At 36.0% G+C, this 66,257-nt stretch overlaps 3 protein-coding genes across 3 annotated transcripts; 1 reads left to right on the top strand and 2 right to left on the bottom strand.

Annotated features, from left to right (window-relative positions):
- Positions 1 to 19,146: 19,146 nt before the first annotated feature.
- LOC5571814 lies at positions 19,147 to 19,939 on the top strand. Its single transcript, XM_001659896.2, has 2 exons — positions 19,147 to 19,225; positions 19,280 to 19,939. The coding sequence occupies exons 1-2, from the start codon at positions 19,214 to 19,216 to the stop codon at positions 19,646 to 19,648; spliced, it is 381 nt and encodes a 126-aa protein (XP_001659946.1). The 5' UTR covers positions 19,147 to 19,213; the 3' UTR covers positions 19,649 to 19,939.
- A 9,782-nt stretch (positions 19,940 to 29,721) lies between these two features.
- Positions 29,722 to 30,841, bottom strand: LOC110677262. The gene is made up of 2 exons (XM_021848399.1): positions 30,677 to 30,841; positions 29,722 to 30,609 (listed from the first exon to the last, which is right to left on the bottom strand). The coding sequence occupies exons 1-2, from the start codon at positions 30,686 to 30,688 to the stop codon at positions 29,794 to 29,796; spliced, it is 828 nt and encodes a 275-aa protein (XP_021704091.1). The 5' UTR covers positions 30,689 to 30,841; the 3' UTR covers positions 29,722 to 29,793.
- A 13,063-nt stretch (positions 30,842 to 43,904) lies between these two features.
- Positions 43,905 to 44,861, bottom strand: LOC5571813 (cuticle protein 16.5). Its single transcript, XM_001659895.2, has 2 exons — positions 44,703 to 44,861; positions 43,905 to 44,581 (listed from the first exon to the last, which is right to left on the bottom strand). The coding sequence occupies exons 1-2, from the start codon at positions 44,712 to 44,714 to the stop codon at positions 44,039 to 44,041; spliced, it is 555 nt and encodes a 184-aa protein (XP_001659945.1). The 5' UTR covers positions 44,715 to 44,861; the 3' UTR covers positions 43,905 to 44,038.
- Between the last annotated feature and the right edge of the window lie 21,396 nt (positions 44,862 to 66,257).

The following is a 66,257-nucleotide window of genomic DNA, read 5'->3' as shown; positions in this document are numbered from 1 at the left end:
ATATTCAACAAAAACAACTCAAAAACATGATTTTTCAATGAAAAATCAAATTTCTTTGAATTTTTTAAGTTTTTTTTGCCGAAAATAGCATTTTTTCTATAAAACCTAAATATGTAAAGCATCTTGCCATAATTACGAGTTGAATAGTGTATATATTTTTTAACATATGCAAACATAATTTTGTTTCAAAATTATTTAAAAATTGTTGCAAAGTCCTTCCCAAAGGTTTAACAAATGAGAAAAATCAGTTTCAGCTTAAGAGACAATATTGAACTGCCAAAGATTTGACAAAACTGGCATTTTTTGTTAAAAAATAATGTTTTTGTGCAGCTTTTGTTGAATAACTTGGTCAAGACATTTTTCAATGAAATGTGATATATGAAAGGTTTGAAAACAGTTAAATTAGCTTCAAAACCATGTAAAAAGATTTGGAATCGGTTGAGTAATCATGAAGTTATGGTCAAACAAAGTTTAAATTTTTAGCAAAATGAGAAAAAATTTGGAATAAATTACTTTTAACTAAAGCTTGTTTTGATTTTAGACAAATTTGGTGTTCAACAAAGTTTTTACCAATTTAATTTTGAAGGTATTGATGCTAAAAGTTTTAAAATCCGTTGAAAAATAACAAAGTTATGTTTACTTCACTGAAGGTCATTTATAATAACCTCAAAATTCAACTTCAAGACGCTTGCGCCACCTCTAAATGTTTTTGGCTCAGATTTTGATGTTTCTCTTTTAATGTGATTTGAATTCAGTAGGGCACACGAATTTTTGGTTTTGAGAACTTTTGAAAAATAAGCCGCACCCTAATGGCCATGAATCGTGGACCGGAAAGCTTTCGGGATTTCTGAACGAAAACTGCTGCGAGTAATACTCGGCGACAAATAAGAAAACGGTATCTGACGGTGTCGCATGAATCACACGTTGTACCAACTGTTTTGTAACGGGTGGATATTCGAGCGTATAAAACACGACAGGCTGTGTTTAGCTGGTCACGTTTCCCGTATGCCGAAAGAACGACAAGCAATGATTTTGTTATTTTAACACTTATTTCAAACAAACCTTATCACAAATCGTAACATTCAAACTTTTAGAGATAATGGTAGAATTTTATATTAAATTGCTAATTTTCTCTACCCAGAATAAACAATGCAGCTTTTCATTCATTCCACTCAATTTCTTTGAAGACGGTCAATATTTCCCTCCACTTGCATCCTGGTTTTGCTCTTTATCATATTCACATTTTGTCAAGCCGAATTGACTACAACAATTTTTCCTAGCTCAATGCAGAATTGAAATCGACTGAATGAATGAGTAAATGAATGGAAATAAACACAATGAATGAAACCAACTTGGAGCGAGAAGTTCTGTTGACTGGATTCCTAATCTTTTTCGATCTCACTTCGCTAGACAATGGAGTATTTTTGCGCTAATCCAAACCAGCTGGCGATCGTTGACCGAACCACTATTTGTAAGGCATACACCGTGGAAATACTCGAGATGAATAGTAACATACCACCTCCAACTATTTGACCAGCATACTCCTGCCGTGTTTCAAAAGAAGCATGAATGAAAACAAAGTTATTGGAATCCCACGAAACTATGTACTATGATGATCACGAGCAAACATGTGTTGCAACCAGCAACCAGTGGAAGGAGTTTACCTCCCACAAGTTTCATGCTGGTCATGTACTTGACTGCACTGGACGGTACGGTCTTGAACTGTAAAGAAAAAATATGTGACAATTTCGGTACGGATTTATGATTCCAGCATTTGCGAAATCTGTTTTTGCGTGCTTCTGTTAAGCAAAATTGAACAGCCGTATATATTCCAGATGACCGTGATTTTGATTCATGAGTAACACAATACTGTGCGGCTCAAATAAAATCTTACGTAATCGCATTTAGTTATAGATGCCATGGCCCAATTACAACATAACTGACTGGTTTCATGGATTAACAGTTGTGCATTGCTACCACAAAAATTGTGCATTGTTCACACGAAAAATTATGTAATAAGTATAACTTGACCTCATAATATTTTTAATAGCTAACAATAAATCTTTTCATGAGTTCTAGCGCCGATAATAAATTTATTAATTATACCTCTATAGCTGTCAAACAGAGAACTTTTGTCATAAAATAAAGTGAGCTTGATCTACATAAACGACTGGTTATTCATTTCTGTTGAACTAATTACCATCCACTCCGGTTGCGATCGCCATCCTCTCAAGCAGGATATTGCGGCACCCATCCACTTAGAAGTAGGTACCTACAAGTCAATTGCGCACCCTCTTGTCGGAGCGAAACATCGCATCAAAGCGATCCCTACAGCCCACCCCATGTCCGTCCAACCAAACCAAGTCAAGTCAGTAGCCACCTCTCCAAAGACAGACGCCAACGACAGAAGCACTGCAACAGTGGTATTTCATGGTCATGAACCCCCCCAAACATCATTTGTGCTCTGATGCAATAACTAATATACACTCATTTGTTTTCCCTTTCATCCATCCCGACCCGACCAGACCAAGTGGATACGTAGGTACATCTGTTGCAGCATCACATCACCTCCGTCATCGGACGGATTTGTAACCTCTTCTGCCTTGTTAGGAGTTGAAACCTCTAACCGAATAGCCAACCACGGTTCTGCCCATTTCATTATTTACAGGAAAATATCTTCATCAAATCTCAGCAAACCAGTTGGTTTTTATAGCTAGTCTGCATGTCTAGAAGGGACCTTCCTTAGCCTTGTGGTTAGAGTCTGCGTCTACAAAGCAAAGCTATGCTGAAGGTGTCTGGGATCGATGTCCGGTCGGTCCAGGATCTTTTCGTAAAGGGAATTTCCTAGACGTCCCTGGGCATAGAGTATCAACGAATTCGAAAATGGCAACTTTGGAATAGAAAGCTATCAGGTAATAACTGTGAAATTGCTCATACGAACACTAAGCTGAGAAGCAGGCTATGTCCCAGTGAGGACGTAATGCCAATGTTTCTTCTGATAATAACGGTGGATGAAGAACCGTTTATATATTACTGTTTTCTTTAGAAGATGTGGGCCTATGTCATCAAAAGGGCGTAACTTCAAAGAGGAAAATATATTTTATTGAAATTCTGCACAGGCATGATAAAGAAATATCTATAGCTTTAGCGATCCACTGGTGAACACAGATTTGAAGGATTTTTTGGTAGAAAACGATTGGGGAAACACCGTGCCATCCATCCGTCCGTCCGTAACTAGGAAGGTACTTGTCACATGCAGAGCAGTACAGCTCTGAACATACAGAAGAAGAAAAAAATACGATCATGATCGCATTCTTGCAGTCACCCCCGGTGCGGTTTCCACATCTTCCAAACGGCGACTTGTTCTTTTGTATCTCCAAGGCACACGGACTGAACGCTGCTGGGTCTTAAAACCTGGTGCGGCACACGTATCAAGAGCTTTGCGGTGGAGCATAAAAATGGGTTGTAAAAGTATGTATGGATATGATTATTACCAGCGCATGAATATCTCATAAAATTCAATCGGGCACCTTTTGTGCAAATGTGCTAAGGTGACCTGCCAGAAATGCAGACCAGATTTCCTACGCCCGAAAGATCAGAAGCAGGGATATTAGATGTGGAATGGGCTTGCTGAATGGTGAACTAATTTTTGATTAAGCGGGATAGTTTTTTTTAGGTTGTTGGGAAACTCTGAACTAGATGAAACATTAGTGCATAAAATCAATATCAAAAACAAATTAATGAATAAATTAACTTAATTGCAATCTACAACAGATCACATCATGCCATCCGCAAACATAGATTTTTGACATCCCTGAAGTAACTCAGGTAAGTCATGTGTGAAACTAAATATTGTATAAGATTGGTCCCGAAATACTGCCTTGAGGAACACCAGCTCTTACATAAAGTCTATCAGACTTGGTGCTCTGAATAACCTAAAGTATACGATTTGACAGATAACTTTGGATTATTTTAACAATGGGAAAATTATTTATTTTTTAATTTTATAGTCAAGTCTTCGTGCCAAACACCGTCGAATACTTTTTCTATGTCTAGAAGAGCAAGACCAGTAGAATAGTATCACAAAACCAGCATGTAATCAAATAAGTGTTGAGTGATCAAGTGTATAAGTCGGAATCCAAACAATGTACAGTGCTGTTCTGAAAAACAGCAGCGCATGTCGATTTTCATACAAAATGCTCAACTTAGGCGAGCTGTAGTTTTGTTTCCTTACAAGCAATCGAGCTGGAATTTTCTTCACAGAACTACAAATATGATTAATTCAGTAACTACAAAATTTCATTTTTTTTGTGGATCCCTGCCGAAAAGTGAGAAACTACGTGAAGTTTTTCGAAAAAATAGCAGCTTTGGTTATTAAAATTTTTTTTCTACAAATATTTAAAACATTTTTTGTTTACGTGTACCGTTTTGTCTCAAATTCCGAAAAGACTCATATTCCGAACACTGGGGTTTTGTATGACGATTTGGTTGAAATGTTTCGCTGAAATATATCTTCAAATTACGAGGAAAAGGCAGTCAATTGCAATTCAATTTAAACGTCTTCCAATCTATTTTATATCTCGGGAGTAGTGATGATTGTCTAGTTCGAGGCCAGTAGAACTAGCTCAGATTAATTTATTTGCAAAAGTATTCATTTGGATATGATTTATTTGCGCCGATCGGAATTTGAATCAAGGTGTTCGGAATATGAGACAGAATGAACACAGTGTTCGGCATTTGAATCAAAATGTTGTTCTATACTTTTACGTAAAAACAATACTAAACAAATTTGAATAAACAATTTTATCTGCAAACCACACAACTCATAGTAAGCCTTTGTGAAGAAATTGAAATTTTCACATATATCAGCTAATTTATGCCTATCAGATGCAAGTGACCTTGTGTTTCTCCGAGATAATCGGCTGCCCTTCTTCAGTCTCAAGCCTGAGGCTAAATAAGGGTGGGATTATTAATACATTGTAATTTAGTTTAAATTTTCACCTATATGGTTTCGCATTATGCGTTTTATGCAGTGTAATCTGTGCTTTTCGCCTTTGGCGACTTTTAAGAGATACCGATCTGATTTTTGTTCTTTGCTGATCTTTTTCGTTCTGAGAATTGCGAGAAGCTTGATCCTGCCTAGTTTGGGTAGTGGCTACGGCTAGGATAGCTTAGTTAGATCAATCTCCAGCATAAAATGTCAGCAACGATCAATCTTTGTAGACTCATACAAATGGTACAGCTCAAGTGGCGCTAGTTCAAAAACCTTACTTTTGTGAACTTTTATCTAGGTAACCTAGTGGACCCAGTTTTTGCTACTTTCAGAGACATGAAATGGCATACTCGCGTGCCATGCCTCATGCATGCGTGCTCATAAATAGCGCTGACGTCGCTACACTCATTTATGAGTTAACAACCAGAGATGTATGTGCTGTCACAATTGATATTTCTGTATGTGACCTCAATAGGAAATACGTCTTTCGTTTTGTGGTGAACCATCCCCAATGGATGATTTCAAACGAGTTATCGTTCACTGTCTATGAAAAGGCCTTCTGCTGATTGTGGGCAGTGATGCTCATCACATCATCTGGAGCAGCTCAGATATCAATTTGAGAAGCTCCAGTCTGATGGAATGCTTAAGTAATTCAAATCTTGGATTACTTATAGTAGGAAATCGCCTACATCTCTATATGAACATGAGAATGTAAATTCGCAGACTTTGCATTTGTTATACTCCACAAACTGTGAATTGGTTGTGACCAAATTCCATGGATTTTCTCCGTCCATTGGAAATCCTAGTGATTTGGTTGTCCCCCTTTCCGGTGAATTGGGCCACAATTGTCCTTGCTTCGAGTGATCTCAAATTGCTTGTCACTTTGCTTATAGGAAATGTTCCTCACAACTCCCTTCGCGGGACGAGTGGACGTCTGTACATTACTGAGCCACCCCAAAGGTGGCTAAGTATTTAACAAATCTGTCAAAGCAGAATTGCAGTCGCTTGGTTACAACCTTAACTGGCCACTGCTGACTCAACTATCACATGGCAAATATTCAGTGTATTGATACATTTGTGTGTGATAGTTGTGATTCCGATTATGGAACTTCTTATCACCTGATATGTAACTGTCAAGTTCTCGCGTAATTGCGATTTCAATTACTTGGTAAACACTTATTAAGTGAAACTGATTTCAGTAACCTGAATCTTCAGGACCTTCTGTTATTCTTCACCCGCTGTGGTAATGAGCTATAGGCTCTCTTTACGCTCATGCGTTTTGCAGTGCCCTTTTTAGGGCGCTGTTCGAACCCATTGTGGTATGGAGCTACATGCTCTTAGTTCGCTTATGCGATTTTCCCTCTTCAAGGGACCCCACTCCTATTTCCTCCCATCTTCCCCTTTCCTTTCCTCTCCCATCGGGTAGATGATGAAATAGGCTCAAATATGGCGATGGCACAAATCTCCCAAATGGCGGGGAACGTGCCTTTGGAGCCGGCCTTCTGATACCTGATACCGATAAAAAAAGGTTACGTATACTCTTCATCTTATTATTCTTCATTTTACTGACGTTACATCCCTACTGGAACCGAGCCTGATTCTCAGCTATAAATAGTTATAAATCCAGGTTATTAAACAGGAATTTTCTTTTTTAATGCGATTTTTGACAACAGAATAATTCTTCGACATATCTTTGAATTCAGTAATAATGAATAAATAAATTCAATAAATTAAAACCGTCAAAAACATTGATTGTATTAAACAAACATTTTTTACCCTATGCATTGTTGTTCATTGTATGCAGTTTGTAGATTGCGTGTCGGGACATTAGTAAGCCTTGTGGTAATATCTGTAGTTCTGACGTAAAGCATTGACAAAAGTGCATTAATTTATAATGAAAGTCTTAAATTTTTAAGCAAAAAACATCCTTGATTTTCTAAGTCATAAAGTATCGTTTGTAGTACCGCCCAACATGCATGTGAAAAATAGCGAAATTGAATGATTGAATTAAGCAGGTTTTGTTCTAATGTGGACGTAATGCCAAACGCAGGTGTATTATTTCGAGGTTGGAAAAACTGGCGGCCATCTTGATTTTTGACGCCATCTTGGTTTTTAGCAGTTGCATGATTTTTTACAAATTATAAGGCCTCCGTTAAAAAAAATCAATCAGATTCTATCTTTCTTATCTTATCTCAGCTGTTCAACTGATTGTTCATTTGTATCAATGGTTTTAGACCAAATAAATGAAAGAAATAATGCTATTTTACAACTCGAAGATATACAGAAGAATCATTCAGGTAGCAAATAAGCGTTAGAAAATCCTATTTGATAAATTGTTTTTAAAACTAGTTAAGCTGAAGGACTGGCTCTGTTCCAGTAGGGACGTAACGTGAGGAAAAAGCAGAACAAGAAGAAGAATAAGTGTAACAGTAGCATTGAAATTCAACATGTTGAGTGCTAACAAGGTGAAAACTCATTCTACTACTTAAAACCAAGATGGCGTCAAAATCCAAGATGGCCGCCAGATTTTTTCACTCAAATTAATACTCCTATTCTTCATCTGTCTCAAATAATACACCAACGATTGCAAACTTGTTTCTTTGTTGTACAAAAAATTATGTTTGCATTGATTGCACTCGCCATATACGTCAAAATAGTAGAACATGATTTAGAAAATCGTTCATATCATAGGTTAAATACCATTGCTCACCTAGTTTCTGTAGCCTATCTCACGCAATTTTTCCTCAGCTTTCTGATGGTGATCTCAGAATTCAAAACTAGCGGTGCGCTAATGGTGAAAAATCGATTTTTCTAACAAAATTCAAGATGGCGGCCAAATTCAAAATGGCCACCAAATTTTTTTCAAGTTTAAATGAAAGCTATATCCTTTCTCTATACGATGCCACTAAGTTTGCTATGTGTTCCAAGTGAAATATGAGACATATCCCGTGAAGAAATACCCAAGTTTTATCAAAAAATGGGCTTTTTCGCAAACTGCTCAGCTAGCTGGCGTTCGAGGGGTCCACCAATTTGAGAAAACAGAAAGGACCACCCTTAAGTTTTATCGAAAACTAGCGATCAGTGACATAAAATTGGAATTCTAACGATGGGTGCCGATGGCGGCCTGGTTTCAGCGAGAATTGCTCTGTTGGCTTTAAGTGTTCGGAATATGATTCAAAACGGTACGTCTGATAATTAGGTGGAAATTGTTCAAATGTTCTATTTGTCACTGCATTTCTCGCGTTTGCAGCCTGCGATGACACCACTGATTCGCACTTTTAAGGTGATTTTAAAACAAAGAACTAGAGAACCTGACAACCATTCACGTTGAAAATTTGATCGATTGGTTGGTTGCTAGTGATGACCTATCGATGAAATTCTCAGCTCAGAACGCTTTTCTAGCCTAGTGCTTTAGAAAATTCGAGGTTTGGCTTAAGCCAGGTTAAACCATGTGAATTTCACGAGATTCAAGCCTACTCTATTACCATTCCCAGCCCTTAGCTGAAATTACAGCACCTATGGCACGCCGACCAAGAGTCGGCTTAGGATTAGCCCTGCCGAGGCTGATCCCCTGTATTATTGTTCAAGTCGACTATGAGAAGCAGTTTTCCTAGGCTACTTCTGCTACAAGTGGTAAATGCTGTGCACTGGCCCCTCCTCGAAGAAATGCCGTAAGGTGGCTTCGGGGTGATAAGGATTTGAGGCCAAGGGTTCAAATGTCTGTGCATTACAAGCAAAGCATGGACTGGTTTTGACTGTCGAAAATATAACGTCACCCTTGAAAGCAACGAAAACAACACATTTTCCTCTCCTGCCCTCGCCGCTCAGCAGCCCTTTCTGTATTTGTGATTGATGAAGTTGCGATGACATGGCACTTCGCGTTGCATTGCACGATAGACGAATTATGCTTCTGTATCGGGCGCAGATTTTAACTTAAGGTGCGCTTTGTTTGGTTTATATCTACTGCACTTCATCTATGGGCATAGTATTTATTCTTTTAGAATCGAATGAGGCAAATTATGATCGTATTATTTATGAATATATGTGAACTGACGAAATTGATTTCGTACAAGCGCATAAGAGGGTCAAGTATTTTTCGTGTCTTGTCGCTGTAAAATTCGGCAGTGGCATACACGTCGTATTACGAAAAGGATGAGATTTTGCTGGCTCGTCATAATTGTTTAAACCTTCCTTAGTCCCTAACAAAAAGCTACAAATTGTAATTGTAATTGTGTTTTCGACCCGAGAATTCAAACAACTCGCAAAAATCAGTGTGTTGACCGAGCATAGTTCTATTGAGTTAAAACGAAAGGCACACGTGTCTAGTTTCAGAAACCCTCCCGGAGATCCGGATTTGGTCACTATGACCACCGGGAACCTGCTACATCTGAAAAAATAAATTTTTGTTATAGACCCTTATTTTGATAACCTGAAGTTTCGTAACTTAGTACCGTCTTCATATTGTTGAATAGGTATTCCGTGAACTGTGAATAGAAATTCTCAAAACATTTACTTATTCATACCCGATTCCGAAAACCCGGAACATCCGACAGTAAGTTTCCATCGTAGTTTTGTATATACAATTTACATCGGTACTAATCGGTTGATGGATATTTTAACAAAAAAAATCTGTAATAAGGAACCAATTACCGGCGCACATCCTCTGAAAAAATCGGTCCAGTATGGTCCATGCGAAACCGCTCCCTGGAATTCCGTGAAGGCTGCTAATCTGGGACAATTCGATTAAATTGCTCGGATTTATGCCTCGAAACCAAATGTAATGTATCCAATCCTGTGCGATTTTTTTTACGTTTGGACGTATTTTGTCAAAAGGTTATCCTGGTCCTGATATGGGACCAAAACCAATACTTCATGATTTTGAATCCCAGTGACTGTTCTAGTTCAATTATAGATGACACTTCTGGACCATCAAAATAATCCTGGAACGACCACTGGAGATATCTTCATTGTAAGACGTTTCAATTTCATGGGCACATCACCTTGAAAACAATCCAATTAAATTTCTTAGAACATTTAAAAAAAAACATTTCGTGAACTCTTCCCCTTTAATCATGTGACAAATTTGGTTCGTTAAAACCGGCACAATAAAATATTAATAACTGCTGGTAGAAGCATAACACACCACATGAATCGAAAACCAACGGCAAAAAAACGCAAGCCCTCAGCAGTGCTTTTGAATCTCATCGGTCGGAAAACATGCAAACACGCGGATAAATGGATACCTATCAGCTCTCAGTCTCCTTCTTCATGGGGCCAAGTTTTTCCTTCTGAACACACCAGGCACTATTCCACCCACCACCATTCAATTTCATACACTGTCACGCGTTCGTCCCATTCCTGCGACCACGAAGGGCTCCCCTGCTGAACCATTCATTCTTGGCCGTTTCTAGTAAGACACTTCCAAGCGATATACTTTCTTGCAAGTTGCAACCCCTCTCGCCACCGGATTCTGGGCATACGGGTGTGCGATATTTTGAATGATCCCAATGAATAGCCCGGAATTCAATGAAACGAAACTTAAAATTTCCGTTTTGAATCATCCAACTGAGAAAAAATAGGCAAAATGTTTCGAAAATATACGGAATAAAATTGAACTTCGTGAAATATCGAATTGGATCGCTGACAAAAATTAAATTACAATGAACGGACTAGACGATATGCAAACAGAAACTCTCTTTTATCACCAAGGTATCTTGATTGTCGCTGTATGCGTGATGTTCGACGAAGAAAACAATTCCTTTGGGTTCTATACCATTTCCCGGAAATATATTTCCCAGAATGACATTCAAGAATAATTAAAATAATCAATGTCGAAAAAAATTAAACAAATGATGCACCGCCGTTCGGGGTCGACATTAGGCCATAAGGGTGAATGTGGATCACTGTTTTTACAGCAAAGTAGGGGGAGATCCCCCAGTACCAGACGAATGTACTACTTTTCACCGAATATCGTTTCTCCGAATGTCATTTCCCCGAAAAATGCTACAGTTTAAGAAGGGGCAAAAAACATCTTCAGTGGTAAGGTGGTGAACTAGAAAGAACGACGAACCAAAAAAAAAGAAGAGGATATTTGGTCATTCTCGACTAAACATATGCTTTCAATCATGCTAAGGATAGTGAAACTTGAAAAACCGTGTCAAATTAAGGAGTCACATGACCAGTTCATTCACCACCTTGGAATATAAGAAGTATTGTCATTACTTATGAGTGCCTTTTTTTGGGAAAATGGGCTATTCGGGGTAACGGGATATTCGGGGAAACGGGATATTCGGAAAACTGGCCTTCGGGAACTGACGTTTAGGGAAAAGTAGCACAACTGTACCGAACCCCTAAGCCGCGGAAATCGTAATTCAAAAACTACTGATTGCAAGTGATTCATCGAAAAACCTCTTTCATATATGATGAAAAATAACACATTTTACGTGAATTTTCATTCTGCTTATTTTTATTACATCTATTGCATCTACTACTACTATTTTCACATGAAAAAATACAAAAAAATCCTAAAAAACTAGATTTTTTATATTTTTTTATGTAATTTTATTTCTCGGAGTTTTATATTTTTCCAGCAAAGTTGAAATCTTAAGCTTTCATTCCATAAAAAATAGATTGGAAATCGGTTGAGCTGTTCACAAGTTATGATTGTTTTAAAATAAAAAAATCTATTCCGCTGAGACCTACAGTGTGTGCCGATGAAAAATGACTGATTTTTAATTTTCAAAAATATATACCTCAAAAAAAAAAAAATAAAAAACATACATCGCTGAAAATTTGACAGTAAATTTTACCACCGAAATTTCAAGAAAAAATGAGAACATCAATTGCCTCCCAAGTAACAATTTTAGTTTTACGAATTATTACCAGGGTGCTATAAATAAACGCCCATAAAATCACGGTCAAGGCACTGTTGCCTTCATCGCATCCCCCAAAACCTCTTATAGATTAGAACGTGACTAGTTGGCCCACTCTGAAAGATGCTATGATGTGCGTATTTATATCACACGAATAAAGCAAAATAGCATTTATGGTAGCTATTTTGAGGCCACCTGTTCTAGATGAATGTCGCTTCATCTTGAAAATGATTTTATCATAACGTCGATCTTGCCGGATTTATTCCAACGTGAACAAAACTAAATAAGATTGAAAACACATCTGTGGTTATTTATTTCGCAGTGCTTGTTGAATATTGGAAGTGATTTATTTTAATATAGTGCTCAAATCTTTAGTGCCAGGTGATATTTACTGTTAAATGTGATGAAAAAGAAGTAAAATTGAGTGCGCCCCCTCTGAAAGAGGTATCTTTCTAGTTGTTTAGCATTTGTTAAAATAAACCGCTAGGTGAAAAATAAAACATATTCCACATTTGTTGGTTTGATTAGGCAGAAATTGTGGGTTTAATTATATTTAGTCAGTTTAATCATCATACCATAGCATCTTATGAGCGAATTCATGGAGATAATATAATTTAAAAGAAGTGACATTGTGGCAACCGGAGAGAAATTAATATGGCGGGACCCTAATTGATAGATTCATCGACAAATGCTGTTTTGTCATCATAAAAACACAAATAAGGGCACACTGATCGGCATTTGTGGATGTAAAATTGCCTCAATTAATGCTGATCGCAGATGATTCATCTCTTTTTCGCATTTCATGGTAACTTAGCAGCATTCAACAATGTTTGACAGTTTGAGAGAGCTGTTTTGAAGAAAATTCACAAAAACAATGAAAACGGACATTAGTTTAGCGTTTTTATATTAAGAATTAGTGTTTTTGATTAAAAACGCTATGTCAATGATGGTGTGGTGGGTTTTAAATTCGCAATGCTAATAGTGTTATCGCATATCAAGAGCCCCAATACTGATTTAAGAGGCATGATAAGGTGAGTTATCCAGATTCAAGTGCAAGTTAATCAGTTTAAAAGCCGCTTTTATGACAACAAGTTGTATTATATCAATCTTTTATCATAGCCGTAACAATTAAGAGTCATTCAGCCACTTCAAGCAGTTTAAATGACGTATTATATGCTGCAATAAAGCTGGTTTTGTAGCCACAACATTTTGACTTCATATTTTGTCTCTAAAAGGTTTTTAGAACAACTAAGTGTTGCCTTACAAAATATAATCTTCTAGCAACGTTACATGTCGCCTCTAGCTATTATAGCATTCACGTAACTGTCATAAAACATTGATAAGACCACACGAATGCCAAATTGCTGTGGAATTGTTACTTGGGCTCTTTGGTCCCGAGGCCTTCAAAACACGAAAAAACGGAAATTATTGATGTTTCTTATGTAAAAAAAAAAACAATTTTTGTGAAATTTTATATTTTTCTTGGAAGGAGTCTTGCACAAATCACGTTATTTTTAAACGACTTACAAAATATGTTCTATACCAAAGAGTGCGTATGGTAAAAATCTGCAAAAGTATAGTTATCAGCGATGATATGATAATAATGATATCACTTATTTAGATTGAAATTTTAAACTTAACCATGTTAAATTTGTCTTGGAACCGAAAATCCGATTCCTGCAGTGGTCGATTTGCAAATGGTCAAAAAAAAATCGAGTGATGCTTACTTTTCCAAAACTCCTGTTCTAGATTTGTCATATATTAAAGGTGGCGGGAGATTCTGCAGATACTTCTCGAGGAATTTCCTCAGAAATATTTGTAGCAGAAATTCTTATGGAAATTTCTCCTTCAGATCCAGATCCAGATCCAGATCCAGAAAATGTTCAAGTATTTGTTCAGAGATTTTTCCAGTAATTCTTGTAAAAATCGTTTTCTGTATTCGTTGAGGAACGTCGTTCCAGGATTTTTTAAATTTATTCCGCCATGAATTCTCTGACGTAAGCATCCAGAAATTTCTTCAAATTTTTCAATATAATATATGAAGACTTTTTCATATATTTTACCATGGATGCTTGTACATGCTCTAACGAAATTATTTTCAGTATTCCTGATGATTTTATTAAGAGATTTCTTAACCATCTAAATACATGTGTCGTCAAAACAAACTTTTCTAAGATTTAATATAAATGATCGGAACGCACTAGAAGAAAACATGAATCACTCGACGTGTATTTTTGAAAAGGTATCCACCCATTTGACCGAATGTCGTTTGACCGAACGCCATTCGACTGAATTATGATAATGGTGAATATTTGCGTTATAGCTGCTTCGTGTAATCAAAGACTATTAATCTAATTATTGTCCTTCAACTTGCTGATATACTGAGTAAGATATTCTTCATTCTTTCAATCATCAGCTTTCCTTACTAGTAAAACTGAGCTAAAGATTGTTGACATAATCAATTCCAAATATTTCAAAGTAATCTAGCCTTCCTTTAAAAGCAGGCTTTTAATTAACTTGGTAATCTTACAATAATAATAAGCACTATCCATTTCTCTGCATGAAGTGGTCGGTAAAAATGTTAGGCAGGGATGTCATTATCATAATAGACTCACAGTCGCACTCTACACGGTTTCATTCATAACGTATAGATCATATAGTCCTGGACGGATTGTCCGACATTTCCCCGAAAACCATTTCCCGTATGATTTATTCCCGAGGGATTTTCTCCCGAAAACCATTTTCCCGAATTAACTGTTTCCCCGAATGTACCGTTTCTCCGAAAGCTTTTTTCAAAGACATTTTTTATTTATTTAAAAAAAATATCGGCAAAGGTAGCATCCACAAATTACGTAACGCTCTAGGGGGAGGGAGAATTAGGCTCAAACGTTACGGCTCAAACAGAAATTTAAAATTTTTCATACAAAAAGCGTTACGGATGGGGCTTATGAATAATTTGAATCGAAAAACGAAAGATGAGATATTTGGAGTGAAAATCGATGAGTTTTTACTGGCAGGTCTGCTTTTTAAAATAGGTTAAAAAAGTTAAGTTCGGTATTTAAATTTTATTATGCTAAGAATCGTAATAAAAATACATAAAATGTTTCGAAAGAACATTCAAGAGATGAACCAACCTGACGCTTAATGTTGTTTGTTCGAACATAATTACTCAAAACATCAAGCTGAACGGGCAAAGGCAGAATAATGAAAAAAAGTTTGACTGATTGAAAACAGTTTGCAGGATTCAAAGACGTGACCCTAATGAGATCTTCACTGCATGAAAACTTAGAAAGTCACTAATGTCGTTTTCGTTTTTAGGAACTGGGTCAGTGATCAACACATAAACAAACCAACGACAAGCAAATTGTACCTCGGTCGATCCTGAATCGGGTTGGAGTCAGAGCGACCAGTTCCAAGTTTCGCCAGTTCCAACCTAGGATTAAAAACGAATTCGACATTAATTGATTTGGGACGCATTTGACAGTCCAGCACACCGCGTCCAGGCTATCATTCGATCATTATTTCCGCGTTAGTAGATTGTATTTCTTAAAACATTAGCAGGTGTTTTTTTTAACTACAACTGAGAACGTAAAAGGCTTGTTTTCAATTTTATAAAAATCCCTTCTTTAGAACATAGGTTGTTCTTCTTTATATTCCTGGTCTAATAATCATTGGCATCAACATTGTTGATAGTTTTAAAACTCTCACCTTCTTATCATCGTAGGCAGTTCTTTAAAGCTTTGCTGGATTGATACTGTTCTGCTTGCAGCTGCTATTGATTTTTTCAAATAGGCGTTTTTTTCTATTTAATTAGTGATTATTAGCATTTTTAGTATTCATTACTAACATGTTCTCTGTTTTTAACGATTTCGACTAGATGACTCATTTAGGAACGATTTGGAAAAATTGACATTTGGGAAAATTGTTTCTATCCAAAACATAAAAAAAAAGATTTTTATCTGGAAAACTAATATTGATTGTCAGGGGAGAAGAAAGGCTAAAAAGGAGACCCAAGGTTTAATTATGTAGAGCAAGATATAATAGATTCAATGGTTTCACTGTAGCTAGTCACTAAGTGTAATGAAATTACGTTTAACCTAGTGGACATATGGCACGAACACGTTTGGCCAAATAAGGCATCTTTGTGTAATAATGCGGAACAATGTGAAATAACAGCCTATTATTCTAGGAAGGCAAAACTAAGCCTAATATTCAGTCGTCCAAATGTTCATAAGACAAATATCTATACTCCAAAGATACCGCTTCAAATGAAACTGCCTATCATCTGCTCGCTTTTTTCATCAGTGTATCACAAAAATTAATCAAAGTTGTTTTGAGCCAAATGCTCGTGACACATTATTTTGAACATCTGTAACTTTAAACTCATGGATTTTTATAACAAATGAATCAATTTTCGTCTAATCTTACATTAGCTAACAAGTTAAATACTTTTTGGCAGTAAGAACATGGATAGCTTTCAGTATGTCATTTACATTACGATTTTTTTGGGGAAATGGTACTTTCGGGAAATAATTTTGGGGAAATATTTCATTCGGGAAAACGTCATTCGAGGAAATTGCATTCGGGGAAATGTCGGACAATCCCTTGACGAGATGTCATTTGCATATCTTGTTTTCCGTTAGTGTATTTTTTTTCCAACCCAGACAACCAGAATGTACGTATAACGAAATCACTTTTTGCGTTATGCGATGCTTATATATGCAAAGTTTCACGTATAAGATGTTGCGAAAAGGCCTTATACGTCTTATAAAAGGCCTTATACGCCTTAAAGTGGAGGCGATATACGTGCATATTATATATGATGATAAATAACATGCAATGCGAGTGTAAAGATTTTCTTGCGAATCAGTCTGTACTCTTATGCGACTTATTTTATAACAACAAAATTGATTTGACAGCTGCTACGGATTGATCCGACTTACTTTGTAGGAGTATACGGGACGAAACAAAATGTACATATAAACTCATAAAATAGGGTTTTATGCGAGGAAATTCATCTATCAAACGATTTAATCCACCATATAGTGCGGGAGTGATGCAATTTGTACAAATAAACGACTTTGGTCGTACACTGCTATGCAACTTCTGGTTGTCTGGGAAATGATATTTAGCCTAATGTCATTTATATCACCTTGAATGCCATCATCCAGAATTTCATATCCTCGAACGACCCATTATCCCGAATTCCGAAATCACGAGACAATGTCATTCAATGTATTTGTATATACGGGGAAACAGCATTCGGGAACATGGAATTCAGGGTAATGGTACATTCAGGGTAGTGGCATTCGGGGAGATCGAAGGTTTTGCCAAGTATTCAAGAAACCATGTAAGTAATTCGTGGCCGTGCAGTTAGCGTCGTCAGGCAGTTGGACGCATCGTGTCATGGGGTATGAGTTCGATTCCTGCTTCAGCCATTGAAACTTTTCATCAGGAATGTTTCGCTACTGTGTAATACATTTCTCTAGAGATTAGTACAGGATTTTTTTTTTCAGAGATTACTCTTTGCGTTTTAACAAAAAAAAAACAAAACTTCCTCCTGCAATTCTAAGGATTTACCCAGAACTAGTCTAGTCATGCTTTCAGTAATGCTCAAACTGAGTTATCCAGGGAATTCTGCTAGAATTTCTTAAGGGCTTCTTCCTGTAAATCTTGATGAGATTTCTTCTTGTACTCCTAGGATTTTCCCATTTCGTATAATCCTGAAATGCTTTATCTAGGCATTCTTCACCCCTTCTTCAGTAAATCGTCCCCAGATTCAAACTAATTGTCTAAAATGTATTTCATCTGAAATATCTTCAGGTTGTTTTGTGATTTTTCCAAACAACATTCCGAGCAGGCGTAAGAAGCTTAGTTATAGCAAATTTTTATATGTATACTCACTCAATCTGTTCGGTAAAAATAACTGGGTTTTTGAACTTCCGAAAAAGTCAGTAAACTAAAATAAAATGTCAGAAATCGAAAAACAGAGATTTTTCATTGAAATTTTGCAGAGAGCTTTCTTTTTATATCATATATCGATAAAAAATAAAACATGGAGAAATTTGCTTTTCAATTACGCGTGACGACAATATTCATTTTACTGACTTTTTCGGTAATTCCAAAACCCAGTAAAATTTTACCGACCCCAGTAATTTAATCTAATTGTGTATCTAAAAGTGAAACCATCTGGATAGATATAAGCAGTTTCGTTAAAATCAGCCGAATGATTCAGTGCGAAAACGAATAAAAAAAACGCCGCTAGCACGAAGCCAATCTGACTTTGGGAGCGAATGCGACCAGAACGAAAGTGGGTACAACCCACGCACACATTCAGTTTTACCCACTGTTGGTGTCATTTCAATAATAAATTTCACCTATAGACACTGACATTGAGAATTGAATATTGAAAAATACAAATGAATTTAATACTACTGGTATAATAAAACATTAATGTGATGCCTCCAGTTGATAAATCATGATTGTCTTTTAATTAAAAAAGTACAATTTTAGCAATTTGCGGGTGTTTTTGTGAAGTATTCTGATGGAAATGAATTTCTTCACAAGTGAAATTGAATTTGCTGCCACCGAATGTCAGTAGGTGGATGAGAATCAGTGTAGAAAAAGTAAATGCACGCTTTACTACATTCGTGCACATATTGTCAAAAAAAAAAACATTCACACAAGATGAAATCAATGACGACGGATCAAACTGCTCGGGATGCCATCAATTGTTTTGCAGATATTTTCAGGGATATTGAAAAAATCAAGAATTCCCTAAATAATTTCTCCAATAATACAACACGGGGAACGTGCCTTTGGAGCCGGCCTTCTGATACCTGATACCTAGATCTTTTCCAGGTGCACTAAAAGTTCCTTCTTTTTTTCTACTTATGTTTTCAAGATTTTTTTTTTCAAAATATGTTGCCAAAATTTCTCTAGGCAGCATCTATTTATTACCAAATGTATTCGATTCGTATCGACATGAAAAAAAAAACGCATATCGCATACCCTCATCTGGGCATGTGTGACGACAGCCAGTAGTGCAGCCTCCTTCACCTGATGCCGGGGAGATCACTCGATCTCGGTGGTGGCCATTGCATTGTGGAGGCTACCCCCGGTTCGTGTTCTGAAAGAAAACGGCACTTTAGCAAACCAAAGGCTTGACGCTACTGGTTGGTACCTACCGATGGTAGCTGTTTGAATAACTTAACAGCACACCACTAGGGACCAGTCCGTGTCCGGGGTATATAAGAAACCCGCTGACTCAACCAAGATCGTAGTGCAATTCAAACGTTCTTCAACACAGACCTCTTGGGAAAACAATCAAACCTTCATTTGCTCAATAATGTTCAAATTGGTAATACGGATGGAAGTGTTCTAAATGAAGAGTTCTAACTAAGCCTCATTCTAGGTGGTGTTGTCAACGATCCTTGCTCTGGCCGCTGCCCGTCCAGGAGCCATCAGTTACCATGCTGCCCCCTTGGTATACCATGCAGCACCAGCGCTGATAGCTAAGCCGGAAATCCACTACCAGAAGAGTATTATCGAGGAACCCACGGTGGCCCACGTAGGAACCGTCGTGAAGCACATCCCAACGGCCGTTTCGCACCAGAGCTCCACAGTTGTGCACAGTTCGGCGAAGTACTCCGAACCGATCTTTGCTCCTGCCGTCAAGCATACCGTAGTGTCTACCCCAATTGTCAAGACTTCCTACCATGCCATCCCATCCTACGCCTACGCACCGTTTCCGGCTTACCACTTTGGACACTACCATCATTAGAAGCGGAAGAAGAATAAAGATTCTCAGGATGTCGCGTGGAAATTATTTATATACGATAGGGTTTTACTCGTGATACCTTCAGCTGGCTACATACTCAAACCCGTTTAGAAAAAATGGGTAGATCCGCTCGACGGGAAGCAGTGCAGAGCAAAGTGCATTACGTTTACAGTACATCTTGTTCCGAAAAGGAAGGAACACGGCCAAACTTTTTTTGTTCGCTTTTTGATTGTTGGTGAAAGATGAGAAGATTGGTTGAGATTACTGTGAATAAAGTGTGAACTGGAAAATCAAGTTCGGGGGAGTTTTTACTGTGCTACGAAAGAATGAAAGTTGGGCGTGCGTACAATACTGGTTGAACGAGATTGTGTTGAATGCGTAATTATATCCGTGGTGAAGCAATCTAAGGCAATTAAAATGCTTGCCTTTTACTTACTTTGACTATAACTTATAGGGTAAGTGTACCAGTTATGGACATAGTGATTCCCTATTTCGCCATACGTGATTACTGTAATGTCTCAAAATTTTGAAAATTTTAGTTTGCTGTATTAGTTAGATTTAAGATATAACTTGATGTTTAAGTATTCAAAAAGATTTAAAAGGTGAAAGTTATCAAAATTTCTCATATGGCCAAATAGGAAACCACTACGGCCATAACTGGTACATTTTCCTTAATGCAGATCAAAACATACTATAGACTCACTTCTAACTCAAATGCCCTACTAGAGCATTACTTCTATTTAACAAGCCTTATATTGTTTCTTATTCATGATTATAGGTTATAAATACAACCCTGGTAACCAAAAAAATTTAAATAAGTCATAACTCAGCCTTCTAATTGCGTTCCATTTGCTGACTGCCGTAATATCAGACTGATTGATTAGCTGTGGGCTTCGTGGCCGTGCGGTTAGTGTCGTCAGGCAATGAGTGCATCGTGTCATGGGGTGTGGGTTCGATTCCCGCTGCAGCCATTGAAACTCTTCGTCAGGAATGTTTTTCGGCTGTACTATTGGAGCTATGCTTGTCTGTTATCTAGTGTTAAGTTACAGTCTGTGCAGCTGAATGGCTGAAGACGGTGCCCGTGTCTTTTTTTTTAATTAGCAAAAGTTTTCAACTGTCAATTACTTTTTGAAATGCACAATTTATTTTTGTTTTTCAAGTTCTTTTGTACTGTCACTGCTTTGAGAGGTGAACATTTTCAACAAGGAAACAAGTCATTTTTCTCGATGGCTAGGAATATTACCTTTCTTGCCTTTTAAGACAAATCTTAAAACCAAAACTTTATTATGGATAGTTGATATAATACTCACAGTGCATTATCTACCGTTATTATCAAAGAAAAATAGCCATCAAAACTTTGCACACCAGTTTGTTTGTATAGTTGTTCTATACCTCTGCTGTTTAAGAAAAACTAAATTTAAAAAATAAACGTCAGATAAAATTATGAATATCGTCCGTTACTAACGATATATTTCAATACTAGAAATTGACTCTGAATGTTTTCAATTGCATTCAAACATTAAATCTCATTTAAAATAATAATGAAAAATAGTTTCAAAAATACAAGTACAAATATATGGTACATGAGTGCATATTATATTACAAAGCGTAAAAATTCCAATCTTTTTTTTCGCTTTTCTGTTTGGTTATTTTCCAGATTTTTTTTTTCCTTGGAAAGCTGTCAAATGAATGTTATGCATTTTTATGACCATTTTGAATTCATTGTAAGTGGTAAATGGTAAAAGAAGAACGCACAAATAATAGAGAGTGGAGCATATGGAAGAAAATAGTTCTCAAAGTTTGAAGTTCATCTACTCCAACAAAATTTCATAATTTTCCAGTACGCTTCAGGATGCCATATTCATTCAACACCACTGCACAGATAATTCATTCTGCTTCTATGGATCAGCAAAAAGTATTAACTTGAAAACAATTTAGTTAGCTAGTTTTAATTTTTTTTCCATATGGCAATGATTAAAAACTAGCGTTTTTAATTTTCTTAAAACTGATTGGCACTAAACATTGTTTCGATAACATAACCTCAGTCGAAGCTCATCCATAAATAATTGAAACTCGATAATTGTGAAGCCTAGTTTCAATGGTCTTTCCAATATCAACTCATAGAGGTTGTGCTGAAAACCATAGAACAGTCAACAACGTTGGCGATCTAGACAAAAGCGTAGATCGTTGATAGTTTAAACCTTCGATAAATAGAAGAACAACTAGATAAAAACAGAGAACGTAGAAGTGATAAGCTAGCAATATACACAGTAGGGCGATTCAAAATTTAAAAAAGTTCGAAAATCCAACCTCCCATATCTTTCTTACCATCCTTACCATAAACATAGTGTTCTGTGAAATGTTCAGCTTTCTACGTGGTGATTTAAAGGTGGCCCAAAGACGATGTAGGTTTGTATGGATAATACTACACTGAAAAAAATCCACACGCTTGATCCGTGTGTTTAAAATTATGGATCGATTCATGAACGTCTATGTCGATTTGTTGTGATTTTCTTACAAACTTCGTGTGTATTACACATTCAATTCTTCAGTTTTGCTTCATGGACTGATTCATCAACCGACAACATGAATTTCATAGTTTTCCACATAAGTTCCTAAAGCTTTCCATTTCAAATTCGTATGCGTCAACCTATGGGTGCTATGGATCATCACCCAACACGGATTCAGTGTGTTTAATTTATGATTATCTTGTGTCATGATCATCATGTTCAAGTTTATCGATTTGAAATCGATGAGCTTGCTGTCGATTTCCGTGTTCCATATTTCTAAATTATTAGTGATCAACCCATAGCGAACTAAACTGCGGATGGACCTCGTGTCGAACGAGTCATCATCATGTTCCAAAGAGAAGAGGCAAATTCTGAAGCTGAAAGTGTTTGAGGAAAATTTGTGGATTCGTTTTTCTTTCTATTAGTGAAGATGTCCGAGTGAATATGAGGAGTTCATTCTAATTTTCCATTAATAAAATGCATTACTTCCAGCGTTGGATATAATGTATGGTGTTAGAGGATTCCACTAACAGATTTTCCTAGCTTTCAGCTTCGAATAAAATTAAATATGCTAATCCCGGGCTTTCCAAATTATGGATTTGCGGCGCCCCGCTTGTTGCTGACTCACTTGTTTGAAAAAAAAAAAACATTCAAGTGAGCTTGCGACAAGCAGAGGAGCCTCGAATCCATATTTTGGGAAGCAAGATTTCTTCTATCAAATTTCTTCTTTCAGTCTCATGACATTCATGTTCTATCACACATGACTCTCTAAAGCCACTACATTTCAAATTCAATAAGCAAATCAGTTGGTTTTCATGATTTAATATTTAGACATTCATGTTTGTTTCTCATGACAACCTAATGTTTATACACATGTTATTATACCGTGAAGTCAATGACGAAATCCATATGGCTACCACACTCAAGTCATGTGGTTTTCCTCATTGCGCAAATCTATAAGTTAAACACACGACCTTGGCGTGTAGGTTTTTCTCAGTGTATGGGGAAACTTTGAATAATGTTTCAATCACGTTAGTACTGTAATGCACGTACAAACGTATCATCCCATAATGAAAACTCATTCTTCAAATCTTGACGAAGAATGTTGCTAAAGGAAGAAATCCATTATGAGCTTATTTTATATGGGATTTTTTTACATGTATGCAGGGCTATAATCCCATATGAAGCTAAATAATAGCAAACAGACTCATAAATATCTCTTCTCCCATCCGTCGGATTAAATTGCTCTCTTCAGCAAATAACTTTATTATGGTTTGAAACACGAGCTTTCACTATGGGATGATAAGTATGTACTAACATTCCAGTACTGACGTGGTTGGAACATTTTTCAAAATTTCTCCTTAGTAATTTCCATGTAAACCTACTTCGTATTTGGGTCACTTTTAAATCACCACGTAGAAAGCTGAAAATTTCGATTGTACCCCGTTTGGCATAACGTCGTTTGGCATAAGGTCGTTTGGCATAAAGCCGTTTGGCATAAAGTCGTTTGGCATAATGGTCGTTTGGCATAATGACCGTTTGGCATAATGGTTGACTTAAAATAAATATTGGCATTTTTAAAGCTCTAACCGAGATCAACAGCACCGAGCCCATACCAAAAAAAAATGGTAGGTTCTAAAAAAGCGTCGTGTTCGTTCAGAGATTTTCCAAGCTAAGAATTTCAAAAATTTTTGTGACATTAGAGAGCATTACTAAATAAAACTCGTTACGGGTCTCTACATCTCAAAACATAAAGTATCTTTGAGCTTGTTGCGATATACATATTTGAAAACAGTAAATTGGCAAAAAAAAGTTCACAGTTATTCAATATTTCGCTGCAGATCAAGCTCTGTCCCAGTTTGGACATAACACTCGATGAAAACTACTTGATAAAAGAATGGATTTTTTGCAAAATATCAAAAAATCTAATCCAGAGATCTATTAATGCGACTTTATGCAAAAATAGCCTATATACGAGAGCAGATTATTTTTCGTTTAAAATGTTTGAGGCTCTTACGCAAAAAAATCTTTTCACAGCATAGTTCAAATAAACAACACATCTTTAAGAGAAAATATTTGTGGCAAAGCTTTTCAACGATTCAATATAAATTCTAATTTTAGAAGTGTACATCAAAAACGCAGTCTATTATCGAGAGAAGGGAGGATTTGTGATTGAAATAATATTTTTCCAGCATATCTCGGAAGGAGATCACGCGTTTGTCCCAAAAGAGCATATGTTGAGTATTAGCAGGTTCTAAAGTAATTATGATTCTAACAACACATCTGGCAAGATTTGATAAAACAGCAAAATATAAAAATGTTTAACATTTAGGCTTACTAAATTATAAAATTTAAAACAGTATGAATAAAAAGAACAGCCTATTTTTAAGAGAAGGCAAAATTTAGAATTAAACCAATAGAAGAATGGACGCCAAAAATTATTGCGGCATAATAAAACGAAAAGACATAAAAAAGTGCGTTCAAAATCATCGAAGTGATTGTGGTACTTTTCCCCGAAAGACTGGTTTCCCTGAAAAGCGATGAAAAGAAGGAACGATAAACAGTAAAAAAAAGGAAGTATTCTGTCATTCTCGGCTATACACATGTTGGCAAAAATGCTGAGGACGGTAAAACTCGAAAGAACCGCCAATTAAATAAAGAAGTGTGCATATTAAATGGTCAGTTCGTTCACCACCCTGAAATGTATAAAGTTACGACAATTATGAGAGCTCAAAACTTCTGTGGGTGTGGGCAAGTCGGGGAAACGGAATATTCTGGGAACTGGCATTCGGGGAACTGGTGTTCGGGGAACCGATATTCGGGGAAAAGTAGCTCAACCCATCGTAGTAACTGCAGTAATCGATTTCTCTTTTCGCTGATAATTTGAGCAGATCAACGTTATCGATTGTCGCCCTTTTGTCAATTGGAAACAGAAAAATACTTTGAAAATATAGCTCCAATAGAACAGCCTATGCATAAAAGAAAGAGAAATTTATTTAAATTTTAAATCAACAAATTTCATATCTATAATTATGGTTACATCATAGTTCGAAAAAAAATAGAACAATTAAAAGAAGGGTAAATTTGTGCTAAATATATAAAAATCTTCAGTGCAAAAATTTGTTCCAATCGCGAAACTCAAACGAAGAATTAATATTTGAAAAAAGGGTAATTTCTGGATAAACAATAAAATACCATTGGCAATAACTTTCCTAAAATGCTTAAATTTATTCAAGAGCGTATGTTTGTTGAATGTTGAAAGTGACAATTTGGGCTTTAGGACATTTCGTCGAATGACATTTGGTCGAATGACGTTTGGTCGAATGACATTTGGTCGAAAGTACATTTGGTCGAAAGGACATTTGGTCGAATGGACATTTGGTCGAATTGCTTTGAAACAATTATTTTGGTCGAATTACGTTTAGTTTAAGATGTAGGTTTTTGTACATTGCCTGAACTGTTTATCTCTAGTGAATTTATTATTCTTTGAAAATGTCATCATTCTTTGAAAAAACTACTAAAAAAGTTATTTTATTGCTCCACGATGTGAACATAATGTTTTAATTATTTATTATTCTTTTGAAATGTCACCGTTCTTCGTAATGAACTGCTGATCTCCACCTGATGGAAGCATTCGGAGAGAGTACTCGGTATCTTTCTTTGAATTACGTGTCTTGCAGTTTATGGACGTGGGTAAGATTTTTGATGCGGAAATTAGGAATAAAACGGAAGGAAAAAATTTGTTTGAGCAAACCCTTTATGGCAAAGTGATTTTTAGGTGTCGGTATCTCTACTTATGGCCAATTGGCTTATTGTGACTTCCAGCTTAATAATATTCTTCAAGCAAATCTATGGGAAGACGAGTTGACTGAGGCGTCAAAAGTGGGATTGCGTATATGGAATATTGGTCAAATGACTGATACTTTTTCAATTATTCAATCACTTTTGTATTAACGACAAAATGCTACTCTCGACGATAGTTAGACTAAAGGTAAACCTTTTTTTTCCTGTTCGGATGCGCCACTGCGACCAGTATTTAGATGTATTGTGGCATTACCCGTATCCTTAGTGTATAGTGCATGTCGCATTACTCCATTTTCATTGATAGGTAATGAAGTATAGATTTCTGTACAGTTCTTGTTTTGATTCCTCAAATATTAATACAAATCGACTATGATGAAAAGGTCCCGCTATTTACACCCTTCATAGAAATTTACATTTCAGCGAAGGCGCGCCCCTTAGCAAACATAATCGATTAAATTTCTGAAAAACCAAATCAGTACTACTGATATTTGACCATGCAACGGAACTCTAGTCCCATCCTTGTTTCGCTTTTAGTTTAGTCCCAGAAAAATACTAGAAAAAAGGGGCTTTATACTAGCAGCAAAACCGAATCAAGCTAGAACATTTGTTTAGTAATCAGAATTCACGTGAGTCCTTGAATTACCAGTACTCACAGTCCTTGTTGAGTTAATACTCATGATTGTTATCCTGGCTTCAAGTGTAGTCTCGGGACTGACCAACTCCGAGTCTTTAACCATCTGCTAGGTAAAATAGATTAATTTTCAGAAACTGTTGCCAGTAACAAGAACTTTGTACCGCGAATCCTTGAATTACCAGAACATATTACCCTAGCCCGACAAACAAGATGAGACTAGGGTTCAAATTGGTAGATCTTACCCCGTAACGCACCACGAAAAGGTGATCTACCCGTGTTACGGGTAAAAGGTAAACCTTCGTTTTCATACTATTTAGATTCAACCACTATCTTTTCCACGAAATGTCGGTTCGGCCAAATATCATATGCTTCCTGTTAAAACTAAACATTTTCGACCAAATGTCCATTCGACGAAATGTCCATTCGACCAAATGTACTTTCGACCAAATGTCATTCGACTAAATGTCATTCGACTAAATGTCTTTCGACCAAATGTCATAGATTCGACAATTTGTATCATCTTCTTCTTCTTTCTGGCGTTACGTCCCAACTGGGACAAAGCCTACTTCTCAGATTAGTGTTCTTATGAGCACTTCCACAGTTATTAACTGAGAGCTTTCTTTGCCGATTGACCATTTTTGCATGTGTATATCGTGTGGCAGGTACGAAGATACTCTATGCCCTGGGAATCGAGAAAATTTCCATTACGAAAAGATCCTCGACCAGTGGGATTCGAACCCACGACCCTCAGCATGGTCATGCTGAATAGCTGCGCGTTTACCGCTACGGCTATCTGGGCCCCATATATCATCATATCGTATATATTTGTATCAATTGACTCCAAATAAGCCTGATGTCATCAGAAAAATTCAATAGAAACGTAAAAACGAAAAACTAAGAAATTCTTGGTTTCAAACTCAATATGCCAAACGACTGTTATGCCAAGCGACCATTATGCCAAACGACTTTATGCCAAATGACCATTATGCCAAACGACTTCATGCCAAACCGCTTTATGCCAAACGGCTTTATGCCAAATGATCTACCACCGAAAATTTCACAGAATCCTTATTGAAAATGTAATTAGAAATCTTGATTAGTTATTACAAAGTGAACTCGAGCACATCCTAAGAATTAAATATTGTATGAACGCCATTCGGTAATTGTTAGTAGATACTTTATTTCTTTTGCATTACTTGTGCTATTAAGTAAGTTGTTTCTAATAAATATTTTAATAAATTTCAAGATTTCCGTACGGCCAGGGTATTACTAGAAAACTGTGGACAAAAATAATGATGCAAGCAGAGAAGCAGAAATTACATGATAACAAAACACAAAAAACGTGCACCAAACGTGTATGAGCTTAAAAGCCGCTACAACCGATTTTTCATCACGAAAAGTTATTTTTTTGTTAATATGTACTATAAATGGGGTACTTCTTTACTCGGGATATAATAGTAAAATATGTTCACTCGTCGACGTCTACTACAAAAGAGATTTATCATCTCGGTTTATTATGCCATGTAAATTTACATTTAAGCAATGCTCACTGATCGGTAGTTTTCGATAAAACTTAAGGGTGGTCCTTTCAAATTCAAAATGGCCGCAAAATTTTTTTTAACTTCAAATGAAAGCTATATCCTTTCTCTATACGATGCCAGTAAGTTTGCTATGTGTTCCAAGGGAAATATGGGCTTTTTCGCAAACTGTTTAGCTAGCTGGCGTGCGAGGGGTCCACCAATTTGAGAAAACCGAAAGGACCACCCTTAAGTTTTATCGAAAACTACCGATCAGTGACATAAAATCGGAATTCTAACGATGGGTGCTGATGGCGGCCTGGTTTCAGCGAGAATTGCTTAAATGTAAATTTACATGGCATAATAAACCGAGATGATAAATCTCTTTTGTAGTGGACGTCGACGAGTGAACATATTTTACTATTATATCCCGAGTAAAGAAGTACCCCATTTATAGTACATATTAACAAAAAAATAACTATTCGTGATGAAAAATCGTAGTGACTTTTAAGCTTATACACGTTTGGTGCAGGTTTTCGTGTTTTGTTATCATGTAATTTCTGCTTCTCTGCTTGCATCATTATTTTTGTCCACAGTTTTCTAGTCATACCCTGGCCGTACGGAAATCTTGAAATTTAAAAAAAAACGTTATATTGTTATTTTAAGATTTCTTGAAGAAAACTCAACCGATTTGCAAGATTTTTTCATAAAAACTCCCAATTATCTGACATTATAAAGTCCATAATTATTTTTTTATAAGTTTTCTAGAAACCAAACTACGACCAAAAATGTTATGGGAAGAGTCAGTCCCCAAAGGAATATCGAAATATCTTCAAATCCAGACTATCAATTATCTATATCGATCCAAATTCTAAACAAAAGAGTTATTCGAAAGTTTGTGGAAAAAAAAATGGTGTCAAAATATGTACATAAATCTATATAAATAAAAATAAAATGGTGTTTGTATGTCACGAAGTGGCTTGAAAACGAGTTTACTGACTAACCTTATTCTTTCATAGTTATTTCCTTGAAGTGTTCCGCAGTGTTCGTGCGTAAAAAAAGTTTGAAAAAGTGTTCGGGATAGTCGGAAAAGAGGAGAAAGTTATACTTCAATTTTGTATGGTAGATTGCAAGCCATTTTTCAACTGCCTTCTTGATAGTTAGACTAAGTTTGCCGGGACCTCCAGTAATGAAATAAAAAAGTTAACACGATTCAATATTTTGCTGAAAAACTTAAGCTGCTGATAGAAGGGTTAAGAACGTGTCTAAAGTTTCGCTTGCTCTAATTTACACTACTACAAAATTTCAATTATTTTTATATGTTTTAAGATGCACATAAAAGACATCGTAAACACATAAAATTAAATTAAATTTAGTAGGAGTATATATTAGGGCAGTGAGAATATGAAAGTCAATTGTAGTACCGATGTACAGCTCATTTAAATGCTTATTGTTTACCTGAGTAATATTTCACTTTTTGGAAGAGCATTTTATTTAGAAACGGGTCGTTACATGAAATTGTGTTGGAAGAGAAAGAGACATTCGGGAAAAGAAAAAGTTTCTCACAATCATTAAAACGTTTCTAACCACAAATTTTATAAAACTCGCTTTCTATTGTCATACCTTTATTCAACAAGTGATTTAAATATCAGTCTCCAAGAAAACAAAACAAGCACGCTTATTTCAGTAATAACCGTACACCAACGGCGGTGCTTCAATGGCAGCAGGTACAAACTTTACCGGTGGTGGGTGGAAAAAGAGCGGATTACCATGAAACTCCGAAATTCGATGACCTTGTTGCTGTACAGCTGTGGCCGATAATTTCACGGGTTGTTGTTGTTGTTGCTGCTGTGGTGGTTTCGGATGATTTTGATTCTGGCTCAAAAACGCATCTCCATGGTGTGAGCTTCCTGGAAAGGGCAACTGCTGGGAGGGTGTATTATCATGGAATCGATGAATGGTTGCCAACGTTTGGAAAGAAGCCGAAGCCGGACGAAATTTGAAGGCTTCACTAGCTGGAATGCAATCGGGAATGGATCCAACATATCTGGGAGGATAAGGAAGTGCACTAACATCTGTCATCAATTGATTGTTGATTTGATGTGACTGAAGCATGTTAGATTGAAGCCAATCTTGGAGATTTCCGGGACGAGGATATAAATAGCCTTCGGATTTAGAACTGATATCTGTCTTTGGTGTAGTTTCGTGAGTTGGTTTTGATGTAGAAGTGATTTCCTGTTGAGACGTCGTTGGTGGATCAAATGAGTCTGACTGTCCCAATAATCGAGTATCTTCAGAAGTTGAACTTTGTGATGATGTGCTAACACGACGAGTACTAGTTTCCCATGCTTTGGGATTTCTTCCCGCAATCCAAAGCTTGAAATCCTCGTCGTCAAGTGAATAAATGTCGTCCACACTGTTGGTGCTGGTGTCAATGCTGGAAGGCGTGGATTGTCCAAATACACATGACAATCCGAAAACGATCAAGCAAAAGGCCACCTGAAAGAATGCACATAAACTGATTACAGAATGTTCTCCACCGACTAACAAGAATCAGAACACTAACCACCTTCATCATGCTGCCTTTTCTTCCCACTTGTTATTGGTGGATCCTTCTTGTGACGTTACACTCTGTATAGACTGAAGTGGACTCCAAGTAAATCTTAACCAGTTCTTCGTATTTATACACCGTCCAAGGTCACCTGTAATCTCCGGCTGCTCTATGCGAATGCCAATTTGACATTATGGAACGAACAACTCAAATGCAGATAGCCGTGGCCGTCTTTCATCTCGCAGAAAAGTTCATTGTTTTTCGCACACAGCTAAAATGGTTGTCTAGGATCCGGTCAGCTGCTGGTAGACATCGTGTTATTCTCCACCTGGATGAACGAGATCATATCAACCGAAGAAGAGCAGAAAACGTCGATCGTCTTCCTCGTTCTTGAATGGCGAAGAACGGATATCCTTGGAACAGGTTGATATAAAGAGTACTTAGTTGAGAGGTCCACGGTGAAAGTAGTTTACTGATGCTCAACGGTTGATCGTGTTGGACCGGTTCATGGTAACGAAAAACGGGACAATGGGGTGAGTGAGGGGCACAATAAATATGTGTGACTATCTGTATTCATGTTTTTTTTTTTCAAATACGATCGACTTTACCCATTCTTTGTGTATTCAGGAGGGCCGCAATATAAATATTAAACTTTCTTGGAGGTACGACTGTTATGTTGATGTTTAAGGTTATGGCTTTCAGTCTTAAATAAAACTCAAAAACGGATTTTTGCTTACATCCGACGTTTCGGACACATGTATTGTGCCTTTATCAAGGATAATGAACGCACTGTAAGCAAACATCCGTTTTTGAGTTTTATTTAAGACTGAAAGCCATAACCTCAAACATATAAATATTAATTAAGTAGTAATTGCCCCTTTCACAAGGAAAAAGAAGTGTAAACTGAAAGAGTACAAATGCACGCATTTGATTAGTAAAATTAATGGCTATGCTCCAAATTTTGTGGCAAGAGATAGAGCTAGGAATCAATAATGATACCTTATGTGGATCAACCAATAACTTTTCTTCTTGGCGTTACGTCCCAACTGGGACAGAACCTGCTTATCAGCTAAGAGTTCTACCGAGCACTTCCACAGTTACTTTCTAAGAGTTTTCTTTGAAAATCGATAATTTTTCATGTGTATATCGTGTGGCAGGTTCAAAGACACTTTATGACCAGGGAAGTCGAGAAAATTTCCATTACGAAAAGATCATCGACCAGTGGAATTCGAACCCACAACCCTCTACTTGGTATTGCTGAATAGCTGCACGTTTACCGCTGTTGTACTTTGTACAACAGCTGTGATTAATATGTAGAGTTTTCATTCCCGGGAACATTTCCCGGGAATTGAGATTTCCCGGGATTCCCGTTTCCCGGGAAATGATTTTCTGTTTCCCGGGATTCCCGTATTTCCCGGGTAGTTTTATAAAAGAGAAATTACTATTTATTTTCAAACAAAAACCATCGCACCATTTACTTATCATATAATTCTAACCAATGAACTACACACTACACTACATCACTAGTTATATTTCGATGCTGATTTTTTGTGTTTTGTAGTGAAAAAGTTGTTCATAAAACAGATATCGTTTTTGACGAATTTCGCTATACAAATAAAGGAATTTTCAAGGAATCTTTTCTATGAATTCAGCAGGCTTATAAAGTGTTCATGGATGTAACAGTCACAATGTTTAATATGAAGACTCTAGATGGATCAAGAATAAACTCCACGAGGACTTTTGCTTAATGCTATAAACTTTGTTGTTCTGAAGCCGAGCGTTTGAAATGAAGAGAAAAATGAATAAATTACTCACAATGAAGAGAAATTTACTGGTATAAAATACATATAGGGTCAATTAAGCCGCATGACTAAGAACAAATATTCGAATAAAATCGAAAAATAAATCCAGTGACTTTGTTTTTACGTCTGAAAGCATTTTATCACGGTTTTGTGAAAATAAAAACACAAAAAATACGAAAACATTTTTTTTGTATTTATTGTTGCTTGTGCTACTATAGCCTATAATACAAATCAAAACAGTGTTTTATACAAAACTTTTACATTTTGCTTTAAAAAGTGGATCAAAAGCTTTTGATTGATATAAAAAAGTTCCAATTTTAATTAATTATGTTGTTTTATGAAAAACATGAGCTTAAATTATAAGCAAAACTATATTTCGATCAAGGTTAGGTATATTTCGATCATTTTTTTTTTTAACTAAATCGACTTGTGTATCAATGGTACTTAGGTAAATGGTTCCTGAGCTTCATGCTAAAAATATTAAATAAAAAATAAAAATTTTTGCAACTGTTTGTAGCAAAATGGCCTTAAAAAGCTACTAGTGCGACAATAGGGGACTGTCTACAAAGGGAAAACCGACCCTACACGAAATACAAATAATTTAAAAAATAAAATTCCACCAAATTTGCTTTATTTTCACGTTTTTTAGAATTTCCAGGGATCCCTGGATTTCCCGGGAAATGGTTATTTTATTTCCTGTTTCCCGGGAAATCAAATCCCGGGAAATTTGAAAACTCTTTTAATATGCTATGATTTTACAATAAAGTTATCTAACGACGCCCTATCAAAATGCATTCCTCAAAAATCTTCTTAAGAACAATACTCAATAAATTTTGTTTTAAGTATGACCCTTAATAATGCGGTAAAATCAACAAGTGTACATATAATTCGCATAATAATGAACGCACTAAATACGGTTCAAGTAGATTACAATTTGAAATCGATATACATATTTCAAAAATCAAATAATTTCGAAACGTGGGGTCTCCAATAAAGTTGTTCGGGAGGTGGAGCACTAACTGATGGTACCTCATTAAGTTCGGAATTTGACCGCTAGGTGGCACTAGTTTGCATGAAACTTTTACTTTTGTTTTGCGAATATCTCAGGATAGCCCTTGAGCTACTGAACAATTTTGCCTAAGACGCTATCTTTCTAAGTGGTCAAGCTCCTGAGATATTTGCAAAACAAAACACTAGCGCTGCCTGGTGGCGGAATTCCGAAACTGATAATAATCGTCGCATGTCAGCCCTTGATCTCCTACACAACTTTGTCAAAGATGGTTTTTCTTTATGTAGCCTACATCATGAGGTATTTCACGTTGAATATAAAAAAAACCAAGGGTGTTGTACAAAGTACAAAGTTTCCACCATCTACTGTAACAAGGCATCTGCCTATAGCACTGGAATAATCTGAAAAACAATTTGATCAAGACTGCACTGTTGTTTGTAAGCAGTCAGTCTTCTGTGTGAAGGGCCAAAAATGGATGTGCCGGCCCGCAAGTAGAGACACTTCCGAAGAAAGTTTTCACAAACAACAGTATTCTGTCAAGCCCTGGATTGACAGAATACTCCCAATAGATGGGGTCGAAAATTCCGTCTTCAATCAACAAAATGTTAACAACAAGGAGGATGTAGCCCCAAGCTCCCTGTCCAAATCGCTTCATTTGGGTACCCTGGTGGTCTCAGTCCAACCCAAAATTCAAACAAAAATAGAAATATAATCAGGTATAATCCATTATTAAAATATCTCACGGATATTTGGATATTATTGGATAGTTTTTTGAGCACATCGTCCACATCATGGTGTACAACATTGAGAAGGTGATATGTTTCGGAAACTGACAGCTACTCGATGTCGTCCTTCCCTTCTTCTTTCTGGCGATACGTCCCCACTGGGACAGAGCCTGCTTCTCAGCTTAGTGTTCTTATGAGCACTTCCACAGTTATTAACTGAGAGCTTACTATGCCAATGACCATTTTTGCATGCGTATATCGTGTGGCAGGTACGAAGATACTCTATGCCCTGGGAGGTCGAGAAAATTTCCAACCCGAAAAGATCCTCGACCGGTGGGATTCGAACCCACGACCCTCAAGCTTGGTCTTGCTGAATAGCTGCGCGTTTACCGCTACGGCTATCTGGGCCCGTCCTTCCCATCCATCCTTGTTAAATGTGTATGCCGTGGTCCACATTACTGGTTGCTTGACACAAATTACGCGCAGACCGAAAAAAGCACTCCAACGATGCGAAACGGTCCCGCTTGCTTTGTCAGTAACGATCCGCTCCCTCAATTGAAGATTTTGGAGCATACAAAATCGAGTCCCTCAAGAAGGTCCCGATCATACACCGAAATGTTGGACAAGATGAAAAAATCCGTTTTTTTTACCGGGCTGAGCAGCCATTTTTATAATCGAATTAACATTCATCAACCACTAATACTTTTTTGAATTCTTGTTGAAAAAAATCCTGGTACAGGATTGTTAAGTGGGAGATTACACTAAGGACAATTGGTCGGTGTTCAAAAAGATTGGACCAAGTGCTTTTCGATAGTTTCAGGGACAAGTACCCCAAATATTCAAATATCAAAATGATCGGTTTGCTGTAAAAATAAAACTTATCTACATGATAATACATCTGTATCAAAAAAGCTTTGAAAAAAATCAGAATTGATGGAGCCCTAAACGTATCTTAAGAACGACAGAATATCATCCAGTCCGGTCGGTCTGAAGTCCGAACAATTCCTGAAATAACTTGTGGGATTTCTCAAAACGCCCATATATTGGTTGCTACATGAGTCACTACAGGAGAGGGACTTTGAGGGAATGCTCCCGATCTAGATAACATTTTCAAGAATCCTTCGAAAATTTCTCTAGGAAACTTCTCGGGGGGTATTGCAATATTTGAATCGAGTATGCCATTCCATACATTTGGCGGGTACTGCATTTTAACCAATCTACTAGCAGCATAATTTTATACAACAAAAAAACTATTCAAATAGCGATAACTTGTTTGCTTTTCAATATTTTTGCATCGTTTTTTCACAAGCTCTTAAAAAATTCTAATTATCTTAGAATCTGTACCGGTTTCAATCATTGGTCGTCTGGGTCGTAAAAAAATTAAGCGATTTGGTGCAAACGTTTCTGCGATATGAGCATTTATGTTAGTAACACCACTCTGGCCGTATTTTCAAAAAACATAATATTGTAATTCAGCCATTCCATGAAAAACCGATCTAGTGGGTCACCGAATTCCGTTAAAAATTGCTATTTTGTTCCTTATCCGAAATAAAGATACAGGTGTTTTTGGATTTTTTGATTAGGGTGACCATTTTCAAAATAGGGTGACCAGAAAAATCGCGACCGCAAAATTTTATTTATGAAATAAATCATAACTTTTGAAGCGCTTGACCGATTTTCAATTATCTTGGACGAAATGAAAGCTTAAGACTTTTCAAGAATAATATAAGATTCCACAAAAATTGTTTTTTACATGAAAAAATAATCAAAAATTTCCGTTTTTTCGTGCTTTGAAGGCCTAGGGACAGAAGGGGCTATTGCTGTGCTATTTTTTTCTTGAAAATTGAGGAAATGTTACGTTAACTGTCAAATTTTCAGGAATGAATGTTTTTCAGTTTTTGAGATATATTTTTTTGAAAATATAAAATCAGACATTTTTTATCGGCACACACTAAAGGTGTCAGCGCATTTGATTCTTTATTTAAAAAAAATCATAACTTTTGAATAGCTCAACCGATTGTTATTCTTTTTTATGAAATGCAAGCTTAAGATTTAAACTTTGCAGAAAAAAGTTAATACTCTGAAAAAAAAAATGTTTTACATGAAAAAATATGAAAAATTCTAGTGTTTTAGAAAGTTTTTATATTATTTCATGTTTTTTTTTTTTTGAGTTCTATATATTTTTTTTTTGAAAAGTTGAAATTTTAAGCTTTCATTCCCCTAAAAAAAATATTGAAAATCGGTTGAGCTGTTCAAAAGTTATGATTTAAAAAAAAATAAATAATCTAATGCACTGAGACCTACAGTGTGTGCCGATGAAAAATGATTGATTTTTAATTTTCAATAAAATATATCTCAAAAACTTAAAAACATACATCGCTGAAAATTTGACAGGAATCGTAAAATTTTCTGAACTTTCAAGAAAAAATTAGAACAGCAATAGCCCTTTTTTGTCCCGAGGCCTTCAAAACACGAAAAAACAGAAATTTATGATTTTTTTTTTATGTAAAAATCATTGAAATCATTTATTTTATTCTATATATGAATTTGTCTGCGTTAAGTCAGAAGGGACCTTCTTCAATACTTTGGCATAAACTTACTTAAAGTCTAACACTTCGCAATTTTTCAACTCGTAAAAATTCCAAATCAATATGTCCACCCTTCTTTGTGCTTTTTTTTAACAATATAATGTGAAGTGATTATCATGAAGAAACATAATCCAAACCTTTAATAGAAAGATTTTTTGATGAACTATGTACACTTGGGCCATTCTGACTGAACTAAACAACACCGTTGAGTGATTTGATTGACTCTGACTGAATAATTTCTTGGAAAACAACAATCATTTAATGTTCTTTTGACCATGCTGGGTTCATGTCTTTAAAATAAACTGATGATAAACATCCTTCGACATCAGTATGGTAAATTCTTCAAGAATCCATATCTTGAATTCTGAATTCTTATTGTGAAAGCATGAAAGATAGAGTTTTGTCAGTTCAGAGCATTGAAGACCAGTAATATTCAAATTTGCGGTCAATCAGAATGGGCCAGTTCAAGATTTAGACTACCGACCAAAAATACTTATCCCATAGGCGGGCTCTAGGACATTCTCTACAGACATCATGTAATTACCAAAAACTTCTATCGGACTCTGGAATCGACCTAAACAAATAATGCAATAATACAGCGTAACAAAAATAACAATTTTGTGTATCTCAAGAATCAAATAATGTGTCTCTAATATATTTGGGGTTGCCGAATCTGATGCAATTCTCAGAAATGTTGCAGCACATCACAATTTTTAGCTACAAGTCACCAAAGTTGTATAAAACACTGGTTTTATTGATGTTTACATAAAAATTAAAGTATAATATATCAAACTTTTTTGTGATCTAATCCACAAAGCATGCAGAATAGGATTTAAACTTTCATTTTAGATATTATTTGGTTGAAGTTGCACGAACAAATTTAAATTAAACCGATTTTTTAAACTTTCTTGCTGTTTCTATACAAAATTCTTCGATTCTCTTTTGTGTAAAAATACAATACTTTTTTGAACCAACAAGAAAAAAATCGCATCGAATGTATTTTAATCTTTGTTGATAAGTATTGTTATACTCATAATAATATAAATAGTCAAACAAGCGAATAAATTGTCTACAAGCTGGCAAATTTGCATGCAAGTTGGTTAAAATTGTCATTTTTTGCCTTTTCAACAGTCAATATCTCAAAAACTAGACGTGCTATGGTAGTTTTAAAAACGGCAATGGATTCAGAAACTCTAAATTAAGTGAAAAGCGGTTTTTTGGTGCTGGAGACAACAACGTATTCAGCAGTGTAATCTATCGGTTCATTCCTTTTCGACACTTGGCTTACTCTATCTGCACAGAAATTTTGGCGATTTCTGATCACATATCCAAATATGGTAAATGGCCAGAAATGAAAATCAGACGCATCTGATCAGGTCAGAATAAATTTAAAATTTTACTTTTTTCACCCGCCCCTCAAATTTGACAAAATCCTGGAAGGAGAAAATAAATAATATGACTTATTTTCAGTGTAGTTTTTCTATGACAGCGTGTTTAAGTTAGATTTATAATTCATTCTTCATAATATTGAAGGTGATAACATTTATTACTAGATGAACATTTATGTTTTGACATTATCAGAGAAAACAAGAATCAATAATTATAATTATGTTTATTTGTACTATTGTGTGTTTGTATAATGTTTAAGTATTTCACTCAAAGTAGTATTCACGTCCATTTCGAAATAATCGTGCTTGAAAGGTTGAATATTTTAATGATTTAACATGAATCAAGTAAATGACGCTCATTTGTTTAAACCAACGATTAAAATCTTGTTTAATGTTTGTTGGAACTCTATGTGTCTAAAACAATATAAAACAAACTAAAATTCTCTTTCTGGTCACTTAAAATCTACTACAGTGCACAGAGAAAATTAGCTCAAATGAAAAAAAATCGAAACATTAATTTAACTGTTCTTTTTTATTTTCATCAGCTTTATTATTATTTTGAAAGGCTACAAGAGCAACAACAACAAGAACGTAGCAATTGATGCCAAAATAAGAGTGATTTATTTACAAAATCAATTTGAGTGCACATTGTCTTGAAATAAAGCTCAAGATAACGAACAATTTAATACATAATTTAAAATATTTCAGTATGACTGTTAATATCAACAAAAATCGTGAAATAACAATATAACAACAAAGAAATATACATCAACTTCCATTTGATTATTTATTGGCCCCCATCCTCCCCCTTGAAACACCTTGATGGAAAGTGATGAAAGAAAAAATAAGATTTGCTCCGGCCTTATGTAATATTAATTAATTTCTATTAATGGATGAGAAGAAAAATCTTATAAATCACTTGAAATATCTTGTAATTTCTCGAATTCCTCAGCGCAATAACGTTGTTGCTTTGATTAAAATCAATTGGTCCACTCTGACTGCATACTTTTACCAATTTTTATTGATCATCCAAAGTAAATTCAAAGGCGTTCTTGAATGGAGCCGGTGGTAGAGTCCTCATAGCCGGGGGTGACCCATTTCGCATAAAGACGTTCCGCATAAGGACGTTTCGCATACGGACGTTTGGCATAATGGACGTTTCGCATAAAGAAGTTTCATACAAGAACAGGTAGTATTTTAAAGAATGCATATTATTATGATTATGCCAAATGTCCACTATGCCAAACGTCCGTATGCGAAACGTCCTTATGCGAAACGTCTTTATGCGAAATGTCCTACCCCCCTCATAGCCTTCAATGCAGACTTTATTTCTGGAGAAATTGAAATTTTCAAACACAATGAATTCGAAAATATTTGGACCAAAGCTCTAATTAATGGAGAAATGCATATTTTTTCATCCCTATATTTTCCACCTGAACACGCTAACAAACATTGTTTTGAATTATTCTTCAAAATGGTCGAAACTATTATTTCAAATATGGAACCTGAAGTAAAACTTCATATTTATGGCGACTTTAACCAACGCAATACCGACTTCATTGCAGACAATGAAAATGAATCACTTTTACTCCCAGTCGTAGGCGAAGACAGTACTTTACAAATTAAAAATATCATATATTGGTCTAAATCAAATTAATTACGTAAAAAAACAACAAAATTCTTACTTGGACCTCTTATTTACAAATTGCTTTGAAGATTTATGTGTGTATACAATACATCATTATCACCTCTATGGAAAAAAATAGTATTTCACACAGCAATTGAATACTCAATCTTCATACATAAAACTTCTCTCCCCAGCGACTGGGAGTACGAGGAAGTGTCGGAATACAATAAAGCTAATTACAAAGAAGCCAAACGCAGACTATGTACAATCAGTGCCGGATTTGGGCTTCGTGGGGCCCGGGTCAGCTCTCTTTACGGGGGCCCTTAGTACAAAATGATCGGGAAAGCTTAGTATTACGAAAATAAGATATTTGGAAAGCATGTACATGAACCCCGTGTGCAAATCGAACTTGCTGCTCTAGTGCACGCTACATGGGTATAAACAGCCACTAGTTACACATTCTCCTGTGCGCGTTGATAGTCATCATAAAAGTTTATTTCCTTTGTAATTGTGAATGTTATATCAACTAGCTTTGTTCAATAGATTTTTATTGTTTAAAACAAGTTATTAGTTTGGCCAGTACCACGTAGTAGGGTAAATGTTGACAATAAAGAAAAATAAGGTTATTTTTACCTGATTTGACAAATTGACAGGAACTTACTTACTAAAATAATATTTTATACTTTGTACATCTTTATTACAGTGCACGCTGACATAAATTCAACAACTACAAAGAAAACAAACGTAGTCACGAAGCGTGCACTAGAGCAGCGAGCTCGATTTGCGCACGGGGTTCATGTACACCTGATACCTTTAAGGCCTTTGGGGGACTACTTAGCGTCCACGTAGGGACTTCAAAATTTTACCTGATTTTTTTCTTACCAAAACGAGCACTTTACAATAACGAACTAAAAACATTTCGCATTTTCGAAAAAATAAGGGATGGCCTAGTGCCCAAGGCTAAAGTCTTAGTTACTTGCTTTATAATTTTAATGTTCCCGATATTAACAACAGTTTGGAAGAACTATGGACACTTAGATAACTTGCAGATGATGCTCTAGTATCTGTAAACAGCCTATCAAGCGGAAATCCTGCAAAGACCATAGCAAAATTACCTTGATAATCTATAAGCTAATAATTTAAGAATCGGGGAAAATATAATTGTATAAAAATTCTGTACATTATGGCCAAAATTATGATATATTCTAAACTCTTAGTGAATATTGCTATATTCAAACGAAATATGTGGATTTGGGTCAAAACTAATCTAAGCTTTTAGTAAAATTTGATATATTACAAGAAAACAAAGAAAATATTAATACAAATATATACAAATACAACTGGAAAAAACTACAGTAGAATATGGAAATATCGAAATTCCGGTAGGATTCCAGATAGAATAGCTGCTTCAGTATAGCGAAATCAGGAAAATCTACGGATTATCGAGTATCTTCGTCTTTTCAAGATCATTCCAGGACAAAGAGCACTGTAATTTTGACAGTTTCTCTCCAAAAAGTTGCGACAGCTTGTTATTATTAACCCGCGAAAAGTTTTAAAGTTTTTGATATAACCTTGATGATTTTCATCAGAGAGGATTTTCATTGGAACTGGAAAAATGAGACAAACATCGTATTGAATTAGCTACTCACTTAAAAAAAAAACATAATCTCATGTCATAATATCTCTGTTAGAAATGGTATCGGATTTGTATTTTCAATTTAAAATCTTTAATCATTAATGTAAAAATAAATCATTGAACAGTATTCACTTCTCAGGGGCCCCCTTCATCGGGGGGCCCGGGGCATTTGCCCCCTCGGCACCCCCCCCCCCAAATCCGGGCCTGTGTACAATTAATTGGCAACATATTATAAGAATTGAAGGAAATGTCGACACCGAAGTAGACAAATTCCATTCAATTATTCAACAAACAATTAATGAAACTGTGCCAACAAGAAGAAGAAGACGTATACAAAATAACAAATTACCGGTGTGGTTTAGCCCACAACTGAAAAATCTGAAGAACAAGAAACAGAATGCGCATAAATTATACAAAAAAGAAAATACTGTCACGAACTTACAAAATTATCATGACATATGTAACGAACTCAACTCAGCCATTAACTCCACACATGAAGAATATAATCGTAAGGGCGAATCCGAAGTCAAATCATGTCCTAAAAACTTTTTTAATTATGTAAACACTAAATTAAAAAGTAGCAATTTTCCTTCAACCTCTTTGCAGATTTCTTCCAAGAAGTGTATACCACCTACTCCGAAGAAGACCGCGACCGCAATTTCTTTTATTTTTTCCCAGGAATTTTCTAATAGTATACCTATTGCAAAACAATCACAACAATAAATCTTATCGGCACTAATAAACCTGGACGCATCAAAGGGAGCAGGACCGAATGGCATTGCACCCGTGCTCTTCAAAAATCTCTCAGAATAACTTACCCTTCACTTAGAACGCCTTTTCAACATGTCTCTAACTATCGCGGAATTACCATTATCTCCTGCATCCCCAAACTCTTCGAATCTCTCGTGAATGACAAAATGTTCCAGCAAGTAAAAACCAAATTACTTGTAGGCAGCATGGCTTTTTTAATGGCCGCTCAACATCTTCCAATCTGCTAGAATATGTATCTTTCATTCTCAACGCAATGGACAATGGCAAGCACGTAGAAGCCCTCTACACTGACCTCAGTAAGGCATTTGACTAAATCGACATACCATTATTAATTTTCAAATTGCAAAAAACAGGAATGGAGCCAGGACTTTTGAATTGGATCCAATCATATCTATCAGATCGGAAACAAACAGTGCGCTTTCAAAATAAATTATCAGCACCCATTTATATAACCTCTGGAGTACCCCAAGGTACTCATTTAGGCCCATTTCTTTTTATTTTGTATGTAAACGACATTTCCTTTTCACTTAAAAAAAAAAAAAATTTGTTATATATGCAGACGACATGAAGCTCTTCATGGAAGTAAGTTATTCTAGCGAAGCAGAAGAATTCCAGAATGACATTAACTCCTTCTTCACTTGGTATAAAAAAGCCTACTCCAACTCAATATCAAAAAATGTAATTCAATAGCATTTAGTCGAAAATATGTAACACCTCCAATTGAAGTATTTTGAGGAAATCAAGTCGTACAGAAGTGTAAAATTGTAAGGGATTTGGACGTAATCCTGGACTCTAAGCTCACTTTTGTAGAACATTATAATTCTATAATAACAAAGCAAACAGCATGCTTGGCTTCATTAAGAGGTTCAGTAACAATTTATAAGACCCATATACTATTAAACTATTGTATATTACATATGTAAGATCAATTCTGGAATGTTGTCACCAAGTATTAAACCCGTACCATGTCGTAAACGAAGAATGCATAGAATCAGTCCTGAAGCAATTCCTTCTATACGCCCTCCAGAGATTGAATTGGACTGTACTGCCACTTCCGTCGTATGAAGCACGATGCATGCTCATCAACTTGGAAAGCAACGCCGGGAATTCGCAATGATTCTCTTTATAACCAACATTGTTTCGAAGCGTGTGGACTCAGTTGCACTTCTTTCTCAACTAAACTTCTACACATCCTCTCGGCATTTAAGAACAAGAAAATTATTTTCAGAAAAATCATGCAGAACGCATTAAAAGCTCAAAACGGACCAATAAATCGTATGATGCGTCAGTATAATGTACACTGCAAATTCATTGGCATTACTATGTCCAAAAAGCAGCTTAAAACACGACTAGAAAACAATAGACGTAATCCATAGCATGTAAGAAAGTATTGTAATTATTGTATGTAGTCTACCTATGCTTCACGAAATAAATAAATAAAATTTTAAATTTGAAAGAGATATGGACAAATGACTTTTGTATGTTTTTGACGGGATGAACCCAAACTATTGCACTGGAGTGTACCTAGCCCATGGGATGTCCTCCTTAGTGTCATGGTCCATAAACAATTACAATGTGTGGAGAAGTTGACTGTTTCTAAAAACAAAACATTGGATTTTGTCAAAGTGGCAAAACCAAACGGATGCTGTATAAAAGGAATGTGATACTTATGGTGGACAGTAAATGAACAAAAGTTAACAAAATATCACTACCGAAAAATTTATTCTCCCGCTCAAGCATTACCTTCCTCATCTTTCACTAGAAACAACCAAAGCGTGAACAAGAGAAAAATAATCCGACAGTCATCCTTCAATATCCGAGGTCCTATCAATTAGTATTTGGCATAAACGGCTGGGGCATGAGCGTAGGTCAGAGCTGGCTGGTAGCTGGCATAGGTCAGGGCTGGAGCAGCCTCGACGTAATGGGCCTTGACAGCTGGGGCAGCAGCATAGGTGATAGCTGGAGCAGCGGCGTAGGTCAGAGCTGGGGCAGCCTCAACATAGTGGGTCTTGATGGCTGGGGCAGCATAGGCGATGGCCGGAGCAGCAGCATAAGTCTGGTGATAAGTGGTCTTCTCAACTGGAGTAGCGACAACGGTCTTCTTCACACCGGTGGCGAACACTGGCTCGGAGATCTTGGCATCGTGGTGAACAACCGACGAGCTGTGGTGGCTAACTCCAGTTGGGACATTCTTAACGACGGTTCCTACGTGGGCAACGGTTGGCTCCTCGATGATGCTCTTCTGGTAGGCAATTTCCTTCTGAGCTACGACGGCTGGCTGATGAACCACAGACGTGTATGCCAAAGGTGCCGAGGCAAGATAGGTCGCACTTGGGGCAGCAGCGGCAACGGCAAGAACAGCAGACAACACCACCTGGATAAATTAGAAAGTAAGCCGTATGAATTAGTTGGAATCACTTCGGAATGTCATCAACCGAGCGTAACCACGGAAGTCGAGTTCTAACTCGAAAAATGTGCTAATAAGGGATAATTACCAATTTGAACATTTTGAAGGATTGTTTCGCAGAGGTCTGTGTTGAACAGTTGTTGATTGTATGAAGGTTTAGTATTTGACTGTACCTCCTGTTCGGCCCGACAACGCTTTTATATCACTCACAACAAAACAGATCACAACGAATCAAGCGCGTAAAGATTCCGGACACGGGCCGAAGTCAGAAGCAAAGGGGTTGCGTCTCTCTGTCACACGCTAGGATTCCATTCCTTCTCAAAGAAACGAGAGCGCGCGCAAATCCGTCTCAGAGAGTGTGAGGGCGAGCGACTGCCGAAGTTTCGCGTCATTCCATCGCATCGGTTTATTCTACCGCTACCGTTCTAGTTTATTCCTTGCTCTCAGTGCCAATAAAACTTGGGCAGCTTCAATCACTTCGACTTAGGGGCTCGGGAGGTAACTTGAGAAAATCGAAAAATAAAAACTGTCGATCGTATAAAGCTATAAGATATAAAGCCCAGGGTTGTTTTGACTATAGGGTCGTGTTGAATCCGAAGATTTGTTTTCTCAAATTCAAGGAATTCTCGGGATTTACCTAACACTTTATTTTACACTAATTTAGCCAAAACGTGAATGTAATGTAATGTTCTTATGCATTATTGACGCAGGATCAAAAGTGTTTGTAGCTCAAAAAAAAAAAATTCAACTTATTAAATGTGTATGTTTAAATTCAAATTCTTTTTCTACCTTTTTTCCTATAAAGCTAACATTACTGATATTCTAGGTGGATGTTTAATGAACACATTTTGGATAACTACTTTCAAAAAATAATATTTTATTGACTGTTATGTCAATCTGGTGAAAAGTGCTGGAGAACATTGGAATTATATTGGTATGAATTTTCTTTCGAAGGTATTTAAATAAATGTTAGGGAAACCCCAAAACGAAATCTATCAAAGAATAAATTGATCGATTGTAAAAATGTACAAGTAAATTAAGAGCACATGTAGATAAAATCTTTGATTCTAAACAAAATTGCTTCAGAAGATAATTAAAAAAAAACTTCTCTCAATTTCCAATCAAAAATTATGCATTGAACTTGTTAAAAACTGTTCCTGACTAACTGAACTAGGTGTTGAGTAAGATACAATTTTAGAAATGGCACTAGATATCATCAGATATAGGCTACAAAAGAAAAGGGTCGTGAAACCTTTTCCCAATTTTAGTATCAAACGCCTGAATTTACGCCAGAAACACATGTCTACCCAATTTTTTAATGTTTGTCGTTAAATTAAGCCCAAAAAACTTAATTCTTTCGATTTTTGAGATTTTGTCAAACTCCTTAGTAAAAATTCAACTTATGAATTTATTTTGCTTTCCGTGTCTTTTCAGGAATGCCAGATTGCGTTTTGCAGGCTAAGTGAACGATAAAATGATCAAAAGTGTCAAATATTTATTTTGAACCCATTTTTTTTTATTTTAGTTTAAACATAATAAAGCTATTATGTGAGCGGAAAAAGTGGCCGAAGTCGTAGCAAAAACACGCTCTACCGTATTATTCAATAAAAACAAGATGTTATCAAAAAAATAGGTCCCTATTAATATCAAATTCCAAGACTTTAGCAGCGCCTAGAAATTTGAACGGCACTTCTATATGTTCTTCAAAATCTATAATAAGATCGTAAAAAATCAAGGTATATCTTCTGATCTGGTATTTCAAAAAGCTCTCTACAAACTGAAATATGAAATCCAAAATAGTCGCCAAAACATATCTTTTAGTAAAATCTATTCTCATCGAAGGAACATAATTTGATGATCCTTCAATGAAGCTGTTCAAAGAAAACAAATATTGTCTTTGTAGGGCAATGATCAACAATTATTTTATCAATGTTTAAAGAGCACGTCTTTTGGGCAGAAACAGTAATGTATGAATACATTCAAAAATTATTTTACTAAAGCACTACAAGAAACTTATTTGTTTTAATTTTGTGCCTTTAAAATGAGTTTCAAAGCGCTGACATAAATTTGATTGTACATATCTATATTTAAGCCGAAAGAGAAACTCTTGATCACATTAAAAACTTCTTATACCTCTTTTTACGTACGTTCTTTTAACGACGGCTCTTTTTACGACGGTTATTTTCACGACCTCTATTTTACGACCAAAATTCTTGAAAAGTAATCAAAATAGAGGGTCATGATGTTTAGCAACATTGTTGAGTAGACTAAGGGCTAATATGCGGTGGTCATTGCAACGCGGAATTCTGCCACCAGGGTGCACTAGTGAGTGTCGATATCTCCAAATCGAAGTGTTCTATCGTTTGACTTTGTCTTTCGATCCTGCGGGGGTGGGTGATGAGATCAGGAACAAACCTGCCGCGTGTCGCTCGCGTAGTGAAATGGAAAAGTGTTGTTAGTGGTGTTTGATCCTTAGATCGCATCGCTTATTCTTGTAGATGTGAGTGACAAACACTTGTTCGTCGTACAATGTAGTTATCGAACTATATCGCAAATTCGGTTAGGCGTGAATATATCATGGATCGCATCATCAAAGTTGACTTCCATAGTCTTACCTTATCACACTTACCCAATAGCCTTACCATATCAGCTGTGGAGATGCAGAGGTATACTCCGTATTTAATAACAAAGGTTGTCTTACAAACATTTCTTCCCTTCCCTTATGACCGCAAAGACGTGGCCAGCGCTGTTATCATGTGTTGCTGATATCTCCAAATCTTAACTACTTAGAAAGATGGCGCTTTCGACAAACTTGTTCAGTAAGCAAAATGCTGTCATTGTTCATACCATGAAATTCGAGATTTTATCTTGTTTTGTGGATATCGCAGGAGCTTGGCCACTTTTCAAGAGCACAAGACTTGAGAATAAAACAGTGCTCCGCGATGAAAATTTATCCCTTAGGTCACCACCAGCAAGCTAGCAATTTGATTGAACTTCAACGCGAACTGCTGTCAAATTCTCCAGTCTTGTGCTCTTGAAAATTCAAAGTTTGGCTTCGTTTCAACTGGTCAGGATCCTGAGATATCCGCATAACAAACATTTCATGCCCACTACCGCTGCCTGGTGGCAACATCTTGAATCTCATGGCTTGAATAAAGAGATCCCTTGAGCCACTAAACAACCTTGCCGAAGACGCCATCTTCCTAAGTGGTCTGGATCCAGAGATATCAGCAAAACCAAAGATTCTTGCACACTAGCATTGCCTGGTGGCAAAATTACGTAGCTTAATGAGCACTGCATATTAGCCCTTTAGCTATTAAACAACTTTTTCCAAGACACCAACCTTTCAAATCATAAGGATTTAGAGATAACATATGTTTCAGAGGTTACATTCTCATCCCTCTCCCGGTCAAGTTCTCAACTTAAAGAATAATCCTCAACTCCTAAAAGTAGATCGTACTGAGTACTGAAACTTCGCCGAAGACAGTGCTGTTTAATCTATCGTATGCATTACGAGATATTCAACAACACCCCCAAATTAACAAAATCATATAAGCCCTGGGTCTCTTATAATGCCCTCCATCCATGCGTCTTGCAGAAAAAAAATAAGGTCTTACTTTTTTTTTGTATTAAAAAAAAAAATAGTGTAAGCTTAATAAGTATTCAATTTCATGTATTGGGTGCACTGAACTTCAATGGCTAAGTTTCTTATATGTAGTTGCTTTAAATTATAATTTGCTAAAAATCACTTTCAAAACCTTCTTGTGTTATTTTTTTAGGTAACAGAAGTTTGAGTATAATCCACAATTTATCTTTCTGCTCAAATAGATACAATTTATAATAAAATTAGTATTTTCATAGTGTTTAAGTAAAAAAATTTTAGTGTGTTATTTTACGGATTCCTGTAAAATCTCAACAGCTGACCAGTCCGATAAATAAATTAACGAAGTACGGTAAATTGTCTACAGTATTCGGTAAAAAATCACCACAATCTGTAAAATTTTGACGGATAGAATTCATGCCTCAAAAATGACATGACGTTGCTTTGAATATTGATTTAGAGGCAAATAGGATCAAAATTTTAAGTTTCTCGTAGGTTTTTAGTATGAAAAAAATATAAGTCTACTCAAAAATGTTCTCTAGACGACTGCAATGAAATAAATGTCGTAAAAACACGTACCAGTACTTTGAATGTTGCTTCATAGGAAAACAGTTAAGAGAAAAAGGTGTTTCTTAGTTTTTAAACAACAATTTTTCAGTAACCAAAAACTGCAAAAAAAAAGTTAGTTTATTGAACATGTATACGCTACAATAAGCTCACCTTCATCATAATTGTCTGTCTAGAATAACTTCGAGATACTGGCACAATTTCTTTTTCAGGCAATTTACGAAAGGTTTCACTGCAACACCCGGAAGAAAAACGCACATGACGCTGTCATTCGTTCAAATTACTGAAGTCGGTAATCTAACAGACATTTTACCGAAAGATCGGTTGAATATTTTACAGTTTTCGGTGATACTAAAATTCACAGACTTATCGGTAATTTTTTTGACAGATCATCTAGAATTCACCGTAGCTCGGTAGTTTTGTTTGTAATGAGCTGTCAAAAGCTGCTGAATTTCTGAATAATCGGTGTTCTTGTGAATTACTGATTTGTTCGGTAATTTTATTTACCGAACGCGCAAGGTCTGAATAAGTATGTATCTAGATGAAATCCAAGAGGATAATAATGTAGTGCAATTTATACCCAAACACTTTATCGGAGATTGCAAACCTCTTACGTGCGTATTATTTGTTTGTTAGGGATACTCAAAATATGTATTTGCTAGCTACTGGATTCGGCACTGCAGTCTTGGGAGGAATCAAAACGATGTTTTTAGATTTTTTCCTACGTTTCGACTCAGAATCGAGTCTTCTTCTGGGGATACTGTAATTAGGGGAATGTTATTTATTTTGTTTCAAGTTATGTTCGTTCACTTACATTCTACTTACTCGTTCTTCGTGTATGTTAACATATAACTGTTGGTGTCAAGGTTTTGGAATTTGTACATGGGCTGTGAACGGATATAAATTTGAGTTTTATAATTTAGCATGTTACTACGATAGAACCTACATATAGTATTAAGTGAAACGTAGCAACTTTTCTTTGAATTTCACTTAATATAGCCACTTTAACTGCACTACACATCTGACGTAGGGTTTTGGTACCGGGAGTACCGGTACAGAAAGTACCGGTATAACCGGCCAATTTCTGGTACCGAAATACCGGTACTGGGAAGCACTCAGTACCGGTATTTTCGGTACTGATGAAAAATGTTATAATTGTTTGAATCAATTAATTTTTTCACAACAAATTTAACGTAGATTTGGTCAAGTTTGTTGATGTCGAACTTCTTAGGGCGATCAAGGAACGTATTATATAAAGGCTTATTCTTACTATCACCATTTCAGCACTAAAGATGGTGTATCTCCGTGTAAAAAAAACGTTAAAAGTACGAATTATCGATAATCAAATACAAATGATGGTGAATATTAAGTTTTCTGAATAACTGGGTTTCAGGACATTGAAGCATTTATATGTGCTTCAATTATGGTACAAAAATTGATTAAAATTGTTCAGACTAATTCTTGAATTACGAGTCTCTCAAGTTAAAAGCGAAATATTTATTAACACTTCACGATGCATGGACAAAACTTTGAGCAACTTCCGGATAGGCACAAAAAACTGATGTCTGAAAATTTTGATACAGAAATACGCACACGTATGGCAGTTAAACATTGAACTTGGAACATGCTTTGCATTTTTCTATCAAACTTTTTCAATGAAAAGCACGGTGATAACATGAAAATCATCTATAAACCATTGATTATGCACGATTTTTCGACCCACATAAAATATTACGCATGACATTCGCAACTTTTTCGAATATCCTAGAAAACGGACACTTGTGGATGGTTAAAGGATAGATTTTTTGTATTTTTGACGACCTAGTATTTTACCGGTACTACCGGTACTGAGAGCTAGAGTACTGTAAAACCGGTACTGTTCAAAAGGGGTCAGTACTAGGAACCCTAATCTGAAGGCGGTAACGGTTGGTTCGAAGATGGTGGTTGACTTGAAATTTGACGATCTTGAAATGTTTCATATATGGTTTGTAGGATGGCTGTGTATGTTGAATTTAAGCCACTAATATCTGTGCGATGGTTTACTGTATGTGGTATATTAGTGATATGACACATTTCCAAAAAGGTAAGTGTATTTATGCGGTTGCTACTGTCTAATACTGTTACGCGATCCATATCGAAACGGTGGTCGTGGTCAATACAATGTTCGATAAGTGCTGTTTTCTCTTTAAGTGATAGCATGTCTGCATCTGTTTTTCTGTACCCTTACTCTGTTAATCTATTAAGTTTGTTGGTGTGTGTTTTGTGTCCGTATAATCTTGTTTTTAATCTCTTTCTTGTAAGTCAACCAGCAACCAACTCTCCATCCCGAAATCCATCAATCGTTATTCCAACAACAAACCAGAAATCAAACCTCATCTACCGATCCATTCCATACACTCCCGTGCATAAGTTTGGGTTCACCCCTTTAAAAACATGCAAAAGTGTTCAGTCCATATCTCTGTGATTACACGTCCAATTGAAACTCCCTAAGCCGCATGCGAAAGGCAAAGAGTTATTCTTACTTCGTATGTGTTTTTCCAAAAAGATTCTTTGAACTTTGTATACTAAATTTTTACTTTAAGTTGTGATATTTTTCAAAAAATACACTGAAAAATCATATCTAATTTCCTCAGCATTGGATCGACCAAAATTTTAAATCAAAATGTCATTAGAATCGTAATCTTATATTCTTTGAAGAGACCCCACGAAATTTTGGCGGAAAAATCTGGAAAGTATTCAAAATCAATGAAACAGTCAGTCAAGTCATCGTGCAAAAGTTTGGGTTCACCCCTCAGTATGGTATATCGTGCAAAAGTTTGGATTCACCTGAACTTACTTAAATCTGTGAAATCTCATACCAATCATGTACGCGCCATTATTTGCGCTCAAAAAAGCTTTAAACTATTAAAATCGGTTGAAAAATGGCAGAGATATTGACAAAAATGATGTGCGTGCGGCTCAGGTGAATCCAAACTTTTGCACGATTTGCATCATACTGAGGGGTGAACCCAAACTTTTGCACGATGACTTGACTGACTGTTTCATTGATTTTGAATACTTTCCAGATTGTTCTGCCAAAATTTCGTGGGGTCCCTTCAAAGAATATAAGATTACGATTCTAATGACATTTTGCTTTAAAATTTTGGTCGATCCAATGCTGAGGAAATTAGATATGATTTTTCAGTGTGTTTTTTGAAAAATGTAACAACTTCAAGTAAAAATTTAGTATACAAAATTCAAAAAATGTTTTTGGAAAAATACATACGAAGTAAGAATAACTCTTTGCCTTCCGAATGCGGCTTAGAGGGTTTCAATTGGACGTGTAATCACAGAGATATGGACTGAACACTTTTGCATGTTTTTAAGGGGGTGAACCCAAACTTTTGCACGGGAGTGTATATCGCTGGACTGTCGGAACGAATCATTCGGGTTCTAAACAGAGACTACAACAACATCATTATAACATGCAGACAAACAAAAACAATCCAACGCTTCCACACATTTGTAAAAGACCCTATCGATAAGCTAGAACGTAGTAAAATAATATACAAAATACCATGTAGCAACTGCCAACAGTGCTACATAGGTATGACAAAATATAAGAAAAAAATTTAATTCAATACGTTTGTTTCTTTTTTTTTGTTAAAAGTATTGGGGAGGCGTAAAATTATAGGGAGTACAAAAAGTGCTTCGCTCACCCGCCTAGGGCTCAAGGATTGGAAATCAGAAAGTAAAAACAAAAAAAATCAGGGTTAAACACGCAAAAATAATGGATTTTTGTAGAAATATTTAAAATGTTTGTCTTTGACCTGACATAAATGCTTTGTTCTTGTAACTGTGTAAATACTTGTATTTTCAATTAAATTTTCCTATTTGCCTTTCTGAAAATATCTGGTCAAAGTTCCATGGCCATGGGCAAGTCATATTTCAAATATCTCAGCTAAATTCAATACCTTTCTTCCTCAGAATCAGGTTCGTGATTCAAAGAACAAGTAACGAAGTCTAGATTCGCGAAAAGATTTAATCGCTGATTTTTCATACATACTAGAACAAATTCCAAGGCAGCAACAAGCTCTGAAGTTCAAAAAATCCTAACACTTCTTGAAGGTTCATATATAAGATAAAAGAGGTATTTCGTATAACTTTGCGAAAAAAAATAATTTTGTTAAGTAGATGAAAACCCGAAGTTAGTACTATATCATTTAATTCCACTATAGTTTGTATCTTTTGACAGATATACGCATATTTCGACCTCAACTTTAAGGCCTTCTTCACTGTCGTGTACTAGTCTCGACTTGGGTGAGTCGAACTATTGATTCAACAATTTATTACAAACAAGAAGTTTTTGAACAAAATTTACCGTGTTTCAAACAAGTTTAAAAACAATAATCAATCTGTGAATTTGTAAAAAAAATATAATATCATGAAAACATTTCCTAGTTAGTCACGTACATTAACTTTTAGTGCATCTGGAAAAGTTCTACGACACAGTACTGCTTGAGGGAATTCAACAAGAATCCCTTAGCAGAACATTGCTGATACTTTCAGTAATTTTCACAGGGATTGTTCTGTATATTTTCCTAGGGTTTTTTTTCCAAGTTTTTGTTCTGATTATTTCTTCACTTGTTAAAAATCTTTCAAAGATTCAGAGAAACATTTTTCCAGGGAAACCGAAAAATTATTAGAAGAGTTTTTGGAGAAATTTATTCAGGGATTTTCCTAAAAATCCTTGACAAATTTCTCCACAAGTTCCAATTGTGGGTTTTCATCAATTCTTCCTGTGATTTTCACAGAAGACGCGTCATTAATTCCTTTACGAATTTCTTTAGGAATTGCTGAAGAAATTTTTCTATGTATTTTTCTATAATCTATTGGGATTTTTTTTGGATTCCTCCATAAATTAATCCTGGGATTTCTCGTGAAATTCTTAGATAATTCTCTAAAGATTTCATTTAAATTTTATCCATTATTCTTTAGGGAAATATTACTGAAATAATTATTAGGTTTGTCTGCAGAACTTTCATTTGATATTACTCTACTCTTCGTTTTCTAAATAGTTCACATAATTATCTTGATGAATAAAATTTTGGAGAAAAATTAATCAAGCACAGATTTCATGGACACTTCTCAGGAATTACTGAAAGAAATCTGGAAGATACACTGGATGTTATTTAAACAATGTTCGAAGAAGGTCAATCGAGTTGTTGAATTGATAAAGACAAATCTGGAAGAACTACCGAAGTCCTTGATGGAGAAATTCGAATTCCTTGAGGAATTTCTGATGCAATCTCCGGAAAATGTTTAGAATAAATTCTGCAGAATTTTCTTAAGATAACCAGAGAGAAATTACTAATCGAATTCTTGAAGGATTCTTAACAAAAATCTCGTAGAAAATCCTTATGAAATTCATAAGATCATGAATGGGAATTTTGAGAAAATTCCTGAACGTTTGATGAAATTTCTAAAGATGACCATGATACAATACATAGAGTTATACCTGGAGTTCAGTTTTTTATGCATGAGGATGAGGTCTACGCATAGGGTTCACATAGCCTAAGCAGTAAACGCCGATCAGCAAGATCAAGCTGAAGATCGTGGGTTTGAATACCGTCAGTAGAAGATGTTTTCCTAAAGGGAATTTCCTCGACTTCTCAGGGCATAAAGTGTCTTCTTACCTACCACAAGCAGAAATAGTCAAATGGAAAAGAAAGCGATAATTTAAGAACTTTGAAAGTGCCCATAAGCTCAAAATCAGACTCTGCCTCAGTAGGGACGTAACGCTAGAAAGAAAATGAAGATGAAGTCTTTGAAGTTCCTATTTTTTAGATAGTGTACCAATTCTACCAACTGGCAGAAACTTATCAAAAAATGGTCTGAAATTGCTTCGAGACAAAGAAGTTTTGGGGATTTATATTAAAAAAAATGGTTAAAAAATGCCGAGATTATAGATATTAAATACTATACGGTTAAACAAGATATGTTTTTTTTTTACTATTACCGCGAATTTCTCATGAAAAATTTGTCGGACTACCCGCAACACCCCTGCAAATCGAAACCAGCTACTCACGATATGGACCAGAAGAATGATATATTTTTCAAATCCGCATGCCTACAATGAGTGTACGCATAAAAAAGCTGACCAAGACGACGTACGCAAAGAGCAAAACGAGACCAAGCCGATGCCAATCGGTCGATGTGTATGAACTTCTGTACGAGCTACACCACTTTTGCGGTATCTCTTGGTGGAGAGAATAACGTCAAGAACCGGATACGAGCAATGGATCCTGCAAGACATCATTGTTCTGACATTTCGAGACAAGGGTGGAGTCATGCTTAGGTGCTGCGAGATCGTAAAGAGTAAGACGTTAAGTTGTCAACCATAACTTGCTTTTATCTGGATGAAATTGGGCCTGGTGGGGATAGTGATCTGGGTGAAATTCTAAACCATTAAGATTGGCGAGGCATGTAACCGTGTCGTAAAATAATTAACGAATTTACGATTGACCAAATTGGGAATGATAGCGGTATGTTCCATTTGAGAGAAGGTGTTCTAATTTAGGTGATACGCAGAACTGTTTGTGCTAATCCATAAAATATTAATACCTGTTCTTTTTTATGACTTTCTACATTTTGCTTAGACCTATTTTGGGCAAACTCAAGGTAATATAAATTTTCAAAAAAGTTGATCTATCCTGGATGGTCGTACCACAATATTCTTAAAAAATAACGGAAAAGAGGATTGTTTGAATGGATTAGTTGATTCGTTGTGTTGAACTCAGACCTTTATTATGTCATGAGCCATAAATATTAATATAAGATTACAAAGTTGCACGAGATAATTTTGAATGTCCTATAGGAGTTTCGTAGTTCAAGACAGAATAAAAAAATAAGAAGAGCAATTAGGGTAAATGATGGCTTCGGCACCCTGAGGGTATTATCGGCAGCACTAACTTATCGTCCTTGATTAAATTTATCTACGGAACAAGAGTTAACTTCAATGTACTCAACATATTCCTCGAACTATAATCTTCCATGTGAATTTCATCTTTCACAAAAATATTATATATCATGGGTTTAATCTTTAAAAGAAAAAATGCTTACGAAATTGTCGTCATTCGTGAGCTGCCGAACAAAACATCACAAGAACAGCTTAAGAAAAACTCACCACTTTAACGGTCCAATTCTCCGCTTCAATTCCATTTTTTTCACAAAAGCAACGCACCGATCACACACTATTGAACTTTCGATTTGTTAGAAAGAACTCGAAAATACTTAATTTTAATGATTCAAATCACAAATCAAAATTAATGCACTTTGATTTCCTCAGCAAACACTTTTGATTACTAAACAAGGTTGCCAGGAAACCATATTCAATTGCGATGTATTTATTATTCACAATTGAAAAAGTCGAACACAACTAATCAATTTATTGGAATTAGGCAACAAAGCATGCATTGGTAATAATTGAGCCTATCAATACTTTCCTAATCTGCGTATTGTAGCGCATAAACATCAATATACTGAGAAACATATGAAATATACGTCTTTTAAAAGGTTAACTACTTTAGCAACACTCCTGTTGTTCTGCAGGCAATTTGCAACCACGAAGCAAAAAGAGATTCTACAAAGCACTCGCACCAACGGAAAACATCGTAAGGAACTGTCATCGTGTGCGTGAAAAAAAGCATAAAACATCTCTCCTTGTCAGTGTTGTAAGCAATCACGGTAGTCGACACGTTTTCGCTGATATTCGGCAGCGCTTCGCTTAAACATTCACAACACGAGTGATCAAACGAATGTCGAAAAGAAAAATGTCAATTGAATGCCAGTAACCACGATAGTTACTGTTTACAGCACTGCTCCTTGTTTTTCTCACAGAAAATAAAAGAAAACATCGATTCGTAGTCGCGAATCAGAGGATGATGTTTATGTGTCAAGTCTTAAGTAAATTGATTTGCAAAGAGTCTATTCTGATTTTCTCATACACTGAGACTAATATGAACGTAAATAAATTTTACTGGCAAAGTTTGGATTTTGATCCGATCGAACAATATTCGGAGAGTGCTAATCATAAACCAACAAAAAATCGTGAAACATCGCAACCGGATTTTTTTTAATGCTACCATTCACTCTCTCAGTAATAACATGGTGAAAGAGCATTCAAAAGCAGCATCCTTTACAGATCACAACCATATCGAGCCATTCAGCGAATATTTCAATTCACGGTGAAATTATTTACCTTTTGCATTTAAAGAAATTTGAAAACAACTGCGCAAGTACCGTCGTTGGGGGTGAGATTTGGCCAAAAATGCGTAAGTCCTCATTTATTTTTACACATCTTTCGCAATTTACATGATATGTTCGGCTAAATATGAGAAAACTTTGCAAATGCTGAACAAATGATTGAAATTTGATTATTTTCCTTTGAATAGGAAACGTATGAAAATTGGCACAAACTCACCCCTTCGAGGGGTGACATTGGGCCAAACAAACTACACTCAGGAAAGTGAACTATCGAAAACATAGGAATCCCTTATGAAAATGCGCCACAAGACATCGGATTGAAATTCATAAATTTACGTCATAAAACCGAAATTCGAAAACAAAAATAGTTTTCGCGGCAACCTGGAATCGAACCAAGAACCTTCCGATCGATAGGCTTGTACGCACTCCCCTTGTCTATCGACGCCTTAATGTGGGGTGATGCTAAAACGATACCTACAACTTTCGTATTGCAATAATCGTTCCATCATTCTTAAGGCAAAATATATGAATTTCTATAGTCCAGTTCGCTGCGTGTAGAATTGATACGCAATAAGAACAAATCAAGAGAATCGTTTTCCTTTCAAGTTTTCTAGAGCTTTCCAATATAATGGATGATACGATGGACAGGAAGGTGAGATTTCTAAATAGTATTCGTACACTTTAAAGCGAGATTATCTTTGAAGCCTCAAAAGTGACAATTTAAAAAGGCCTTTTCCAAGCTTTTTTCGAAGATTTATTAAAAATAAACTACTAGTTCCATGAATCTAATATTTTGATGGTACAATCAAGCTTCGTTCGTTGCGCTAAACCTATAGCCCACTTAGTGCAAGATTTTGACTAATCGGGCTGGTTTCGAGCCGTCAAAGAAAAAAAAAACGGAGCTATCAACATTGATAAATTGCGTCTTATTTCAGAAAATGACGTTTGGTTTCTTTTTTGGTGGGCTACAGCCCAACTAACGGGAGCCCAATTGAAACGTAGCCCACTTAAAGAACGAACGAAATTCGACTGTCGTTGTAGATAGTTTCAAGGATTACCACGTTTACAATATTGAGAAGGTGATATATTCCGAAAACTGACAGCTACTTGATTACGTCATTCCTATCTGTCTCGAACAAATTTGTGAAGAAAATGATGTAGTGATCATAATGGTATATAGTACGATAGAAGTGACGTCACATGTTTACAACCAAATTCGAGTTTACACCAGTAAAGAGCCTGCCTTGTTAATTGTTATGCCGTGAGGAATACTATATTACAGTTTTTTTTAATATTCCCAATGCTTGCTGAGATATTTCAGATTATAATTTGGCCTAATGTCACTCTCGACGACAGTACCTGTAAACTTTGACAGGCACTGGTGCCGTTGTTTTCCGTTCTTTCAAAGGAGAGAAAACCAGTGTGTAGCGAGTAATGAGTTACAGTCGTCGGCACTAACTAGAGGACAGTGTGTCCATCTTTTCCTCTTTTGTGATTTCTTCCTTTCGTGACGACAAAAGTCATGCGTGTTGTTTGAATGCGGACGGATAGTGTGGATCAGGAGCGAATAAAAGGGATAATATTCCGGCGCTAATTTTAAATCAACATCAAGCGGTGGAAGTAACGCGCAGACAATATTACGCCCAATTCAAACGCAATTCTGAAATTCTAATTGTCCAATAATTGCGTTCTGTGGATTTTCCTTGCAGAGCATAATATTATGAATCAATTAACAATGACGTCACGCTGCAAGTTCTTGTTTGTTTGGTTGGTTCTTGGTAAGAATCGCACCTGCTGCAAGTTTATAACCATGGCATGTCAATTTTCACAGCCAAAATGCTGCCACAGTGAGACTTGAGAGTGATTCCAAGCAACAGCACCAAAATTTAATAAATTTTTTAATTCATTTTTTTCTATTGAGCTGAAACTTTGCACAGTTTTCCAGTTCCATCTAAATCGTCATTTTCCGATATCAAATCTTCAAGTTGAGTCACGACTAACTTTTCAAAAGGGTGTATGTGAAAATGGTTCAAAAATATTCAAAAAGCTGCACAGCAAAAACGGTTCGTTCGATTGTTAGACAACTAAAGAAACAAAGTTAGACAACGAAATAAAGATTCCAAAAAAAATATACACAGTAAAAAAAAATTTTTTGCATTAAAAAACATAATTTTTGACACAAAAACTCAAATATCTCAAAACCCTATCGGAATACCAACGTAATTTTTTGAGAGAAAACGGTCCATTATATTAGCTATCTACCATAAAAATTTGGTGATGGTAAACCAATAAACAAAAAAGTTATGACATTTCAAAAATGTCACAATTTTCACATTTAGTAGAAAAAAATTTTTTTTCGGTGTAAATTATTACGGGAACCGCAGTTTGTTGCTGATTTTATTGTTAAGGGCCTTGCGTGAATCAAACAAGTCGTTTTCATGTATTCATTAGTATTATGTATATTATATGTATAAATATTATGTATATGTATAAATATTATATGTATATGTATATATGTATAAATTAAAATGAATTAACAGATTACACGAAAATATTTTTTTTTTTTACCAGGATATTTTTTTTTAGAGTATGATCGATGAGTTTCTAAATGTTATATATAAACTTTAAAAGTTTTGGATTTGGGTATGCGTTATGAGATCATGAAAACATTTTATTAATACTTATTTATTTATTTATTGTTATTCATTTTTTTTACAATATCGAACACTTTTGCATCATTATCAGTACAGTTCGAGTATTTTTTTTTCTGTTCGGAACATAAACCACTGCGACCAATATTTGATCTATTGCAGTATATCCCGTGTCCTTTGTGTAGTGCATGTCGTGTTACTTTGTCACTATCGAGAAGTGATAAAGTATTCGGTTTTTTTACAGTTGTCATTCCTAACTTGATCAGAGGAGAGGATTCTAATTGAAAGGTTCCGCTTTTTAAACCCTTCGAAGGGTGTGGTGGGTGGAGAGTGTACCCAGGCGCGCCCCTTTATCAGTCAAAATCGGATCCCTTGATAAAGTCGGGAAGTGACACCGATATTGTCCATGCATCAGAATCCTAGTCCTTACTTCTTCAAACTAGAGAACAATAAATAAAAGATTAGAAAACAACTTGTTGATTTCGACTCATTTTTATCCTTGTCTCAAGGTCATTCTCAGCTACTGGAAAACCGGGACTTGTCACTTTTAACAAGGGTTAAAATGTAACAAGGACTAATAGTGTTCCTTTGATTACTATAGCATCCTGTTCTCTTCGTTTGAAGCAGTCAGGACTAGGGTTCATTGGTAGATCTTTACCCCATAACGCACCACGAAAAGGTGATCTACCCGCGTTATGGGAGTTCGAGTATAGTTTTGCTTTAATTTTATTTTCTGACAATGGAATGAAACAGTGAAATTTTTGGGTTCCTTGGATCGTTTTCGCGTTATTATATTGCTCGCTGAGCTCTGATGCCGTTAATTCCTACTCTTCAGTAGTAGTAAAACAAAATGATAATTTTGTTAAATCTTCTTCTTTTCTGCGATTCGCCCAATCAAATAGTTCTTTTGCAGTTTTAATTGGATGCTCACGTTCTTTGGCTAAACTTGCTCTTGTGGCCATGCGCTTTATGGTTCCTCCAATAGCATCACAAGGACCTTTGCCATGTGACGTAGCAAAGAAATGCCATTCTGCATCAATTCCGTACTTTGATTTTAATTGACATAGGCTCGAAAAAGTCTTACGGTTTTTGTACTGCGATGCTGCTCCATCAGACATGAAATATATCTTTCTGATTTCTTTATCCTTATCAACGCGTAAAAAGTTAATCATTTTGGCAATGAACAAATTTACAGATACTGAGTCGTGTCTTAAATCTTCGGAAATTACAATAAAACTAAAATGTTCAATTTGCGTACTTCCATTGAAATAAATAACGAATGGGTGAATTGTAGCTTGTTGTACGTTCCAGTGATGGGACTGCACTTCATCTTGCAATACAAAGCTATAGTTTTCAGAAAAATCATAAATGACTAAAAATTCACCATCTCGTAATGTATTTTTCGTATTTTTTAAAAAGCGGGATTGCTCTGTTTTAATAAAGTCGTGAGGAATTAAACTTTCTAATTTCAAGCAAAAAAATGACACAAACTCATCTACAGGTTTTACAATAGTTTCTAGGTCACACCTATCCGTGGTCACCCATTGCTCAAATGATAACTGATCAATATAATTTTCTTCAAACTCAGCGAATAAAGTATTTTCCAATCATGAAGAATCTGGACAATCCGAACAAGATCGTAGATAGCAATTTGATGTTGTATTTTCACACAAAAGACTACCAGTTAACATTTTAATATCCTTGGATAAAATGATTCTCTTCAAACTATGTAAGATTAGGTTAATATTTTCGTATGTTGTGCACACACAAACATTATGTGTTCCTGAATTGGATAGAAGCTTGCATTGCCTTGGTTGAAGGCTTGCAAATGAGGAAAAACCTACCTTAATATTTTCGTTAATTTCCTTGAAGCGTGTATACGCTTCTTTCAAAGTAGTCATCATTAATCGTTTTTGGATTGCTTGACGCTTTCCATCTTTTTTTACAGATACATAATCTTTTTGGCCAGGCATAGCTCTACTTACTTCATCGTCTTCAAAATATTGAATTATTTTTTCTTTTGTCTCATCTGTTAATGAAGTACTCGACCTAGCATTTTTGGTTGCAAGACAGTTATTTTTGAATTGTTTTGCCTCTTTTGCTGTATTTCTATTGGTTTTGAACTCATCAATGGCGTCTTGAATAGACCACGAGCATGGCAGCATCAACAAAATCAATAATTTTTCTTTCCTTGTCGTGGCTAGATTCGAGAACCTTTCCTTCATATTCATAATTACCTCATCGTAGTCTGTATTTTCCACATCCTCAGGTCCTAATTTGAAGAGGTTTCTTCGTACAACTTCGTTGATTTCACGGTATTTTTTCTCGGGATAATTGACGTAACCCATCTTCGTCCATTTAATCGGAGTCACTTTTATTCCAGCTATCCCTTCGTTGAAGCGTTCGATGTTGACCTTCTGGATGCACTCATCTTCTGATTGATTTGTTGAAACAGATGTCGCTGATGGTACCGTGGCAAGACTATCTGCACTTGGTACTTCTGGTAACTCCTCAGTTGTTGTCGGTGCATCTAGTAATTCCTCAGTTGTTGTTGTTTTTGAACTTCCTGCAACCTGATCCACCGATGATGTACAGATTGCCCGTTTGTCAACGTTTAAACGGCAGGACGTACAAATGCGTAAATTTGTATTCAATGTAGACATTGGAGCATAACCAGCCGCTTTCAGTTTATCTATGGTGCTTTCGGTGAAATTTCGTAGCTCTTTCGAACACTTTTTTTTCTGCAAACGGCCTGCAACAGTTGAGTAAGCGACTACTCATGTTGCTCGTTAGATTTTAATAAACAAAATCACTTTTAAGTTTTTACTGACTAGTTTGGTGTCGTTTGCTTGACTGAAGAAAAATTTTACAATTAAATCTTTTATAACCATAGTGGTAGTATATTTTTAGCTTTTTCGTAAGTATGTTCATGGTATGTACTTATCATGTTTTTGATGTTGTTGAGATTACTCGCTTTCTCCCAAATATGATTAACAAAGTCTATTCTCTACCTAGGCGGGTCCATACCCAGGTGTAATCAGATTTTAACTTTGTGGAGAAAACCAGCGCCGAGAAAACCGACCTGCTTTACGTATACTAGATCACCTGGGTATAGACCCGCCTTGTTCTCTACGAGGTAAACTTTTTGCAGGTAAACTAGTCGTATACCTGTATAGAAAACTTTTTTTGTAGTTTTTGTCTTCAATATTAGATTTCTTATAGGTTTCTTTTATCAAAAGGTTTCAACACTATTGAGAGAATTTTTCTTCAGTTACGTACAATAAAAAATATGACACTATCAAGACTTTAGATCACAACACTGGATCGCGTCTAACTTTCTAATAGATGCTATAATAGTTATGAATAATTAAATAAAATATCATGAAAACAACTTGTTAACCTCATGTCGTACCCTTAACAAAAATTCAGCAACAAACTGCGGTTCTAAAAAAAATTAACAATGAAAAAAAAAAAAATTTCACTAAGTGTCAAATTTGTGAAATATTTGAAATGTCATAACTTTTTTGTTTATTGGCTTACCATCACCAAATTTTTATGGTAGATAGCTAATATAATGGACCGTTTTCCCTCAAAAAATTACGTTGGTATTCCAATAGGGTTTTAAGATATTTGAGTTTTTGTGACAAAAATGATGTTTTTTAATGCAAAAAAATTTTTTTTTTACTGTGTGTATTTTTTTTGGAATCTTTATTTAGTTGTCTAACTTTGTTTCTTTAGTTGTCTAACAATCGAACGAACCGTTTTTGCTGTGCAGCTTTTTGAATATTTTTGAACCATTTTCACATACACCCTTTTGAAAAGTTAGTCGTGACTCAACTTGAAGATTTGATATCGGAAAATGACGATTTAGATGGAACTGAAAAACTGTGCAAAGTTTCAGATATTTTTGAAATGGTCGATCAGAATCGACTTGCATGCCTCCGTGGAATCCCTCTTGATAAAACAATATTCGATGAAATAAATGGAAACGAAATTAGGCAGCGTCAATTTAGGGATGGTACACAAATTATGTCCGCTATATTTCGACTTTTTGACCCCCCCTTTTTTGTCACTTTTTTGAATGAGTTCTTCGAAAAATTTTGTAAGGCTTGTCACGCTTGGCTTGACCCACTACCCCCCCCCCCTTGGAGCGTGACGTAATTTGTGACCCCTTATGACGTAACGCTAAACTGTTAAATTTTCGACCCCCTTCCTCCTCCGTAACGATCTTTGTATGAAAAAAAATGTATGAGCCGCAACATTTGAGCTTACTTCACATCCCCCTAGAGCGTAGGAATGCGCCTTAGTCTGCAAAAAATTAAGTGGCGTTGTGCATTCAATTTGATTCTCTGTTACTGTATTTATAACTGCAACGCTGTTTTCAGTGTAGTCTGTATTTTTCTGCATTGGCCCTTTCAACGAGTAGAACATAATGAGTGACGTTTAATTTCAGTCATTGTCAACACATGCGAAAAGTAACCAATACATAAGCTAGTTTTTGCACAGTTTTGTCTGTTTTGTTTGTCAAAGTGCCTCGTGACTTTGGCGAGGAAAAGCAGATGATTTAGAGAACATAATAGTGTTTCGTGGATAATGACCAATGAATAAAGAGTGCTCAAGTGTATTTCAGGTGTCTCTTGCTGATTATTGTACTTAATTGTTGTGTATAATTGCCTTTTTAAAAGTCAAGCTGCTTAGACTGCCGAGAATACGTAAGTTCCCCTATTAGACTTTATTTTCCGTTGATGCTTCAAAACTGATTGCGTTACTTTCAATCAAGCTTTGCAAAGAAACTAAGTTGAATGAGAAATTTTCTAGTCCTTCGATAGCCCCAGAAATATAAAAAAAAGGTGAAACCATGCAGGAAAACTCGTACCACGATGGTAACGAAACAAGTACATAACTAAGGAAGGGTAGTGACGGCAACAGCGAAATAAAAGAACCAGAAACGACCTTGCACTTCACACAACGGTCACACAACAATATCAACTAAAATAAAAGCGATTGGTTGGTACAAAAAAATCGAACGTAATTGCACTTGGTAACAGCTCAGCATCACACGAGATCCAACTCCCCAAACCTGTTCAAGCCGGGTGGGGATGCAGGAAATGAACTTCTTTTTTCGGAGTGTAACGATCCTTGCTGCAATGCTGCCTCTTACAGTGTATTAAGTGCATTAAACTAGTAGACAGAACATTTACACACAAGACGACATATATGTGATAAAAAATGAACCAACAAGACAGCTATGAAAGGGTGTGGTGCAATGGATTGCGCTTAACCCCAGAGCAGTTGCATCTCGTGTACTGATTACACGCACCATGTGTTGTACACAGCACAAGCGTGGTGTTACTTGCGGTGCTCGTTTGCGCGACCACTTTTGGGTTATAACAAACGGTCAATGCCAAGGACTGAATACGAGATTTTGGAAGGAGACTGACCAAGTATATGGTTTACGGTTTATTTTGAAAGTAAATTCTTCTGTGCTACGAAAGGATTGTTGTGTGTGATTGGACAAAGACTAGACGTGGCGTTGTTCAAGAATTGATATCGATGAACCGTTAACAGGCGATATAACGTTGACCTTTAATTCATTTGAAATAATATATTTTCAATAAATTTTAAGTTAATTTAATGGTAACTAATTCAGAGAAATAAATGTAACCAAGCGAAAAAAGCTGATAATGAAGCTTCAAGTTTGTAAGTAAAAAACATGTATGTAAATGAAAATTCTAATTCAGTTCTATATCAATGAATTGCATCCTTTGTTAAAATATATAAATTCATCGGATAGAATCGAACATTTCGAAGTTCTGGTCTTCTCAATTCATACTATATCGATAGAGATAAAAATCTCTACAAGAATCCATTGCTAGGGGTTTGCCAAGAATTCACTTTTACCCTGAAAATTCATTTTGATTTACTGAGCTAACATCTAAACAGATAACACTGAATCGACAATTTCACGCCACAATCCTCGATTCGTGGCGGCATCTCTCCATTCTCTGTTCTGCCCCAAGCTCGCTAAATCGATGTGCACTTGATCCGCCCACCTAGCTCTCTGCGCTCCACGTCTTCTTGTACTAGCCGGATCTGACGCGAACACCATATTTGCAGGATTGCTGTCCGGCATTCTTGCAACATGCCCTGCCCATCGTATCCTTCTAGCTTTGGCCATCTTCTGGATACTGGGTTTGCCGTAGAGTTGGACGCTAGAATAATCGCCTGAAACCATCACACAATTTTGTACACCTTCCATCGTCGCTCTTATCAGTCTTGTTGTCTTGAAAGCTGTTCTCGTCCATGATTTTCCATAGCTCTAAGTGGTCAATACTATCGTATGCCGCCTTGAAATCGATGAAAAGATAATGCGTTGGGACCTGGTATTCACGACATTTTTGGAGGATTTGCCGTTCAGTAAAGATCGAGTCCGTTGTCGATTGGCCGACAGCTGCTCCATCTCCTCGCACTCCGTCTCCTCCAGGCGAAAGAGGCGGGTCTGTTGTTGCCGTTTCCATATATAACGTTTCACGTTCTGCCGGGTCCCTTGCTGCAGCATGACCACCCGCGCTGCATTCTT

The sequence above is a fragment of the Aedes aegypti genome, chromosome 2, assembly GCF_002204515.2.
Source record: "Aedes aegypti strain LVP_AGWG chromosome 2, AaegL5.0 Primary Assembly, whole genome shotgun sequence".
Lineage (NCBI taxonomy): Eukaryota > Metazoa > Arthropoda > Insecta > Diptera > Culicidae > Aedes > Aedes aegypti.
The sequence above is the reverse complement of the archived record's forward strand: the minus strand, read 5'-3'. Positions and strand labels throughout refer to the sequence as shown.